Below are 72,089 nucleotides of genomic sequence, written 5' to 3'. Positions count from 1 at the left end.
GGCCATACACCTCTGGTGATCGTCGAGGGGACACTGAATAGTGCACGGTACATCCAAACCGTCACCGAACCCATCGTTCTACCATTCCTAGACCGGCAAGGGAACTTGCTGTTCCAACAGGACAATGCACGTCCGCATGTATCCCGTGCCACCCAACGTGCTCTAGAAGGTGTAAGTCAACTACCCTGGCCAGCAAGATCTCCGGATCTGTTCCCCATTGAGCATGTTTGGGACTGGATGAAGCGTCGTCTCACGCGGTCTGCACGTCCAGCACGAACGCTGGTCCAACTGAGGCGCCAGATGGAAATGGCATGGCAAGCCGTTCCACAGGACTACATCCAGCATCTCTACGATCGTCTCTATGGGAGAATAGCACCCTACATTGCTGCGAAATGTAGATATACACTGTACTAGTGCCGACATTGTGCATGCTCTAATGCCTGTGTCTATGTGCCTGTGGTTCTGTCAGTGTGATCATGTGATGTATCTGACCCCAGGAATGTGTCAATAAAGTTTCCCCTTCCTGGGACATCGAATTCACGGTGTTCTTATTTCAATTTCCAGGAGTGTAGTATGAAATTATTTCTTCTCATCACACGCCCTACATGTTAAATAGGTGGTGGACCAGGGGAGCGACCGGCCGCTGTGGCCGAGCGGTTCTAGGCGCTACAGTCTGGAACCGCGAGACCGCTGCGGTCGCAGGTTCGAATCCTGCCTCGGGCATGGATGTGTGTGGTGTCCTTAGGTTAGTTAGGTTTAAGTAGTTCTAAGTTCTAGGGGGCTGATGACCTCAGAAGCTAAGTCCCATAGAGCTGAGAGCCATTTGATCCATTGTGAACCAGGGGAGCAGGTAGGCGAGACGTGGCTCCGTATGTTTCTAAAGGCATTTTATTGTGAACTGTAGTGTGAGATCTTGATTTACTTAGTTGGAATACGCTATTTGATAGTTTGGGCTTAAAGGGAATGCCCATACGGTTTACGATTATCGCTAAATACTGGAAAAGGTTCTACACCCTTTTAACAATTTCCAAATCAATCCCATGGTCACATTCAATAGCTTCCCACAGCAGGACTACAGAAGTTGGAGAGTTATGAGTCTCGAAATCACTGCTTCTTGTGGGCTTTCAACACCTCATCCACTGAAAGGTTGGCGTTCATCTCACTACCACATAAAGAGATTCTGTTGTTTGTGGCATGGTGTCAGCGGTAAATGCCGCATGTCAAATCAAAATTTCAACACATCTTCCAGTATTCTCTTCCTAACTGGGCGTGCAGATGCTGTTGCTATCCTCTAAACGTAGATAGTTGTTCACATTCTTCAATTGGTCATATTCGGTCAAATAGTCCTATAAACCTCTCGTGGTGTATAAATTTCTCGCGATGTAGTTCTTCTACAACTACCCGTGCGTACCTGTTGCCTCACTATTTTTCTCAGTCCGTCTCATCACCATTCCCTTGCAAGCATTTCACTACAGCCACTGTTTGTGCGATTTGTCGGCATGGAACTTCCATTTCGCTGAGGCCAATGACTCGACCTATTTCGCAGCGATAAACCTTGCGCTCACTTCTTCTGAGTATGCTGTGTGGCTTTCTTCTTCCAGGCGAGCCGGTACACCGACTCTCGCCGTTAATCCGCCGGGCGGATTTCATCTAGGACCAGAGCAACAACCCATCCCAGAAAAGGCGCTTTAAAACTCACGATGTACGGCTATTCCGGAGGGCCGCTGTGTTATGATCCCCATGTCATAAACCGAAATAACATTAGACATAAACAATAGCTATCATGTACCCAAGAACATTCTTCGTCTGTAGGAAACGCTGTTATTTTGTAGTGAAAAAAATCCCTCTCCTAAGAATGAAATTTTAATCAACATATCTCACAGGCATGGAAGGTGCCCGTGGTTTCTGTGGTGTAACACTCCGCTTCCGTCAGTGTACAATCCACAAAGCAAGCATGTGTGATTTAATAAGAAAACTATGAGACTATAAGGTCTGGTAATTTAGGCTTATAAACTACTGAAGCAGATGCGCCACAAAATTTCGCAGCATTCTAAATTAGCGCCACAATGGACGTCAGAAAGCTGGTGAACAAGTGCCGGTGCCGTGAGAAGGGACGTTCAATGAGTACGGCGACGAATGTTTCTCTCCAACCTCGTTTTTGTACACGAAAACGTGCGATACCAGGTGATGTTGGAGAGTAAATGGTGTGAAAGACAGTACATGTGATTGAAAAAAAATACAGAAAATACAATTACGATGTACAATGCGATGGAAAACGTAAGTACAGAATATAGTCCCCACCACTCTCGTAGAAAGTACTCAAATATAAAAGTTTTTAAGTAGTCAAGAAAAAGTTCTAGCGCCTGATTTCCAAACAATATGCTCTCAAGCCACAAAAAAGCATAAAAGCAAATAATCTTGTAAAAATTTATTTTCATGTGAGCTATCAAACCCGAAAAATAACATTTCATATTTTTTTTGCCTAAAGTAAGAAAAAGCACCATGACTTTTGAACGTTACTTAGAGAAATAAATGGAGACCCACAGAAGACGACTGAGCTGTGGTAAAACTTGCTGTTTTGAAGAGCGCGGGGGAGCGCGTAGTGTGAAGCAGTCGCCCTCAGTTTCTGGCCGTGGCACCGCGCTGGCAATCGCAGCTTTGGTGTCTCCCTCTGGTGGGCAAGTGGAAAGGTTACCTCTTCACGTGCATTTCAGGGGCGCTATGAGCTCGCCAGGAGTCAGTCTGGGTCAGTCTCTCGCATCCCAGCTTGCTAATCTGTCTCTAGTCAGCATTTGTTAGGCAGTTAGTGTCTGTCTGTCGTGCGGAGTGCTAGTATGTCTGTCGTACGGATCAACCTTTAAGCCGGCAAAATGAGTCTTCCGCTCCGCCAGTAAGAGAATTGAGCGAGTGGTCGCTCGGTCGGGGCTTAGTTCCTGCATCTGAGTCTGTGCTTTAGGCCGATCGGTTGGTCGGTCGCGCACTGAGACACAAGATGAATTGTCCGTCTTGTATCCCAGGCGGGATACAAAAATTATAGATACTACAGGCCTGTGATTTCACTTGATTTTCAAGACCACTAACTTACCCCTTAATCTGTTAATACGAATACTTTTAAATTTTAAACATGGCTGCATGGTCAGCAACAGTTTACAAAGTAAAATCAAAGCAATAACAGCCCTCCGTCGCAAAAATTAAGTCTTTTGACGTGGGTTCGGCACTACTATGTCTGCCGTCATCAGAAGTGAAACATCGCAATATCGCTTTTATGCGTGACATACCAGTTGGAATGTTTTACTTCTGACGAAAGCACTCGTAGTAGAGCGGCAACTAGGTGAAAAGACTTAATTTTTGAGAACGGGGGCTGTTATTGCTTCAATTTTGCTACTAATTTTTGTAGATAAAAGATTGAATAGATCTTTCATGCTTAACGGTTTTTCACTGTCCTGCTCTACCGTGTCCTCGTTCCCTGATCCTACATCGTGCGATTCTCTGTTCTTTCTCTGTTTGCCAAGTGCTGAACATATCAGTTGATTCATTTACGTAGTTATTATCTCCCTCGTAAGCTTCCTCATTCGTCCGGTCCTTTGACTCGTGTTTTATTTGCTACGACCTGAATCTAAAAATTTGCATTCGCGTGGTGTTCCATGCAAGCCAATTGCCGTTCTGTGGCGCTGCCTGTGTATTCATTCCGGTAGCTGCTATTGAGCTTCATGATGTTTCTCGGCACGTCCTGTTCTATCTCTCCTGTTCGCTTTGATCTACTATTGTTTCCGAATCATTTAATACTGAATATGAATTACCGTTTACTTTCTAAACTCTCTTAATATTTGCTGTTATTTGGTTTACTCAATTTACTGGAATTTCGTGCCGCTGGACGTTTAGTGCTTGTAGTACGATTGATTCGCATTTAGTACATATGCCATGATCTGTGTCTTACTGTGAAAAGAGCTAACTGATGTTTTGTTACGAGACGCCACGTAAAGCAGTACCGGCTGCTATGAAAATACTAATACACCGATAATGTTACACTGTGAAAGGATTTTTATATTTGTGACCATGGCGGTGTGTAGTGGTAAGGTGTCGGACTAATTCTGTTTCTCCAGAAATTTCTGCTAAATAAAAAGCAGTACCAAGGTAAACGGGAACTGAACCAAAGTTCTGTAAGTAATCAGATAAACTGTAATTACGTGAAAAGAAATGGTCTCCAGCCCAATTAGGCAAAGTTGTATCCAGCAGTAGCATGACTCATAAAGAAAGCTAACTATTGGGGTTGGCTTTATTTGATATTGGTTTCGTGTTTTGCTGATAAGATACCAAACAGTAGCACAATGTAGCAAGTAATGTTCGAGTGATTTGATTTGAACTACGCAGGAGTATTAAAGCAATAGGCAATAAGAGGCTCTCTAAAACATTTGCTATTTGTTCATTACGGTAAGATGATAATAATAATTGTGGGTAAATGATTAGTAATGGTGGAACAAAACTGACTTGTGCTAGAGGTTCTTTTGTTAGTTTACTCATACGAAATTACTATTATTGAAATAGTTATGAAGTAATTGTATATTTTGTAATGATTATTATTGCATTCCCAAGGAACATTCACTTGTTTATATTATTTACCTCAAGTGGAACGTGTAATACCTGGATGTAATATAGTTTGAATAATTGTAGAATGTTGTTTATTCTTGATTGCTGTTATTATATTGTGGCCCAACTATTAGCATGGTGACCCACAAACTAATTTATCGATAGATTCAAATCGTGGCTTAACACTTTAGTCTCAACATAATATGCGAAACAGTGTTAACTACATAACACATGAAATTGTAAAACTGTTATTTCAGAAACAAAATCTGTAAGTGAAAATTTTAACTGTCCAATTTATGAAAAATACGTGGAGTATTTCAAAAACGAAACCACATTACTGGTCCTTGCAATTATACAGTACTTAACCGATAATTTGAGTTGAAGGTGGTCGCAGCGTCTATCTCTTATGCTGTTTAAAGAAGGCGGTGAATGTATCAATGGCTCTTCCTGTGCAACAAGCTCTGGTAACTCTCTTCTGAGCGTCTGATTTTTAGCACAGAGCTAATCACAGTATGCCATGAACAAAAGCCGCAGCACTTCTGAGGCAATGTTATAAAATATTGCAGTTCTTCTCACCTCTTTCAGTTCACAAGACGCTCTCCCTTTGTCTGTTAGCCACCGACTGACTCATACTACAAAGGAGCTTTGAAGTGCGACTGCCATGCACACCCTTTGCCTGCTAGCCACCGACTGACTCATGGTACAAGGGAGCTTTGCAGTTCACCCGCCAGATCCACCTTTTCTATTTCCGCCTAGCCAGTTCCGTTGCGGAGGGATTTTCCTCCTAGTTTTACATGATTACAAAGCTACTTTCCCTACACATGAATCAGTAAAATATAACATTTGAATTTTATTATAACACATTGCTTTTGAAATTACATCCATAGATTAATTATCTTAAATGTTGAACAAAACAGTACCATGGATGTTACGTCAAAGAGTGCAGTTATACACAAATGACATTAAGTAAAAACCGACAAGGAACTCAGATAAGACCATTTTAGGTAACATCAATAATAGTTTTACAGGTTATCTCCACAAACGCCGTCATCGAATTAAAGGCAGCTCGAAACGTTCAGTGCGCCACGGACGCAGGCTATTGGGAGCAATATTATGCTGTGGGAGACATTCTCTTGCGCTTACATGGGACCTTAGGTAGTAATCGCAGACAAGCTCACAGATGCGAACCACTCGCATCACATCGCCGGCCGCTATGGCCAAGCGGTTCTAGTCGCTTCAGTCTGGAACCGCACGACCGCTACGGTCGCAGGTTCGAATCCGTCTCGGGCATGGTTGTGTGTGATGCCCTTAGGTTAGTTAGGTTTACGTAGTTCTAAGTTCTGGGAGACTGGTGACTTCAGCTGCTAAGTCCCATAGCACTCAGAGCCATTTGAACCATTTTTTACATCCCTTCACGTCCGATGTCTTCCCCGTCGACGATGTCATCGTTCGGCAATGTATCTGTCCGTGTCTCGGAGCCAGTGGTGCTGCAGTGATTTGAGGAGCATTATAGTGAACTCATGTTCATGTCTCGGTGACGAAACTCCCCTGATGTAAATGGAATCCATATGGGTCGCTGCCGGGCACCATCACTGTGTGCGCAAGTCAGCGGCCCGTTATTTACGCGATTTACATTATCTGTGCGTAGCCATCAAATGCCACGTGCCTCAACAAACCTACCAACGAAGTGTCCGTTCCTTCATACGAAGAACGACTGATGCATTTGGATCCAAAGACGGACAAAGAAGGTATTAAACAGATGTCAATGATGTTTTGGCTCATCAATGACAAACTTTTTTCTTGTCAAACATTTAATAATGTAACCATGCCTTAAAGGGTCTGTCTTCTTTAATTATTGCTCTTCGAAAGGCTAGTTGCGTCTGTCAATTTGACACCACTAACTATTGAAAGGTTATAAATATTTACTCTCTGAACAAACCTGTGAAGTCTACCGTGTACCTGTTCATAATAAATCTTTGGTATTATAACTTGCTATTAACTCGGAATGTCACATAAGTGATATGTAACATTATAACCAATAATCATGGTTTGACCACTACTGTAGCTATTGTGAAATAATATATAATTTGCTTGAAGCGTTATGTTGATACGGGGCTCAGTTATTTCCATGCTAAATATATCAACAACACTTTTCACTGCTTTACCTGTCTGCGTCATCGTCTTTATAACTTTTATATACACCACACAAATAATTCTTGTATTAAATGCCAGGATGTGAGCAGCAACTAACTTACCTTTAGTATTTCCATCTGGAAAAAAATACTAAATATAGAATATGAAGGTGACAAAATCTGTATATTTCTTTTGCAAAGTACCGAAGTATTTTAATGAAAGCTTTTCTTTTAAAATTTGCACATTTACTTGAAAAAAGAGGATGGATTCTAGCAACATTTTCAATGTACAGCTTTGTAGGTACCACGTTGATAAAACTGAATTCAACTAATTATTAAAAATAATTTACAATAAACATGAAATTTGACAGCAAGAAAAATCCAATCATTCGACATTGAAAGGTGACCATTCCAAATATGAGGCGCATTAAATAAGTGATGCAACATTTCTCCGTGCCTAGTGGTAGTTTCGCTGCCCTTCCACCTCTTTCCGTAGAAGCTCGAGACAGTAGCAAATGAATATTCGACCAGCTTCTCCGTGTTGGAAATAATCGATCTCAGCTCTGTGTAATAATAATCTGTCTTTTTGTCAAAGTCGCTTATCACTATGTATTTCCCTATTTGCAACCCGTATTTTCGCTAGGGTGATCCCTGGCCGTGTTTGCTCCTCTCACATACTTTTATCATCGCATCCCGTGCCCTCAACGCTTTCAGTGGGCATCCAACGTGGTGGTGGTCAATGGTCGTAATGTTTTGGCCCGTCATTGTAAATAGTTCATATGGAAAACCCGCTGTCCTGTCCAGGAGCATGCAGCCACACTCCCACATCACGCATCGATGATTGTGTGAACAGTCATCACTCGGTGAACAATGTGCTTGTGGAGCTCCCGTGTGCTGCTTTTAATGGAATTTTGCTCTCTAGGTGGTTGGCCCAGGCGAGTGGCCGTGAGCAATGCCTACAGCGAGTTGCTGTGTCCCGCAACCTCTTTGCCTCGATAAATTCGACATTTCCCTCAGCGGAATCGACGTCGCTGACCGATGAGATAAAAGAGCATCAAACGACGCAAAATAGTTGTGATATACGACTATCGAATGACATCTGAAAACCTAAGGAGTATTCCGATTTTATTTACACGACACACATAAATCCATCGCTATAAAAGGACACGGTAAAGGGAAATGCAGTCGAGAAAACATCGATCTATTAGCGAGATATTATCCAGTTATTATTTAACATGTGTGTGAACAGAACAGTAAAAGCAAACGCAGGAAGATCACACCAAAATTTGAACGCTATCGATACAAGACAATCACCATAAGGTTATTCAAACGTTCCGTAGATATGTCGTCTCTTTCTAGCTTTCATGCCAACACTAGACTTCAAAATTATTAAATAGAGAGGATCTTCTGTCACAGGGCTCCAGAGAACGTCTGCAACACTTCTACTAAATTCAAGCCTTACAGATTTGCAAACTCTTCACTCCACCGGTGTCCCTGCTCTTCAGTGTGTAAATGTTTATGATTCCGTAAGGACGTACTGTTTCGGTGGTCGATTAGAATGATGTTTTGGGTCGCTCAGCCAAACCCAGTTCCATGGTCCCAGACAAAAAAGATCAGTGTAGTGAGCCTGAATTTGAACTCCTGGGCAAGGTCCTACTGGAGATAACTTTCTGTTTGCCCCACAGAACTTTTGCGAACCGTCAGTTTTATACTCTTGTTACTCAAAACTACCCTGCACTAATATTTGTGCCTCATAAAGGTTTTCTCCATTTCCGCGTATGGTCTCTGTTTTCAGCGGTTTCATTATAGCAAAACATGTACTCGCAATCGAGTTTGGAGACGTTAGAATTAATCACCACTAGTTAGGATTGTTAAGTGCCGATTTTGAGAATCTGGAATCCATTCCCAATGACAGCCTCAAAAACTTCTGTCTTGACTGGAAGTCGAATTCTGTTCACTCACTCTAGAGACGACAACAGATAATGAAGTGCCTTTGAGTTTAAATGCATCAGTGAATCAGTTGTCAAATTTTTGTCCGTCTCCAAACTCATCGACGACCGTTTTCGGAAAATTGCATAGTCTGAACAGAAGAGTTCTGTCCAGTAATTGCCCATCACTGGCACTGTGGAAAGGGAACATAAAAGAACAGTGAAATAAAATATCTAATTATGTGTCAATTGGCATAGTTAATGATACACGTTCTCCAGTTGTCATAGTTGGTAGGAGTTCCAGCACTGCAGACTGCCAGCTGTCGAATCTTCTGTAAAGTATCTTGGGTGGCAGTGCTAAAAGCTGCGGCTCTTTGTCATCGCGAAGAGCACTTCGCAAGACTTGCGATTACAGGACTGCGATGTTCATTATGCTACGGTTTTTTGCACAAAGGAACAACGCCGCAACATGTCTGCTCTCCAGATGAGTTTTAGCTCCTCTAATGGACATCTACTCCATCTAAAAAGAAATTTGCGTCTCTCTGTAGCACACAGTTAATCCGTTGATGTCTTTGGTCTCCCATAATAGCTCCATACAGTTAGTGGTACGGCAGATGTGTGGTAGGAGGCTGGAGGCATACGAAATTGCTTATCTTTGTTCTGCAGCTTCTTTGAGTACGAGAATATTCTGAGCCCATTTTAATCCACCCGAGAAAACTACGTTTGGATTATGAAAGCCTGAAATTACTCCCCAATTTAGAAATGTTTCAGAGTTGAAAAAGCTAACAGGTCAGTTATATGGGAAGGTATAGACAAAAAAGGACACATGGTGCAGTAGACAATGATTTGAAAGTATTGTATACCTCAGTTTAAGAATTCACTTTTTTTCATCAACTTCAATTCAATATTCTTCTAATAGAAAATAAATAAAAATTAAAATTATATATGAATCTAGCTCCAAGCAGTATCTTTCCAGTATTTTGAAACAAATATTTATACCGGTCTTTAATATAAAATTGTCAGAGTGTTTATTTTGTAATGTATCTCGACGAACTACGTCCGTGACGCGACAGCAAGACATGCACAAGGGATTGCAAGTGACTGGCAACACCAAGAAGAACGTATCGGTAGTTACATCGAAACATGCTTTGATTTTACCGCGATATTGTTCTCTGCACTATTGAGCTCTTTGTAATACCGTACTTCAAGCTACATTTCGAAATCCGAACAATGGCTAATAAGTTCAAAATAGCCATAGAAATCGAGATGCCTGAAGGCATTGTAACAAGACAACCACTTGATGCTGTGAGGACGGGTCGTGAGTCGTGCGTGGGTAGCTCAGATGGTTGAGTACTTGCCCGCGGAAGGCAAAGGCCCTGAGTTCGAGTCTCGGTGCGGCACACAGTTTTAATCTCCCAAGAAGTTTCATATGAGTGCACACTCCACTGCAGGATGAAAATCTCATTCTGAAGACGACCACTTCACACCAACAAAGAGAGTCATTATTTTAAATTTTTCAAATTAACTCTAGGACTTCCAGCCCTTTTATTCTATCTAGGATGCCTAGAAGGGGGGGGGGGGTAGTATTAAAAAACGCTTACTGACGAAAAATTACAACTTTCAAAATGGTTTATGTGTTTTAACTAAGGCATCGGTTTATAAATGTTGTTAATTGTTATAAATATTGGATTGAGTGAATAAAAAATTTACATATTACAATACAAAACACAGATGTGTTCATATAAAATAGACTACTGAGTTCTCAACTTTAAGGCAAGAGACAAACTTCACAATTTTTTCTGAATGTGTGTTACACACATGTTTATGACACTGTCCACAATGCTGTTTTGGTTTACTTAGATTGTTGTCCTTCTGCTTCTTTGTTTTAGCTTCTCTTACACAAATATGGCACCGACCTTCCCCTGCACGAGGATGACGTGCTTCTGTTGTCACTTCTTTGATTTTCTTTTGCAGAATAGTCTCCATTGATCGAACAATCTGGTTAGATAACCCTCTTGCATTAGCACTTCTTCCTTCTACCTGCAATTTCACTAGTTCTATCCCGGCTTACAGAAGATAAAGTTTCCGTGCGTTGTGTTTCTTTTCGTTCCATCTTGGATGTTTCTGGATGAATATGGTGGTTGCATTGATAGCACAAATGTCGATGAGAAAGTAAAATACAGATAGAGGCCATCTCTATGTTTCCCTCTTGCAGGCGTACATACGCGCCACTTGATCAATGGTATCAATTTCACCTTTAGTGGAACTATAATATGCATTTTTCTCTGTTTTATTCTTCTCTCCTTCAACAGTGCCATAATCTTGGTGCGTTGTTGATAACACCAGTAGGATTTTACCTGGTTTCGTTTTTGCTATGTAGGACACCAAAGTTACTGGAGGCCTACCTGTAGGTGGGTCTGAGAACAAGAACATTGATGAATATAGCTCTCAATCTGACGTGTTCTTCATTATGTCTGGAATATGCTTTCTGTTCGACTGGAGAGTTCCTACTGTAGTAACTTTGTAGTCTTGGTATAACTCTTCCGCCAAATCCACCGATGTGTAGTATCGGTCTGTAGTAATATTTCGACCAGTTTTCATGTGCTTTCACCAGAACAAGTTCATTAGGTTTAAATTTTATTACACTTAAAATCTCATCATACCTCCTCATTCTTGCTTCTGACTGTAAACACGTTCGATCTCGCCACTGAAGTCACGTATCCGTTAGTTCTTTATTTTACTGACTTATTAGATCTATATAGATCTACATAGCCCACCTAGCTCATTCATGTAGCATTGTATTAGCCTCTAACTAGTACAATGGTCTATTTAACGACCTTAATTTTCACCTCTTTGATATCCTCCCACAACAAATCCCGTTCTGCCATAAAATCGTTACACGGAATGCTGTTCATAACTACCTTGATTTCTTTACCCAGTGGTCATATCTGATTTTTGACTGCATTATCTTTTGCAGGCTTCAATACATGTTGCAAATGCGTTGTTTCATTACTTAGGGTTTATGATGACAACGTCTTTACAGTCTTTGTAACAATGATGTACGTTTTGCATTTTTATTTACAGGCTTCTCTTTCTTTTTCATCTGGTTGAATTCGATTGTAACCGTTGCGCACTGTGACCGTAAAGGGTTTTATATAGGAAGGAAGTCACCAACTAGTCGCGATTCAGTTGTACTTCACTGCAGATCTACATTACAGCTACAGTATAGATGTTGTCAATTGATGTTCCTGAGCCCATATGACTTACTTTCTGTATAAGATTTTTAGTTTCATGTCTTTCAGTGCTCTACTCATTTGCATTTCATATATTTTCTAGTAATGAGGATAGCTTTCCTGTAGCTGAAACCTAGACGTGAAACCAAGTACAGATTGAATCGATACTGACTGCTGACTGCTTTACTGTATTTTGTGTTTTGGCAAATCTTGCTACTTGCCTCTGCATGTAGAAGTGGTTTTATGATTTAAGAAACAATTTCATTTTCTTCGTTGCTAAGATCAAACCTTTCAGCTTCAGCTTTTACCTTATACAACGCACAATCATCGTGCTCTTCTAATAATAAAAGTATACGGCCACTCTCCTCTGTCATGCCCCTCCACCTCCAGTTCCATTTACTATCGTAATTAGGTTGACTATTTTCAGTGATACTGCAATTAATTTTCTGAGCAGTGTGCATACTTTCCACGGCACTTTCTTTCTTAAATCTACATATTCCGTCTGGGTCGATATAGGTCATTAACTCCTCGTTACATTTCTCATCCATCCTTTCCCTACATTCTCACTCCCGTTGGCTTTGAACGTCATATAATTGGCTGAGTAGTGTCATCCTCAATTCCACGCCTTTTACTGCATTATCTATGAGGACATTATTATTATTTTTATTTCATGGGATTCTCTTTCAGCCATTGCTCTTCTCTTGAAATATCATTACACTTGTTGGTGCTCTACGCCTGGTTTGGAGGAACCTCATTCTGAGCGCAGTCATTCCACGCTTTATTACATGTCAAACGAGCTGCTGTGTGCTCTTTGATCCTGACGCAATACACCGGCGTGTCTACACTGTAGTTGCGACTTAGAGCAGTATTAATACTTTCGCTTTACCTCCTATTTGTGTCCTTTTTACTACTAACTATACTGTTCGAGGCTATGGGCAATCCACGGTATTTGGCCCCCTAAATGTGTGGTAGAAAGTTTTCCCCTTTTTACATATCCATTTGACACAGTTCGACCATTCAAGTTCTCATCGTGAAATACAAGTTATCTACGCTAAAAGTTAGAGTTCACACACCGCACAGAGACTAAGTCCCGCGATACCACACAAAGCGAAATTTTCTAAGTCGTTTCACTTCCTAGCTGACTAAAAACCAGCCTCCCGCTTTCGCGTCTGCACCCCTTTGGTGTCTCGATCAGAACTGCCCGCTTTCGAGTCTGCACCAGCACTGTCCTTTCCCGTCCCCGGCCGCGTTTCCCGCGTGTCGAATATGCTCGCTCAACTGACTAGCGCAGTTCCCTTTCCTGAAGCCGTCCATCTGATTGGCTACAGCTTATTTCACATTATTTTATATTTTTACATATATATAAATAAACAAAGCTAGACCATTTTCACTTTCTAAATAAAGTAACAATAGTATCCAATGTTAAATTCTTGTACATAAAACCAATACAATTTCCTTCTTAATTTTGAATGTCACGGCCATTAGCCTTGCACCAGTATGCTTTCTGATAAGTAAATAAAGAACAAAAGTAGCTATTATGCACTTAACTTCGAAATAAATATTCTATTACCTAATGATGCAATAAGGTGTCATTCTGTCATCGTTCATTGTGTTTTGTGTGGAGGAAATGATTATCTGATGCTTAACTGAAAATACTGATAATTTAAACTTACTATGGGACTGGAAACAATCCCCAGGCTGTGGCTAAGCCATGTCTCCGCTATATCCTTTCTTTCAGGAGTGCTAGTTCTGCAAGGTTCGCAGAAGAGCTTCTGTAAAGTTTGGAAGATAGGAGACGAGATACTGGCAGAAGTAAAGCTGTAAGTACCGGGCGTGAGTCGTGCTTCGGTAGCTCAGATGGTAGAGCACTTGCCCGCGAAAGGCAAAGGTCCCGAGTTCGAGTCTCGGTCGGGCACACAGTTTTAATCTTCCAGGAAGTTTCATATCAGCGCACACTCCGCTGCAGAGTGAAAATCTCATTCTGGATAAATGTAACTGTTCTGTGTGTGGAAGTGTGATTCAACGTACACATCTGGCACGGTTCTTCCTCAATACGACAAGATGCTTTGAACGCCATTTACAATGAAGTAATTAAAAAAACATAAATACTATAATTGCATATAGAAACCAGACTTACAGTCTAATACAAGAAAATGAGCCAGATGCTTTGTTGACTGAACCTGTGACCAAGTGGCATTGTTATTTAGGACATTTGAAATAAAAAATTTTCTTTACCTTCATATCTATTGACTACAAATACACTTTGATCATTACAACATCCCCAATCGAATAACATCTGGTGTCTTGCCCAACAGAACAACTGCACACGACATGCTCACAACTAGTACTCTATCGACATCGTCTCAACAAGCACTCATCACGCCTACCTCGGAACTACAACTGCCCAGAGGAACTTCTCAGCTGCAACTGCCAGTGGAGGCGGCTGAATAATACCCTTTGGCGCAATCTCTGGCGCTGTGACTCAGTGTAGCATCCTTTCATATGCCCCTCCTCCATGGGCTAGAATTTGATGGTATTTTTGCCAGTATTGGTGGTGAAAATACCACCAAATTCGTCCAAAAAAATACAGACAAAAAAAAAGATAATATTAAATAAGTAAATACCACATAAACAAATAAATTTCGGCTTTGCACTGACAATTCAATAACCTAATATATAAAATACAGTAAGGAATACAAATGCTTGCATACATGTGATTTTACATAATAGTTTACACAAGTATCATGTGGTTAAAAAATTCAATCAATAGCGTCAGCAATGACGAATAGGTGCAGGTAAGAGTCTCATAACATTTCATAAACAGTAAACACACAAAAAATCAGTTTATACAAATATTCACATAAAATCCTTTCAATAGTTCAATAAACAAATAGAGTAGTTGGCAGTTCGAGCAGTAGCACCCAGCAATGGTCAACAGGTGCAAAGAGCAGTCCCATAACATTTCATCAGCAGTATTTAAACAGCTCCAACAATGGGACCCAGAAATGGCTAGCAGGCGCAGACAACACCAAGTGATATTATCTCAGTAGCAGCAGTTCCATCAGTGGCACCCAGCAATGTTGAACAGGTGCAGACATCAACAAGTGACATAATCAGTAGTTGCAGTTCCAACACTGGCACCCAGTAATGTTGAACAGGTGCAGGTAACAGTCCATAATATTCACTATCACTAATTAGACAGTTCATCAGAGCTCCTCAGCAGAAATTGAACATTTCCAAGTGGCACCAATCAATGTTGAACAGGTGCATGCACGAACAACAGTTTGAATGCACACACAATTGCTTTTACAAAAGTAATATATGTGCTCTTACACTAAACATAGAAATTATAATAAACACACAAATATCAGATAATTGTAACATTAACTATTACAAACACACAATTGTCAGTAAACCTATAATATTTATGGGTGTCAGTGTAAGCCACAACAAACAAGTAAAATAATATTTAGGAGATATGTTGGTACCAATTATTTGGGATTAGCAAAGGAAAACACACAAAACACACTCACTCATCTTTCATCCACATTTAAGTATTACTGTGTAATTGAATGGTGTTAACTGTGTAAATGCAGTTCTGTCAAAATTTGATGCTCAATATGGGTATCAAGTAGTAGTGGTACAGTGTATAACAGTCAATAATAGTTAGTCAACGTCATAGTCATCATGAGAAGACCAATGTTTGCCAAGCGAACTTTTTCTGAACAACTGTCAGTGTGCCATGATATGCAAATACTTCCTTTCTCAAAAAAAAAAAAAAAAAAAAATACTTATTGATTTAACAAAGTGTGTGGGTAGACAATCTTTCTTCAACTTGATTGTTCTAGTCTGCCATCTTCATCCTCCTTGTTCCGTATAAACCAACAAAAAAATATGCATCTCACTTACTTTACCTCTTATCCACCAAAACTTCAATAATCATCAGCATCACATAATCTTAATACTTCAATATCTCTTCAATACGTCGATACATATGAACCTTATCACCATATCATTTCACTTCCATAACAACTCTTTCCTCTAGTCAGTTTCCTCGAACAAGTACAGATAAAATCCTAGTGCAAACTTCAATTCACCCAAAATAATCCAAAGACACAATGTCCGCACACAACCTCTGTAGAATCCATCTGACCCGAATCTTCTACTCATTATGAATTATAAAATATATTTTGGTTACCTTGTCCATCACTAAATAAAAGAAATGCATACATGACCTCTAACAGCCTTTAGTTTGAATAACTTTCAGTAAGTAAGTACGAGTACAGACTGAGAATGATCGTAATATTTCACACTGTGTACACCATTTCAAGTATCATGGCAAAACAGAAGCAAACATGTGGAGTATTTCTTGTGTCAAGTGTCATTTGCTATTTCAATTGCTCATGAAGAATTCAATGTAATAACTGTCAATGATCTAAACCTAGTGTTCGTATGTCATTTCGTTAGCTTCCTTCCTATTAGCATAAATTTATACAGCTTCCATAAAACCTCCAGCTCATGTGACTTCGATGAAGTTTCTTGTAACAGTGTCGTTCGTAGAACTAAAGCAGTTCATTTTCTTATCTTAAAATATAAAGCACTGAGTGTAAACAAAACATGCAATAGCGAGCAAATATACCAGTAGAGAACAGAATGTCAACAAGTGGATGTAGCACAATCCCTAAAACGAACCTCTGCCAAGCGAACAATCTATAATTAATACCATAGAGTGACCCAAACTCCATGTTCGTACACCGCATACAAGCATTTCTATATACCAAATTAAAGAGTAGTTATGACAACAAAACAGAAATGTGTAAATGTGTAAATATGCAACCGATACGCAAAGCAGCAAATATATATCTTACATAATAAACAGGTCATTAGCATCATATCAGCATAAGCAAATAAATGTTCATGTGTAATTTTAATAAGTAAACATGAAGGCGCAAGCAGATAAATCACAAAGTATAACTTACATACATAACCATATCAGCACAATTGATCAGGTGACTATTACAATATAAATAAATAAGCACAGCAGGCACATAATAAAAAGAAATGTGACATCAGTGAAAAAGAATAGCAGCCAACCCTGTTCATTATTAAAACTTCGTCAAAATCAGCAAATCTACGCAAGCACGTCGCTTCACAAGTAAATTCATAGAACATAAAATTTAGCACAAAGTATAAATCACGTAATCGGGAGCAGGAAATTACATATAAAGTACATACCTAAGTAGAAATAGGTTACCTGAAAAATAAACTCAATTAATAGTTACCTTTTTAGTTTATTACTTTCTTCTTCGAAATTACATTCTTCCTGAAATTTTCTCGATGGCAAGTCCTCTTAACGTCGGACACACACAGAATTTACCTGAAGTTCTTAAATATTTTATACAACTGTATCCTGAAAAATACTGAACGTTAATAACATAATTTATCAAGTCACTATAGCTTTATACTGAATTTATTCGAGGAAATTAGACTGTGTATTTGTTTACGGGTGTCAGTACATTCGCACTGAGCTCTCGATCAGCTGTAGGTACGCTTAACGTAGGAAGTAATTGTTTGCGGTCAACGACTACCTTGTGCGGTGCGCAGACTTGACTGTTGCTTTGAGTATGTGCCGCCGCCGGAACACGGCGCGGTATCCTTGTACTCTCCGTGTATTTACGTGTAACTGTTATTTTCTCAAAAGTATGTCGTTCCACAAAAATTTTAACGTTCGATATATTATGTATTCCCTTATACCGCCGAGATTTAAGAGTTTTTACTTCGATAATGTTATCATGAATTATTTTTGGAATTATATATTGACTGTTATAAAAACAGAAAAAATTTGCGACACAAGCCTTTTCCTTTGTGAGACAAACGATGAGACTTAATTAACACTTTTTGACCAACTGACAAGGTTTTTAAACGACCAGGTCGTTTAGTTGATTTTTCTCTTCTAGCAGCCGCAGATGCAATATTTTGTAGAGCCAGATTGAATACTTTAGAATGCCGCAATTTCCGCGAGGCGGAAAAGGAACGATTTCAGAAATGCGATTTGTCGGTGCTTTATTTTTTAATATCAATATAGGCGGTAAAGAAGTTAAATCATTAGGGAGTTCATTCAGAATGTTTTGAAAAATATGAAGATACTGATCCCACGTTCTGTGATTCTGATGACAATAAAGTCGACACAATTTATTGATTGCCTTCATCCATCTCTCTGAAGCGTTAGATTGAGGGTGAAAAAGTGAAATGAAAATTGGTTTAATCTTACGACGCCGTAGAGTACGAAGCCGAATTTTAGAGCGAAACTGTGATCCATTATCAGATATAACCTTATCAACATGTCCCACTTCTTTAAGAAAATGTTTAACGAAAGCATTAGATACTGGACGAGCTGTTGCTTTGCGTAAAGGTGTAAAACACACATATTTTGATGTCAATTCCACTGCTACCAAAATCTACGCAAAACCATTAGTAGAACAAACCACTGTACCGAACAAATCGACTGCAGCCATGTCCTTCAATTTCGCTGGAATGATAGGAAACAACGGTGCTCTGTGAGAAATAGTTGGCGGCTTAGCCTTTTGACATAATTTGCATTTGGCAAGAACAAATCGAATACGTTTTTCCATGTTACTGAAGTAGCAATTTTCTTGTAATTTATGAAAGCATTTTCTGGGACCAAAGTGTGCATAACTGCAATGTGTATACCAAATCAATTTATTAACCACTCACCAGGAATGCAAACTAACCAAACAGAGTTGTCGACCGATTTTCGTTTAAAAAGAATATCACTGCGAACCAAATAATACTGTCTAATCGCTACGCTTTCCTTCCTCCATTTCTCCTTAATGTCCTTCCAGATTGGATCCTTGTTTTGCTCCTTAGCGATGTCCTGGAGCGAAGACGAAATAAAATTTTCAAACGCAACACCTTGAATATACATCAAACAATAATTGTTTGCTTTGCAGTCCTCCTCAGCACTTTCTTTCAAACCCATAGGTGCACGTGATAAAGCATCGGCAATAATATTTGAAGAACACTGTATGTAGACAATCCCAAAATCAAATTCCTGTAGATACAGCGGCCATCGTCACAATCTTCCATGTGTTACTTTTGCTGACATAAGAAATTCCAGAGCTCGATGATCGGTGTAAACCTTAGTATATCTGCCGTACAAAAAGATGACAAATTTTGTGAAAACCCAAACAACAGCCAAGGCTTCAAGTTCCGTAATCGAATAATTCTTTTCTGATTTAGAGAGAACGCAGCTTCCAAATGCAATAGTTTTCTGTACTACAACGCCGTTTTCTTCTATCTGTTGAAATAAGTGTGCACCTAGGCCTTTGTATGAAGAGTCCGTCACCAAAAAAATCTTTAGATAAATCCGGATGTGAAAGAAGTGGAGCAGAAACTAAAGCATCACGAAGTTGTTCAAATTCTGACTGAGCTTCCTCACCCCAACACCAATTAGTATTCTTTCCAGATAGTTCACATAAACGAGGTGTGGCCAAATTATCCAATCTAACAAAGCGTTTAAGAAAATTACAGAAACCAAGGAAACTACGAACATCACGTTCTGTAGTAGGAACAGCATAATTACCAATAGCGTCGAGTTATTCTGGAACAGGAAGAATACCTTCTGTAGAAATAATATGACCAAGAAATTTCACCTGAGAGCGACAAGATTCAGATTTTTCCAAGTTCACTGTAATGCCAACTCTTGCAACAATACGTAACAATGAATCCAAATTTTTTTATGCTCACTCCAAGAACGTTTAGCAATAAGAATATCGTCAACATATGAAGTAATATTGCCACGAAGACAAACAGGCAAAATTTCGTTTAAACTACGAATGAATGCTGCCGAAGATATAGTAAGTCCAAACGGTAATTTCCGAAATCACTTTTGGGTAAAGTAGTCATATCCGGTTAGTCTTTACCAACTCTTTAGATAGACTGATAGTTGAAGAGTTGTTTTGATAGATACAAAGAATAATAAAAAAGTAGGTAGCGGTGCAGAAAACTAAAAGGGAAACAGCACCACTACAGCTCGGGGCCCTGTGCACGCTACGGCACATATTCACTTAGTATTGCGAATCCCCTGAGGACTAAAATAGCCGCCCATAAATTCCAGTTTGTGACTTAGTGGCCAATTTGGTGGAGGTGCGTACATAAATTGATCCAACCATGAACATGGATGTATGTCAGTCTTAGAATTGCGAAAGATCTTAAATTTCCGAGCAGTTAAAAAGTGTTTATAGTCAAAGTTTTCGCCTCGTGGCGACAAAGGCCTACCGCATCTGTCCCACTCCGAATGTCGATTATTGTCAAGTTCGCGCGCCTGGCGCTCTCTCGTTGCATCTCGTAAATGAAATAAATTATTTTCTTCAATGCCCTCGGCTATCTATGATTCTAAATTTCTTCTGCTGTCTTTTCCTACAATTTCGCTTTCAATTTGTTTGACTTGCTTTCGTAACGCTTCAAATTCCCTTTTAACGCGTTCATTAAATTTTCCCTGATTTTCAACATGTTTATTTATATTCTGGTACTCTTCTGTTTCTACAAATTGCAATGGAGCTGTATCATCTGAATCTCTGTCCCCATTTTAATCAAGACTTGTCAGTTTATCTGAAATCTCCTCAACTCTTTCCGAAAAGTCGCCTATTTGTTCTTTCTGTTTATTTACGTCTTCCGTAAGTGTCGCGAATTAGGTTTCAGTATTGACACATTTAGTAGTTAACTGTTCATACTGTTCTGTTAGGTTATTTATTCTGTCATTTGGTACCGATTCCTCGATTCTTTCAAATGTTTCTTCCTCATCGTGTGCACATTATAAATTAAACTCTGAAAATTTTTGTACTATCAATCGATCTCTATTCTGTTCCTTTTGTCTGCTTTCTATTGAAATTAATCTATTATTGTGAGCATTCAATCGGTTGTACTTCTTCTCTAATTTCCTTCTTTAATTCATCTTTCATGTTTCTGAAACATGTCCCTATTCGTGAGTCTAACTGTGCTTCCATTGTTCCCATATCAGTTTTAATTGTTCCTATTTGTGATCCCACTCTTTGTAATTCAGATCCTAACTGTGATCCCAGTGAGTCTAACCGTGTTTCCATTGTTCCCATAACAGTTTCTAACCGTGTTGCCACTGTTTTTAATTCAGATCCCAAATTTAATATTGCACTCATCAACTGCTCCGTATTAACTGGCTCGAAATTCCTTACGCCCCTAACGTTTCCCGCAAAACCAACTTCCTTCGTCGTAGCTGTAAAGCTGTCTGTGTTCGATAAAATTCCAGAATCTTCTGTCGTTAATCTCGAGTTCAGAAAATTTTTTTATTGTGAAAAATTTTGAACTGGTTCCGGACTACTTTCCCGACTTATTAAAGTGTTTTCTACTTCATTACTCATCATACTTTTCTCATGTGTTGGCGAGTTCGCCATGTTAACAATTTCGTCATTCTCACTATCCATCATTTTTTCCTTTTTCATCGATCGCGTGATCATTTACAAAACATACAAAACTCGTCACAATACGTAAACTACACAGAATATAACACATTATCACCAACAACACCATTCACACGAAATTCTTCCCGAAAAACACACCTAACTAACAATTAAAATCTTCATAGTTGCAAAAAATTGTCAAACCCATATACAAGATATCAAAAATTAAATTCTGCCAAAATACTATTAAAAGAATGACAAGACAACTACAAATATTCAGTTACCAATTCTACACATGCAATATAGACGACAATTACTAAACTACAAATTACTATAACAATACTGCTGTCTGTTATTTTTAATATGAAAAGAATTCCAAGGGACAATCCTGGCAGGGTCGCCACGTGCATGGGGGCTTAATTAAATAAGATGCTAATAATTTTAATTTTAGACGTTGTTTGTCCGGTTACGCAGTCTCGTAACCAGTTGGCCCTGAATAATATTAGTACGCAATCTGACTGCATAGAATAACAACAAAGAATGAAAGGAAATTTCCGGTAACACAATTAATTAATTAAGTCCCAGCAACTATAAACGCTACGAAACAAGAAAGCATAAGTGTAACTGTTCTGTGTGTGGAAGTGTGATTCAACGTACACATCTGGCATGGGTCTTCCTCAATACGACAAGATGCTTTAAACGCCATTTGCAATGAAATAATTAAAAAAAGCAGTAATACTATAATTCCATATAGAAACCGGACTTACAGTCGAATACAAGAACACGAGCCAGACGCTTTGTTGAATGAACCTGTGACCAAAAGGCATTGTTAGTTAGGACATCTGAAATAAAAAAAATCTTTACCTTCATATACACTCCTGGAAATGGAAAAAAGAACACATTGACACCGGTGTGTCAGACCCACCATACTTGCTCCGGACACTGCGGGAGGGCTGTACAAGCAATGATTACACACACGGCACAGCGGACACACCAGGAACCGCGGTGTTCGCCGTCGAATGGCGCTAGCTGCGCAGCATTTGTGCACCGCCGCCGTCAGTGTCAAACTTTATGTAGCAGTCGCACGGTTCCGGACTCCGCGCCTAGAACCGCGAGACCACCGCGGCCGGCGTGTCCGGGTACATATAGTGTATGAAAAGCATTGTGAATAATTATCTTCGCCAAGATAGACACGAGGTCCACACCCACCACAGTTGATACAAGTTCATATGCCAGCTAGCTCAATAGATGATGAAGAGATTTTAGAAGTTTACCGTCAGATAAAATGAATTATTTACATATTTGGCGGAGACGAAAGCTTATTAGTGATGGGAGACAGGTATTCGATGGTAGGTAAAAGGAGAGAAGGAAAAATAATAGGTGAACATGGACATGAAGGAAAGGTATGAAAGAAAATGTCGTCCGGTAACATTTTCCACGAATCATAAGCTTGGCTAAAGAATCTTGAAAGACATTTCGTATACATGGAAGAGATCGGGAGACACCGGGAGATTTCAGACTGATTGTGTAATGGTGAGACAGGGACTTCTAAACTAAATTTCAGGCTATAAAACATTTCTGGGTATTGGTGGGGACCCCGATCACAATTTACTGATATGAACTTTGTGTAGAATAAGACTAAAGAAATTGCAAAAATGTAGGATATTAATTAGACGGTACCTAGATAAATTCAAAGAACCAGCTGTACTTAATATTTCTACTAATTTTTACACTTATAATTTGTAATTTTGCAGTTATAATACTGGAATATATACTGTTTACCATTTTCTCATGTTTATATAACGTGGTTCACATATTAAAGGAAATTGCAATAATACATTTCCATACAATACAATAATTATCACAGTAATAATAATAATTGGACTCGCATTCGAAATACTCGGGGTTGACATTTTAGTACAGCCATTATTCCCCAGATTTGTCAAAATCTTGTTAGGGATATGCTGAGTTCTTTCTTTTCAGAAAAATGAATCTGATTGTGAATGTGGGGGCTAGTTGCATTCACAGAAAAATTCTGCTAGATATTACCTTAAGCAAAGAAATGCAATTTATTCTTTCCTGTGGAAATTGGTCAAATATACTACTACAGGTATTAATTACTACGAAAACCTCCCTCCCTCCCTGCTGTGTTCACCAGAAAAAATGACATACTATTAACTATCTGCCTGTGACATCGTAGTTCCAAAAAGAAAGTTGATGTTTTAATGTAGTTTCTTTTTACTTGAAACCTGGTTTGATGGGGATGGTTCCTGGCTATGTTCCATGACAGTCTGTAAGCCGTTTAAATTTCATCGTCTAAATTAAATAAAAATGTATTCTGCCTCGCGCTATCCTGGTGTACGCTACCTAATACGAAAGAGACACATAACGTTAGGTAGTAACAGATTATGGGGCTCAAAAAGATCTACGTAAAAGACAGCGCAAACATATCTTCATCTTTTACGGTTGACTGCATTTATGACTTTTGTCTTTCGTAGGCTCCCATTTCAGCGCCTACAAAGCAGAAAAATGGTTACTGTGACTCAATTGTGAAAGATAAACACATTCTCTGTCTGACTTTTTTATAGTTCTGTTTGAAGTCTACACTTCAGTACTTGATCAAATGGTTTCTCCCACACAGTTTAGGCAGCGTGTTGCTAAATCTACGAACTTTTCACCGTAGCATAATTAAATTTGTATTAATTATACTTAACCTAAGATGAGTAAATCAATTCGGCCAAAAACGTAATCTATGAAATTAAAACTGATAGTTGTTTGTGGTCAGTTGCCTTAAATCACCTCCTCAACTAAATTTAATCACATTTATTTACAAAATGCCAAAGATAACGAGACGTGTGATATCGTATTGCCAAAATCTTGCATCTGTAATAATACTTATGAAAATCCATCGAGCGTCAGAACTCGTAGATTGCAGCGAGACAAGTTATCGCATCATATTTCATGATCGTTCCGGGAAGTATTTGTGTGAATGTGCAGATACAGTGTCGATCGTACCATGTCTACTAGTAAAATACAAAGTTTAAAAAGCATGAAACAAGAGTAAAAGTATTAACCCTTTAACACAAATAGGATTATTACGATCCCAGCGTCGTCACTCTGCGGAATCGCTACTTAAATTTCATTGGGAAAAAACCAGTAGTTAACAGCATACTTCCGTTATTACTGGGTGTCAGCCCCTTTTGTTTGGCGTCATCTCTTCCAGTCCTGCGCGTGCAGCATCCACACCTCAAAATAGCTAGTGACATTATAACTACTTACAATATAAAATATGAAACCAATCCGTCTCTAATTAGTCTGTCATTCTCAAAGAATGGAGTTCTTTCATATCACATTTTTACTTAATTACTAACGAATCTATTTTCATGCATTAGTCTGTGATACGAGTCCCACATCCTGCAGGGGTTTGGTGGCAGCGAGTTAACTCACACTTCATTAAGGACCGAGTGCTTGACGCGTGGTGCGTGGTATGCGGCACTCGTCACATGACAAACCGAATATGTAGTCGCGTGAGGGCGCGTGTCGTTGACGGTTGTGGTTGCATTGCGAATTTTTAGGAACAAATTAATTAATGCCTTCACGATAAGATGTTGTGGATTTGATATTTACCTACGTGGTCTAGGTAGTTTACTTGTATTTAAATTTCATACTTTACGATTTTTGGATGTTTACTCTTTTGTTTTATTTACTTAACAGTCTCGCGACGCGATGACGATTGGAGCTAAATAATTCTACTTATATTAAAACTTAAAGGGCAATACATACTTTTTACTCTTTACCAGTTATTTTGTCGGATTTTTTATTTATTATTATTATTCACGTATGGGCCCAACAGAACTATGCGAGATACAATCAATCAATGTCGCTTTTGATCGTTAGCTTTCCTTTGTGTCCAAATTTGTTTCGTCCTCTCAGAATAAAGTATCTTTCTTTAATCTAACTACGGTGTCGCTGTTCGTAGGTAGGATATTAATTAGACGGTACCTAGATAAATTCAAAGAACCAGCTGTACTTAATATTTCTACTAATTTTTACACTTATAATTTGTAATTTTGCAGTTATAATACTGGAATATATACTGTTTACCATTTTCTCATGTTTAGATAACGTGGCTCACATATTAAAGGAAATTGCAATAATACATTTCCATACAATACAATAATTATCACAGTAATAATAATAATTGGACTCGCATTCGAAATACTCGGGGTTGACATTTTAGTACAGCCATTATTCCCCAGATTTGTCAAAATCTTGTTAGGGATATGCTGAGTTCTTTCTTTTCAGAAAAATGAATCTGATTGTGAATGTGGGGGCTAGTTGCATTCACAGAAAAATTCTGCTAGATATTACCTTAAGCAAAGAAATGCAATTTATTCTTTCCTGTGGAAATTGGTCAAATATACTACTACAGGTATTAATTACTACGAAAACCTCCCTCCTTCCCTGCTGTGTTCACCAGAAAAAATGACATACTATTAACTATCTGCCTGTGACATCGTAGTTCCAAAAAGAAAGTTGATGTTTTAATCGCTTTGGATCTGAGGAAATTCTCTCTGGATTCCAGCGGCTATCTGATTTGGTGAAGGCTGCCGGTCTTGCTTACGAGATGAAGGCAGAGCTCACCATCTGCAGCATCGTTGACAGAACCGACTGCGGACCTTTGGTGCAGAGCCGGGTGGAGGGTCTGAATCAGAGGCTCAGACGGTTTTGCGACCGTATTGGCTGCAGATTCCTTGACTTGCGCCATAGGGTGGTGGGGTTTCGGGTTCCGCTGAATAGGTCAGGAGTTCACTACACTCAGCTGGCGGCTACACGGGTAGCGGAGGCTGTGTGGCATGGACTGGGCGGTTTTTTAGGTTAGAAGGCCTCGGGAAAGTGCGGGATGGGCTGCAATGTCAAAGGGTGCTTGGCAATTACAGGACGTGCTTGGATCAAGGAACAGTCGGAATTATAGTTGTAAACTGTTGTAGTTGCGCTGGAAAAGTCCCTGAGCTTCAAGCGCTAATAGAAAGCACAGAAGCTGATATCGTTATAGGTACAGAAAGCTGGCTAAAGCCTGAAATAAGTTCTGCAGAAATTTTTACGAAGTCTCAGACGGTGTTCAGGAAAGATAGATTAGGCAGAATTGGTGGTGGAGTGTTGGTGTCTGTCAGTAGTGGTTTATCTTGTAGTGAAGTCGAAGTAGATACTCCGTGCGAATTGGTGTGGGTGGAGATTATACTTAACAGCCGAATTAAGTTAATAATTGGCTCCTTCTACCGACCCCCAGACTCCGATGATACAGTTGCGGAACAGTTCAGAGAAAGTTTGAGTCTCGTAACAAATAAATACCCAACTCATACGGTTATAGTTGGTGGGGACTTCAACCTACCCTCGGTATGTTGGCAAAAATACTTGTTCAAAACCGGTGGTAGGCAGAAAACGTCTTCCGAGATTGTCCTAAATGCATTCTCCGAAAACTATTTAGAGCAGTTAGTCCACGAACCCACGCGAATTGTAAATGTTTGCGAAAACACACTTGACCTCTTGGCCACAAACAATCCAGAGCTGATAGAGAGCATCATGACTGATACAGGGATTAGTGATCACAAGGTCATTGTAGCTAGGCTCAATACCATTTCTTCCAAATCCATCAGAAACAAACGCAAAATAATTTTATTTAAAAAAGCGGATAAAGTGCCACTAGAAGCCTTCCTAAAAGACAATTTCCATTCCTTCCGAACTGACTATGCGAATGTAGACGAGATGTGGCTCAAATTCAAAGATATAGTAGCAACAGCAATTGAGATATTCATACCTCATAAATTGGTAAGAGATGGAACGGATCCCCCGTGGTACACAAAAAAGGTCCGAACGCTGTTGCAGAGGCAACGGAAAAAGCATGCGAAGTTCAGAAGAACGCGAAATCCTGAAGATGGGCTAAAATTTACAGACGCGCGAAATTTGGCACGTACTTCGATGCGAGATGCCTTTAATAGGTTCCACAACGAAACATTGTCTCGAAATTTGGTAGAAAATCCGAAGAAATTCTGGTCGTATGTAAAGTGCACAAGCGGCAAGACGCAGTCAATACCTTCGCTGCGCAGTGCCGATGGTACTGTTATCGACGACTGTGCCGCTAAAGCGGAGTTATTGAACGCAGTTTTCCGAAATTCCTTCACCAGGGAAGACGAATGGAATATTCCAGAATTTGAAACACGAACATCTGCTAGCATGAGTTTCTTAGAAGTAGATACCTTAGGGGTTGCGAAGCAACTCAAATCGCTTGATACGGGCAAGTCTTCAGGTCCAGATTGTATACCGATTAGGTTCCTTTCAGATTACGCTGATACTATAGCTCCCTACTTAGCACTCATATACAACCGCTCGCTCACCGATAGATCTGTACCTACAGATTGGAAAATTGCGCAGGTCGCACCAGTGTTCAAGAAGGGTAGTAGGAGTAATCCATTTAACTACAGACCTATATCATTGACGTCGGTTTGCAGTAGGGTTTTGGAGCATATACTGTATTCAAACATTATGAATCACCTCGAAGAGAACGATCTATTGACACGTAATCAGCATGGCTTCAGAAATCATCGCTCTTGTGCAACGCAGCTAGCTCTTTATTCGCACGAAGTAATGGCCGCTATCGACAGGGGATCTCAAGTTGATTCCGTATTTCTAGATTTCCGGAAAGCTTTTGACACCGTTCCTCACAAGCGACTTCTAATCAAGCTGCGGAGCTATGGGGTATCGTCTCAGTTGTGCGACTGGATTCGTGATTTCCTGTCAGGAAGGTCGCAGTTCGTAGTAATAGACGGCAAATCATCGAGTAAAACTGAAATGATATCAGGTGTTCCCCAGGGAAGCGTCCTGGGACCTCTACTGTTCCTGATCTATATAAATGACCTGGGTGACAATCTGAGCAGTTCTCTTAGACTGTTCGCAGATGATGCTGTAATTTACCGTCTAGTAAGGTCATCCGAAGACCAGTATCAGCTGCAAAGCGATTTAGAAAAGATTACTGTATGGTGTGTCAGGTGGCAGTTGACGCTAAATAACGAAAAGTATGAGATGATCCACATGAGTTCCAAAAGAACTCCGTTGGAATTCGATTACTCGATAAATAGTACAATTCTCAAGGCTGTCAATTCAACTAAGTACCTGGGTGTTAAAATTACGAACAACTTCAGTTGGAAGGACCACATAGATAATATTGTCGGGAAGGCGAGCCAAAGGTTGCGTTTCATTGGCAGGACACTTAGAAGATGCAACAAGTCCACTAAAGAGACAGCTTACACTACACTCGTTCGTCCTCTGTTAGAATATTGCTGCGCGGTGTGGGATCCTTACCAGGTGGGATTGACGGAGGACATCGAGAGGGTGCAAAGAAGGGCAGCTCGTTTTGTATTATCGCGTTATAGAGGAGAGAGTGTGGCAGATATGATACACGAGTTGGGATGGAAGTCATTACAGCATAGACGTTTTTCGTCGCGGCGAGAGCTTTTTACGAAATTTCAGTCACCAACTTTCTCTTCCGAATGCGAAAATATTTTGTTGAGCCCAACCTACATAGGTAGGAATGATCATCAAAATAAAATAAGAGAAATCAGAGCTCGAACAGAAAGGTTTAGGTGTTCGTTTTTCCCGCTCGCTGTTCGGGAGTGGAATAGTAGAGAGATAGTATGATTGTGGTTCGATGAACCCTCTGCCAAGCACTTAAATGTGAATTGCAGAGTAGTCATGTAGATGTAGATGTAGTTTCTTTTTACTTGAAACCTGGTTTGATGGGGATGGTTCCTGGCTATGTTCCATGACAGTCTGTAAGCCGTTTAAATTTCATCGTCTAAATTAAATAAAAATGTATTCTGCCTCGCGCTATCCTGGTGTACGCTACCTAATACGAAAGAGACACATAACGTTAGGTAGTAACAGATTATGGGGCTCAAAAAGATCTACGTAAAAGACAGCGCAAACATATCTTCATCTTTACGGTTGACTGCATTTATGACTTTTGTCTTTCGTAGGCTCCCATTTCAGCGCCTACAAAGCAGAAAAATGGTTACTGTGACTCAATTGTGAAAGATAAACACATTCTCTGTCTGACTTTTTTATAGTTCTGTTTGAAGTCTACACTTCAGTACTTGATCAAATGGTTTCTCCCACACAGTTTAGGCAGCGTGTTGCTAAATCTACGAACTTTTCACCGTAGCATAATTAAATTTGTATTAATTATACTTAACCTAAGATGAGTAAATCAATTCGGCCAAAAACGTAATCTATGAAATTAAAACTGATAGTTGTTTGTGGTCAGTTGCCTTAAATCACCTCCTCAACTAAATTTAATCACATTTATTTACAAAATGCCAAAGATAACGAGACGTGTGATATCGTATTGCCAAAATCTTGCATCTGTAATAATACTTATGAAAATCCATCGAGCGTCAGAACTCGTAGATTGCAGCGAGACAAGTTATCGCATCATATTTCATGATCGTTCCGGGAAGTATTTGTGTGAATGTGCAGATACAGTGTCGATCGTACCATGTCTACTAGTAAAATACAAAGTTTAAAAAGCATGAAACAAGAGTAAAAGTATTAACCCTTTAACACAAATAGGATTATTACGATCCCAGCGTCGTCACTCTGCGGAATCGCTACTTAAATTTCATTGGGAAAAAACCAGTAGTTAACAGCATACTTCCGTTATTACTGGGTGTCAGCCCCTTTTGTTTGGCGTCATCTCTTCCAGTCCTGCGCGTGCAGCATCCACACCTCAAAATAGCTAGTGACATTATAACTACTTACAATATAAAATATGAAACCAATCCGTCTCTAATTAGTCTGTCATTCTCAAAGAATGGAGTTCTTTCATATCACATTTTTACTTAATTACTAACGAATCTATTTTCATGCATTAGTCTGTGATACGAGTCCCACATCCTGCAGGGGTTTGGTGGCAGCGAGTTAACTCACACTTCATTAAGGACCGAGTGCTTGACGCGTGGTGCGTGGTATGCGGCACTCGTCACATGACAAACCGAATATGTAGTCGCGTGAGGGCGCGTGTCGTTGACGGTTGTGGTTGCATTGCGAATTTTTAGGAACAAATTAATTAATGCCTTCACGATAAGATGTTGTGGATTTGATATTTACCTACGTGGTCTAGGTAGTTTACTTGTATTTAAATTTCATACTTTACGATTTTTGGATGTTTACTCTTTTGTTTTATTTACTTAACAGTCTCGCGACGCGATGACGATTGGAGCTAAATAATTCTACTTATATTAAAACTTAAAGGGCAATACATACTTTTTACTCTTTACCAGTTATTTTGTCGGATTTTTTATTTATTATTATTATTCACGTATGGGCCCAACAGAACTATGCGAGATACAATCAATCAATGTCGCTTTTGATCGTTAGCTTTCCTTTGTGTCCAAATTTGTTTCGTCCTCTCAGAATAAAGTATCTTTCTTTAATCTAACTACGGTGTCGCTGTTCGTTTTCTAATTTCCCTCTGACCTACTTTCCAATGAAACATCTTTTGTCTGAATGTTCGTCTATCTGTAACGTCTGCTTGACTTATACCGAGTACTTTAAGATCCTCATTAATCCTAGCGATCTATTTAATTGTCTCAGTTTTGGTCTTACTTCTGTTTTCCTATTATTCTACTATTTGTTTTGTCAAACTAGTGGGTGCAATTCTTCTAATGTACCCATAAAACTTAAGTCTTCGTTTTCTTATATCACCATGTATGTCTGTGTATTCATCTATTTCCTTAATTACTTCTCAGCCCATGAGTTTCTTAACCAGTAATTTTGGGGCCTAATATATCCCTAATACTCCTTTTTTCTTTCTTTTGAATTTTTTCAATAACCGTCTTTCTATTTAAAATTAAAGTTTCAGCTCCTTAAAGACATTCAGGTTTGACTACAGTGACGCAATGACTAAGTTTACTGAATTTAGAAAGTGATTTTTTATTACGAATATTATGTGTTAATTTGAATGCAGCTGCCATGTTTTGACAGCAAACTTCGTTTACTGCTTTTTCGAGACCGTTTTCTTGTAAGATTTCCCCTAATTATTTAAACTGAGATATCCTCTTTATTTTTCCACAATTCGTGTTCAAAAACATTTGTGCTTGTTTGTCGCAAATCAAATATTCCGTTTTTTCAAATTGTACTTGTAGTCCTATTTTTTTCCGCAACTTGTTTATGAATTTCACTTTGTTTCCGAGCTGTAGTAATGTCCCTAGTTAAAACTGCCAATCATTTGCAAAGGTAAGGCAATATACTGTAATATTACTTCTGCCTAACTTGATAGATTGATCTATATTCTGACTCGACTTTCGGTCTGCAGATTCTGTAATTTCCTTTCCAAAAACATAGTTAAATAGTGATGGGGAGAGTCCATCTCCCTGTGTAACACCAGTCTTCACATAAAATGGTTTAGAAATTTCTCCCATCAATTTAACTTTTGAGCTAGTGTTGGTTAACGTTTTCTAAATCAGTGGTAGGGTTTTATTATGTAGCTCGTGTTCCTTTAAAATTTGGAAAAGAGATTCACGATCAAATGAGTCTTAGGCCTTCTTAAAATAAAAAAATGTACATACAATATTGTTACTAGAAATACTTTGATCCCTAAAGATTAGTTTTAAATTAAGAATTTGTTCTGGACAGGAACTGTTTAGTCTAAAGCTTGCTTTGGATTCACCAATTTTAGGCTTTAACTGTTCTTGGGCTCTATCAAGTAATCATTATGAGAGAATTTTGTACGTGAGCCGGAGAATAGGAATTCCTTGGTAATAATTAACGTCGGTTGTACCCCCTTTTGTATACAATGGATGAATTAGGGTAGTTTTTCTGTCATCAGATATTTTCTAAGGTTGCCAGATATGTCATATTAGTTAAGTGATCTCTTTTATACTGTTAGGGCCAGCTTATTTCGAAAGTTATGCAATTATATCATTTTCTCTGGATGTTTAATTGTTGTTAAGTCTCTTAATTTGTTCAGTTATTTCGATTTCATCATGTTCTGCATAGTTAGGAGTGGTGGTACTAGTTTGCTGTGGTTATCGTTTATTCCCTGATTCTGGAGAGTTTAATTGTTTTTCAAAATAATTAACAGCTACCTTACAATTTCCTTGGTTGTTCAGAGCCAAACTGCCATTTTTATTTTTGAGGCAAAGACTCTGAGGTTGGTAACCGATTGCTTTTGTTTTGAACGATTTATAAACGTTTCTTGTATTGTTCTTGTGAAGTCGTTTTCGATTTCTCTAACTTGAGCATTTTCATAACATTTAGTCTCGCGGATTAATTTAGATGGTTCTTTTTTTAGAGTTAGAAAGGTGTTTTACGTATTTTCATTTTTGATAGTATTCCAGTTTCTGAACTCCTCATGCCTAGACGTAACTGCTATTTCACAATCCGCGTTCCACCAAGGATTTATTATTTTATTTGAGTTTTAAAGAATAAACAGTGCAGAATATGTATTGTATATGGGATCCGAACGACTTTATGATCATATTAATTGAAAGACGTAGTTAAACATAATAAGCTTTAATAGCTCAGAGGTTTCAACTAAAAGTTTTGATAGAACTTTTATAAGTCGTTATCGCACTTTCAGGTACTGTGACACAACTAACTGAGCAAAAAAAGGAAGTATCTTGGATAGAACTTAAATTCGCCGTAGCACTGAAGCTACAAACCTGCACAATAAGCAAGTATAAATAGCAAATCCACCAAATACGGCATAAAAGCTTCGGAAACTGTAAAATCGAGATGGCACTGTACGATGTTTTTGTTACACAACCTGGGCACAGAACACATGAGTTTTCCTGTCCAATTGGAACACAGAAAAAGATCACATGCCATCAGACAATTGCATAATCACAATTTCAATGCTTGAACACACAAACAACGAAAAATTTAAAGAATGTAACACGAATAAAGTGGATATTCCAATATAATTTCCAGTACCAATGCGGCAACATACCTGTTATGTTGAAGAAACTGAAGGTGCCGGTTTGCCCGACACGAAAGTGCAGTCGCTAGTTGTATTAGCAATATTCTTAGAAAAATTGTTGCATTACAGTTTCGCCGAGCGGTTGAAATTTACCCGCTTTAACAAGAACGGGGTGTAATATTTATTACTGGCAATGTGGATGACTACACGCATACTCAGCAACGTAACCAGCGAAATGTTGGGTCTTTCTGCCATGTCGTGGTATGGCATCTCTGATTTCCGGTCTAATTCTGGCAATGATCTGTGTGTGAAAAGAACTATCTCCTGCACCTTCGAAGTCCAGACTGTAAGGTACTGAAAGCCTTCACTACCTTGAGTGTTCTACCAAGTGAAGCAGTAATTAACGATCGTCGCCCGAGGGAGTATCGTTATTATTATTATTCTAAACAACATCTCCGTCGTCCGAAATACAATTGGTTCAAGGAAGCAATAATTCGACACTCACTGAATCCCACGATTTCACGGCCTTTGTTGTGTTACCTTCGCTTTGCCAAAAAATAACCAAACTGTTACACAGAAACCTATCGTAAACCGCTAGCTACGCTACAGATCAGTCTCTCACCACAATCAGATTTTCTGCTTCCACATCCCTTGGCTTCGCCAACTCATAACTAGACTATTAAGTTTCAACCTAAGCAAGAAATCTGACTACGCTCTAGATCCGTCTGACACCACGACCTGCTTTCAAATATGTCGGCTTCGCCAACTGACAGATTGTTGCATTCCAACCTAAGCAAGACCCCTGGCTACCCTACAGAAAAGCCTGTCAACACGACCAGATTTCGTGCTTTCACAACATTTGACTTCGCCAACTCACAAACTATTACATTTCGATCGAATCTAGACCTCTGGCCACACGACAGAGCAGTCTGTCAACACGAGAAGACTTTTTATGCCAATTCAAGCTGTGCTCGTACATCTTAGCCTAACCACACAATCGGAAATCGCGACATATTAAAAATAAAAAAAAAACAGCTGCAAACAGATTAACCACACTCGTAAAAGTGGCAACCTATTTTTATTACAACAGCCGAATATTTAACAATGCTTGACTCCCAGTAGTTTAACCCTAGACTACTAAGCCCTGAAAAATTTACGACTGAGGTTGGTATCAATTGTTGGTTATAAAACCTGGTTGGTAGGCAGTCAGAGAGCGCACAGAATAAGGTTAAGGTTGTGGATGGGGCGTAAACAGTTACTGTGAGTTGCACAATCAGCATACAACTTTATTTCCTAAGAACCACTTTTTTTTACACATTGGCTTAAAAGATCACAATTAAACAATACGGCTGAAGGCCTAGTTAAAGAAAACTGAAGATGCTTTCTGGGCTGAAGGCCCCCAACCACACAGCAAACACAAGAACCGCTAAATGCCTGGCTTCGAAATTAAAAATAAAACGTAAATTTTTTTTAAAAAGTGTAATAAAAACAACTAACTGATGAAGGCCTACACTATATGTCTGAAGTAAAACTATAATTAAGGCACATTAATAAACAATTTTTTTTTCTAAGCAAGAAAATATCTTTTTAAACTTACAACTGCACGGCCGAAGCCTGATTAAATTATTGGACGGCTGAAGGCCACAAAGAAATTTAAAACAACGGCTGAAGGCCTGTACAACAAGTCAGATAAATAATTTAGAATAAACCCCTTGCTTCTTATAAAAAGGTTTTTTTTTCAGAATGCACACAGCTGAGGGCCTTATTAAGTGGTTCAAGCAAATCCTCGGCTGAAGGCCACACGCAACTCATCGAACAACTGACGGCTTATGGCCTGGATTACAAACAATTTCAGATAGAACAATTTCTAAGAATAAAAAACTATCTAAAACAATCAATGCAAAAAATTTTAATTTAACACAGATTAAGGCCTTTATGTAAAATTTTAAAAAAAAAACTGAATTAATACATGGCCAAAGGCCTCGCACAATACTTCAACTAAAATGAAAATCACAAATTGAAACAAACAGAACAAGTGGTGCTCAGAAGTGTTCCAAGGGTCGGCCTGGGAAAGTAGCTCAAACGTAAGGAGAGGTGAGACAGGCAGGCAGCCAAGAGTTGAAGTTAGGTAATCGGATGGCAACCCAAACTGGAGACAGCCGAAAGGACTGACCAATAATTAAACAGTTCCTTTCCGTCCGACCAACGTCACAACGATGGAGAACATCGGCTGAGGACGAGAATACGAACAGCGCTATGCCTCCAGAAATTGGCGTCTAAAAACAGCCATGGGAACAATAACCACTCTAATCAAAATATGAACTAAACAACTTAAATGCCTTCGAACTACACACAGTGCTGGACAGCATCAACATGACGAGGAAAGGCACACTGCCAGAAAACTACGCTAATGACTAGGGAGGACAACCGAAGTGTTAACGGCCACAGGGCAGTAAATACGCTGGCGCACTTCACCACTGATAAGTAACGGTCAGTTTAATAGTTAATCACGACACAGGAAGACGGCTGCAAGATTTCGCCGACTCCAGCACATCATATGATGCTGCTAGCCCAAACAGCCAAGGGGGCCAAAACCGCATTGAACGAAGAGATTTCACAATAGTTGAGGTTTCATATCACAACTTCAGCTTCCTGTCTCAATGGGCAACGAACTTGTCGCTCTCGCAGCTAGCGCCTCACTATCGGACAGCGCGTGCACACCGCCAGCCGCCCCGGCCTAACCTCGCACCTCGGAGACTTTCTTGCTGCTCGGTCCAAACCGACGCACTCCAACATGCAGACAGCATTAAAATAACTGCTTAGTAAAAACCACACAAACTACACGTGGTTCCTCGAAACACTTCCACAAACAACTCATCATTACTGAAACTAGTCACTGTGGAACAACAAGGACGAACCATCAGTTGATGCACACAGAGAACCCAGAAGTGGTCGGTGACCAAATACACGTCATCCGATGATACGACCGACCGAACGACCAACCAGGGTCATCCACACTCAAGTCAACCATGCAGATAAAACACTTGTCCATTGGCCACCCGACATTTCCGCACAAGCAAGGAAGCAACCCACGTCCCGCAAGATGACCAACTGAAGGGGCCCCGAAACGGTCGGAACTCACTGGTGCTCAATCCCGACTCCCTTCAGCGTGCGACGTCGCAGTTACAGTGGCTCGGGCCCAACCATGCAGAGGGAACACCAGCCCACTGGCCACCTGACACCTCTGCAGAAGGAAGGTACCGACCAAAGTCCCGCAAGACGATCAATTGAAGGGGCCCAGAAGCGATCGGAAGACCAAATGTAGGTCGTCCGTTGAGACGACCGACCGAACGACCAACCAACGGTCGTCTCCGCTCAAGTCTCCTTCCGTCGGACAGTGCACTTGTGTCCCCAGCGGTCGGGCGAGTACTGGCTTTGCAGACCTCACTGGAGCTCTATCCAGACTGCACGTCCAACACACGAAGACACGGAAATACTAGCGGTCGCTCGAACGATAATACGACAGTGCTCTTATCGATAAGCGCTGTTGCTGCCACTCACGGGCAGGCAAGCTAGCAACTTAGTCTTCATCATCATCATCATTTAAGACTGATTATGCCTTTCAGCGTTCAGTCTGAAGCATAGTCCCACTTATAAATTCCCTCCACGATCTCCTATCCAGTGCTAATAGTGCTGCCTCTTCTGGTGTTAAGCCTATCACTTCAAAATCGTTCTTAACCGAATCCAGGTACCTTCTCCTTGGTCTACCCCGACTCCTCCTACGCTCTACTGCTGAACCCATGAGTCTCTTGGGTAACCTTGCTTCTCCCATGCGTGTAACATGGTCGCACCATCTAAGCCTGTTCGCCCTGACTGCTACAACTTAGTGACGCCAGTAAATCGAATAACAAACGAGACGGCAGTACCGTAAAGACAACATAACAAGGAATAAACAGCATGAACACGAGCCGCCCATGGCTCAGGTTCCTCTCAACATTTTTAGCGTTACAGTGGTCAGAACAGAGTGCAAAACAGAGAATTTTGTTCTTATCTCATATGCGACATACCACGCAGACCCTATAATTTTAATTAACTAGTGCATTAACTACAAATTATGACTTTCTTTGTATAAAACATGGAGCAGAAAGAAAACAAAAAAACAAAAAATGCTTATGAAGCCATAGCCCTACTTATTTTTGTAGGGTACGTACATTAATTTGTGACTCGGCGGGACGAAATAGTCTTGTAGCCATTGGCTGCATTGATAGGGTCTCACGTGCTCGCTGGATTGACTAACTGCATGACGTGTGGTACGCTCATACTGTGTAGCAAAAGCACGTTTCACAGCACAATCTCGATTTAAGTGTCTCAGAAGCTATCGTGCCGTAATGGGTGAATTTGGTATTTATACTTGCTTATTGTACAAACATCTAGTTTCAAAGCTACACCGCATTAAATATCTATCCAAGAGACGACGTTTTCTTTTCAGCTGTCTGTGCTACAGTGCCAGGAAGTCCGCTACCGATATATAAAAATTTCACCACATTTTAATTTAATTTTCTACAACTGTGGTAGAAATACTACAATACGACGAAGAATTTTCAAAGGAAATAAATAATAAGTAGCCACCTTCTCCAAAAGTCATCTTCTGAACGCAAACACACAAGTTTACGGAGTGTGCAGTGCATAATTAGTGTGAGAAAATCAAATATAAGTCAAGAATAATTATTCGGTTTTACAGTGACTGGTTATCATAGAACAACAGAGGGGACGAAATGTCATGACAGATGTAACTATACTGTTCTGGAAAGCTTGTGGACGGTAGTAGCTTTCGCACGATATGTCACTACCAAGTAACACAGCTCGACGAAGCTGGGACTGTACATAGAATGAAATGGCTACAGTCAACACAGAAGGTGTCTGAAAATAATTATCAGACCAACAGAAATGACACTATTATTCCAAGAAAATAACTACCCAGAAGTACCCACGATTTATGATGTTCCCTTGGACATTACAAAAGGTGGAACTTTTTAATTTAGTTCTACAATATATCGTACGAATGGCAGCAGATAATTCAGAGGATGTCGAGTGAAATGAAAATATTAAGATATTAGGGTATGCAGATGATCTAAACATCATTAGCGATAGGAAAGAATCTGTAACAGCAAATGCGAATGCGTTAATCAAGGCTAATGAAGATGTAGGTCTAAGGATAAGTGAAGACAAAACTGAATACCTGGTTACTACTAGAATGCCAATAGCAATAGATCAGGAAATTTTAACAGTTGGAGACATGCAGTTTGAAAAAGTGAACACATTTAAGTATCTAGGCGTGGACATCACTTACAGAAATGAGATTGAATCCAAACTGAAGAAGAGATTACGGGGGGGGGGGGGGGGGGGGGGGGGGAATGCATGCTACTTCTCACTGAATAGATTACTTTCATCACGGATATTGTCTAGGAATTTAAAGATTAGAATATACAAAACTATTATTCTACCAGTTACGCTGTATGTGTGTGAGACTTGATCTCTAACTGCGCAAAATGAAAAGCCGTTTGGAGTATTTGAAAACAAAATTTTGAGGAAAATTTTCGCAGCAAAAATGGATGACATTAGCGGAGAGTGGCGAAAACTGCATAACGAAGAGGTTCACGAACTCTATTCAAGAGCTGACGTAATCAGTATTATTAAATCACGTAGACTGCGATGGGCGGGTCACATAGCTCGAATGGATGAGGGAGGCAGCGCTCAGAGTACTGGTGGGGCACTTACAGGGAAAACGTCCTGTGGGGAGACCGAGGCGTAGATGGGAGACAAATGTGAAGGCTGATTTGAGGAGCCTAGGTATTGAAGGTGAATGGAAGGAATTAGCCCAAGACAGTGACAGATGGCGAAGATACGTTGCTGCGGTAATGGACTCTCGAGTCCGGTATGGCCAGTGAGTGAGTGAGTGGGACTTTGTTCTCAATATGGTGTGTTGCTTTGCAACGTGCCCTCCTGTTGGCACTGACAACTTTGTAATAAGTCATTCCATTCGCCCAACAGCGTGGTTGATACTTTCTGGATAGTCATCGGTGCTGCAGTACGCCTCACCAATACTTCCCAAAGATGCTCTATGGGAGATAGGTCCGGGCAACGGGCAGGCCAGTCCATTTGCCGAATATCCACTCTTTCCAAGATCTCCTCCAACTGTGCTGTATGCATAAAAATGAAGTCACGGGGAAACCACGTCTGAAAAAAACTCACGAGGGGACGGAGTACAATGTCACAAGAAAGTGTACCAGTGAGAATACCTTGTTCAGAGGTCCGGAGGTCAGTTCACCCACGCAACATTATGCCTACCGCAACACTAGAACCATCATCTTCGACAAGCAGAAGCAAACATTTGGTACGACAGCGTTAGAAATTACACTACTGGCCATTAAAATTGCTACACAAGAAGAAATGCAGATGATAGACGGGTATTCCTTGGACAAATATATTATACTACAACTGACATGTGATTACATGTTCACGCAATTGGGGTGCATAAATCCTGAAAAATCAGTGCCAAAAACAACCGCCTCTGGCCGTAATAACGGCATTGATACGCCTTGGCATTGAGTCAAACAGAGCTTGGATTGTGTGTACAGGTACCCATGCAGCTGCAACACGATACCACCGTTCATCAAGAGTAGTGACTGGCGTATTGTGACGAGCCAGTTGCTCGGCCAACATTGACCAGACGTACTAAATTGGTGAGAGATCTGGAGAATGTGCTGGCCAGGGAAGCAGTCGAACATTTTCTGTATACAGAAAGGCCAGTACAGGACCTGCTACATGCGGTCGTGCATTATCCTGCTGAAATGTAGGGTTTCGCAGGGATAGAATGAAGGGTAGAGCCACGGGTCGTAACACAACTGAAATGTAAAATCCACTGTTCAATGTGCCGTCAATGCGAACAGGAGGTGACCGAGACGTGTAACCAATGGCACCCCATACCATCACGCAGGGTGTACGCCAGTATGGAGATGACGAATACACGCTTCCAATGTGCGTTCACCGCGATGTCGCCAAACACGGATGCGACCATCATGACGCTGTAAACTGAACCTGGATTCATCCGAAAAAAATGACGTTTTGTCATTCGTGCACCCAGGTTCGTCGTTGAGTACACCATCACAGGCGCTCCTGTCTTTGGTGCAGCGTCAAGGGTAACCGCAGTCATGGCCTCTGGCTGATAGCCCATGCTGCTGCAAACGTCGTCGAACTGTTCGTGCAGATTGTTGGATTGTTGTTGTCTTGCAAACGCCCCCATCTGTTGACTCAGGGATCGAGACGTGGCTGTACGATCCGTTACAGCTATGCGGATAAGATGCCTGTCATCTCGACTGCTAGTGATACGAGGCCGTTGGGATCCAGCACGGCGTTCCGTATTACCCTCCTGAACCCACCGATTCCATATTCTGATAACAGTCATTGGATCTCGACCAACGCGAGCAGCATTGTCGCGATACGATAAAAAGGAATCGCGATAGGCTACAATCCGACCTTTATCAAGGTCGGAAACGAGATGGTACGCATTTCTCCTCCTTACACGAGGCATCACAACAACGTTTCACCAGGCAACGCCGGTCAACTGCTGTTTGTGTATGAGAAATCGGTTGGAAACTTTGCTCATGTCAGCATGTTGTAGGTGTAGCCACCGGCGGCAACCTTGTCTGAATGCTCTGTAAAGCTAATCATTTGCATATCATAGCATCTTCTTCCTGTCGGTTAAATTTCGCGTCTGTAGAACGTGATCTTCGTTTCGTAGCTATTTTAATGGCCAGTAACATATATTTATTTATCTATGGTAGTTTCATAATTACGAAAATTTGTCTACGAAATGTATTTTGAGTGCACTAGTTTCAGATAAAAAAATGGTTCAAATGGCTCTGAGCACTATGGGACTTAACATCTGTGGTCATCAGTCCCCTAGAACTTAGAACTACTTAAACCTAACTAACCTAAGGACATCACACACATCCTGCGACCGTAGCAGTCGCGCGGGTCCGGACTGAGCGCCTTAACCGCGAGACCACCGCGGCCGGCAGTTTCAGATATCGCAAATTATTAAGGAGAAATTAGTTGCACTTTCTCATACTGCTTTACTTGGTGTTGTTTGGTATTAACGTAAAACCAAAAATTTCTACAGCTTATACATCAGGAGTGATGTGTTCTCAAATTATGGGGTGAAAATGCTACCTGTTGACGTCCAGGTCTCTTTAAAGAGTCTCTCGCTCTTCGGCAAGTACTGTGCCCGTCACACAGACCATGCTGCCAGCTGTGTATGGTGGGAGCCGGTGCGCCGGTAGCTTTGCTGTTGGCGTTTAGATCTTTCCGGCCGGATGCCGTCTTCCTTTTAGCGATTAATGCAATCTGAGATTAATTTGTTCGGCGCGGCTGCGTATTTGCTTTTTGCTTCCCGAAGGAAATTCTTCTCCCTCTTTTCCTCTTCAGATTCGGTCTTCACAGAAGTTGAACCAAGTTAAATGTCCGCTAATGAAGGGATCCAGTTTAGCCGGAGGGTTGTTACAGCAAACCAAGAGGGTTTCCTGCGCCCCGAGTTCTTTTTTCCAGTTTGCGTTTCCCTTTCGATCCGCAAACGTTACCTTGGACTCTGAATTTTCTGTGCGGGATGCAGATGGCTTCCCTACAGAAGTCAGACCATTCGCCGTGACCGAGGGCGTCCAGTTGTTTGGCAAAGCTCCTTTGATTTCTGAATCGAGTGAGCTAGTGACAAAAATGTAACGAACGGTTTGCCGAAATCATTCCCGGCGTATTTTGGCCGGTCCAAATTATAGTGTATGACCGACACCCTCGATGCTACATTTTGTTATTGGTTGTTAATTTACTGCGCAAAAATTAATATCTGGTGCAAACACGTTACTGTTATATTGTTCTTATTATTACCATTTTAATTTTTGTATCTGTTATACTGTAGCATACTTTTACTTTTGTTGAAACAAGTTAATGACAAACTACTCGGTCATATGACAATGACACAGAGGTATACTGGATACAGAATAAATTAAGTTAATTACATCATGTGTTTTTAACTGCAACTAGTCGTGAGGCAACTGACTCGTATCCATCCTTACACATCCATTACCTGGTATGTCATGTGCAAATTAATTTGTTTTGCGTCGAACTCTGAAGCTACCACATTTTATGATAAATGAGAAGGAAACACGCTGTAGGACAATTTAAAAATGGCAGAGGAGTAATTGACAATGCCGAAACCAGTATGTGCAGCAAAGTGAGAAATAAACTAAAATCATGACAGCTTTGCGTGTTGGGAAGACAGATTTTTGCTCTATGAATAGTCTATATTATATTGACTGATATGTGACATGACAGTGTTTCGTGTCACTAATTATAATCAGCTTTAAATTCGATTAGTCTACGAGAGTTATTTATCCGATTCGAGGAATGAACAAGTACTGACACTTTTTAAAAATCTAACAATTAGCACAAGCTTAAATATATGACAGCAAACATCGGTCCATAATGAGATGATCTGTCTGTAGCTGCTACTAGCTCAAAGGACGATAAATTTTCTTGACTCGAGCAAAATATAAAGATAACCGTATAAAAAATGTATAAAATCCATAGAAATAACGTTGTTAGACATAACGTGTTCGAGTTCAAGACGGCACATAAATTAAGTCCTTAGACGATAACTGATCATTATATGCAAAATAATGATATAGGAATTTTATATTTCAAATAAACCTTTCAAGGGGTTTTATACGGTCCTATTTTTATCTTCTGTTTATTCCTTCTTCTCTGAGTGTCTCTTACAACCAGTATACGTCGTTATCCGTTACGTATATCGAAATCTTTGTCTAAGATTAGAATCGCTATTCTGTCATTTTCACTATAGTAAAATTCTCAGTAACTGAGTATATCTGCTACCCTACTCGCATACATCTCAAATTTCTTTTTTCATGGCAGTTGTGGTCATTCACCTGCGCTGTTATGCTGATAACCAATAATACAATGAAACAATTTCTCATTACTGAACTCTTTTTCCAGGTCAACAGATCTGAAGAAAGCGTCATGGTTTTTCTTTAGTCTTGTTTCCATTATCAATCGCAACGTCAGGAATGCCTCTGTGGTGCCTTTAGCTTTCCTAAAGCCAAACTGATCGTCATATAACAGAACTTGCATTTTCGCTTCCGTTCTCTTTTATACTATTTTTGTCAGAAAATTCGATGAATGAGCTGTTAAGCAGATTATGCGATAATTCTCGCACTTGTCGGCTCTTGTTATCTTCGGAATTGTGTGCATGAAGTCATTTCAAAAGTCTAATAGTACACTGCCAGTCTTATCTATTTGAATAGTCGTTTTGTTGTAACTTCCACCGATGATTTAAAAAATTCCCATCGAATGTTATCTACCCACTTTGGCTTATTTGAGCTTAAGTCATCCAAAGCTGTATTAAATTCTGATTGTAATAGAAGATCCCCTATGTCTTCCCTTTCAGCTCCGGTTTCTTCTTCCATCACGTCATCAGACGAATCTTCCTGTGTTCGTTCCATCTATCCGTTCACTCCTCTGCATTTAACAGCTGAATTTCCATTGCACGCTTAATGTAACCGTCACTGCTTTTAATTTTACTACAGGTCGTTTTGACCGTTCCGTATGCTGAATCAGTCCTTCGGACAATCACTTATTTTGCGATTTCTTCACAGTTTTCGTACCGCCTTTCTGCCTTTGCTTTCATGCACTTCCCATTTACGTCATTTCTGAATGACTTGTATTTCTATATTCCTGAATTTCAGAGAACATGTTTGCACTTTCTCCTATCGTCGATCAACGGAAATATGTCTTCTGTCAACTAAGGTTCTTCAGAACTACTTTCCTCGTATCAACGTTTTTCTTTCCAACTTCTCTGACTGCCCTTTTTAGAGACGTCCGTTCCTCTTCAAGTGAACTGCCTATTGAGCGTTTCATAATGCAATGTCTATAGCCTCAGAAAATAGCAAGCTTATCTCTCCATTCCTTAGTACTTCCTCTATCCCACTTCTTTGAGCCTAGGTTCTTCCTGCCTACTCCCGTACCTTCAGCCTGCTTTTAATCGTTAATAAATTGTGATCTGGGCCTATATCTACTCCAGGATACGCTTCACAATCAAATATCTGATTTCGGCATCTCTACCTAAGTATGATGTAATCTAATTGGAATCTTCCTCTATCTCAGGGCCTTGGACAAGTATACCTCCTCCCTTTGTGTTTTTTGAACAGAGCATTCGCTGTTACATGCTGAAATTTACTGCTGAACTCAACATTTTTCCCCTCTAATTCTTACTCCCCTGCAACCCTTTCTTCTATTACTTCCCATATAACTACATTCCAGTTCCCCATAACTATTAGACCATCTCTGTTTATGAACCAAATAATCTTTTGAACATATATTCTTTCTCTGTCTAAGTCGGCATATATATACCTCAACTATTGTTGGCGGTGGTCGTTTGCTTTTGAATCTGATGAGAACAGCTCACTGAACGGTTCGCAGTAAAACATTCTCTGCCCTACCTTTCTGTTCATTACCAATCCTATTCTCGTTATACCATTTTTGCTGCTTTTGATATTACTCTTTATTCATCTAACTAGAAATCCTTGTCTTCTTTCCATTTCACTTCAGTGACCCCCTATATCTAGACTGAGCCGTAGCATTTCTTCGAGCGAGGTGACACAGTGGTTAGCACACTGGACTCGGATTCGGGAGGACGACCGTTCAAACCAGCGTCCGTCCATCCTAATTAAGATTTTATTTCTCAAAATCGGTTCAGGCAAATTCCTGAATGGTTCCTTTGAAAGGGAACGGCCGATTTCCTTCCTCATCATCCCCTAATACGATGTGACTGACGATTGGTCCCCTCACCCCAAATCAACCAACCAACCAACTTAACATTTCCCTTTCCAGATTTTCTAGCTTGCCTATTACGTTTAGATTTCTATAATTCCACACCACGACTCGTATAACGTTACCCTTTCGGTTGCTTGTTTTTTTCTCATGCTCACCTTCTCTTTAGCAATCCACTCATGATGATCCAAATGGGGCACTATTCCGGAATCTTTTGCCAATGGAGAGATCATCGTTATACTTTTTCAGCTACAGGCCACATTTCCTGTGGGTAAACATTATGTGTCTTGAATACAGTGGGTTATATTGCCTACTGCATCCTCATGCCGTTGATCACTGCTGGTTCCTCCGCTCATAGGAGAAGTTTCTCACCCCAAGAACAAGACAGTGCCCTTAACCAATGTGCGCTCGTTCGGCCTCTTCGACAGGGTCGTTGGCAGAATGTTGATGGCTTGTTATACTGGAAGTCTTCAGCCATTATTGCTGATGATTATTATTCCAAATTCGAGTAGCGGCGAGGTTAGAACCCGGGATTCAAAATGTTTTGATTAGTGTTCAAAGAGGTACCCTAGACACCGTACTACGTTCAAGAACAGGGCCACTTTAGCAGTATCGAAGTTGAACGAGATACTTTGATTAGGGTAAAATCAGCTGGAGGGGTGCAAAATGGTACAAATGGCTTTGGGCGCTATGGGACCTAACATCAGAGGTCATCAGTTCCCTAAAACTTACAACTACTTAAACTTAACTAACCTAAGGACATCACACACATCCATCCTCGAGGCAGGATTCGAACCTGCGCCCGTAGCGGTCGCGCTGTTCCAGACTGAAGCGCCTAGAACCGCTCAGCCACAGCGGCCGGCGGCGGGGTGCACCGCATGTGGCCGCGGTTCGCCGTAGGGAAACTGGGTATGCATCTAGTGCTTGGTAGACAACACTGCAACAGATAACACATGAATTTCATTATCATTAACATCGATGTGGGAGAAGCTGTGATATACAGAAACATATTCTCTCAGTTTACTGTCATATCCATGTCCAATATCAAAGAAATTGTATGCAGGTAACTTGAAGAAAGACGCGTCTGCTTGTAACTCACAGTGTATATTGCAGTTAGGTTGAGTCTCATATAGCTGTCTATTCTCCCCAGCGTGGCGTGGCTCTGGTTACTTATGATATTTATGTGTAGTGCGACGTATCTGTTTTTCTTGTGGTTGGTTGTAAACGGTGATCTCATGTACGCCAACTCACGCCCTCGATTTGAGGTCGGCTGCATTTCTTATACTTGGCGTCTGTTGTGCGCAACGTTTCATACTAAGAAAATATGAAACGCTAAGTGCATTTATGAAGAACGGCCATCAGACATCGTCAGGAAATCATCTACTCTAATACGTCTACGCAGGATATTATAATTACAATTAAAACCATTTAAGTATTCAAGTATGTTATTTCATTAACCCATGTTGTCGATGCTATGTATCAAAGTTAAGCAAAGTCCTTTTCCAACATTCATCATCCACTTCACGGATGTGTTACCCACAGATATCATTACCCAGTTCTCTAGTGAAGCACATCCACCTCCCAGCTTCGTCCGTAACAAAGTGACCAAGTGAAATGAAATGATCGTACTGTGTAAGTAGCCGGGAAGTCTCATCAGCATTTTTTGGCTGCCTGGTGTTAACTCATTTTATTTTACGCCAAATCGGTTACTTGCGAGTCGATGATGACAAAATGATGATCAGGGCAATACAATAGCCAGTTCCCGAGCTGATAAAAATCTCCAACCCAGCTGGGAATCGAAGCCAGGACCCACGGAAAACAACTAGACCACGAGTTGCAGAAACCACAGACAGTTGCCTTACTTATACATCCGTCTACGCTATACTGAGGTACAAAGTCAATTCATTGATGGAAAAAATAAAACAATCGCAACACCAAAAAATAATTAGAGTAAAGAAATTTCGGGATAAAGATAAATTTCCAAATGTGGAATGTCGGTTCATTAACAACCAGTGTAGTCGGCAGATTGTTGAGTGCGACTATTTAAACGCGAACGAAATGCATTGTAAACGTACCGGATGTCAGTTTGCGGACTGGAGCTCCATGGCCATGCACTTGGTCGTTGGATACCAAGACGGTTACTGGAGGCTGTGGATGAGGCTGGAGATGTCGTCTGATGACTCCCATATGTGCTCGAGTGGAGACAGGTATGGTGATCGAGCCGGCCTTGGCAACATGTCGATACTCTCCAGAGCATGTTGGGTTACAACAGCGGTGTGTGGCCGAGCATTATCCTGTTTGAACCCCCCCTCCCCTTCCCGAAGTGCTGTTCATAAATAGCAACGCAACAGGTGTAATCAGAAGATTGACGTACAAATTCGCAGGCAGTGTGTATGGGATAACCACGCGAGTGCTCCTGCTGTTATACGGAATTGCATTATACGAAATCGCACTTCAGACCATAACTCGAAGTGCAAGTCTAGTGTCTGTGGCACGCAAAAACAGGTTGGTGGAAGACCCCAACTGGACTCCTCCTACCCAACGCATGGCCATTACTGACACCGAATCAGAACCAGCTTTCGCCAGAAAACAAACAGACTTCCACCCTGCCATTCAATGAGCTGTCGCTTGATACTACTGAAGTCGCAAGAGATTAGAGGTCAGTGGAATGCTCGTTGCAGGGCTTCCGGCTCGGAACCGTCCTTGAAGAAAGCGATTTGTAACAGTTCGTGGTGTAACTGTGTACTAACGACCACTTAAATTATTGCTGTAGATACATTACAATGTGCAAGAGCCGAACAGGATGATGTCCCCTCCCCATAACGCCACATGGCCTTCCAGGGCACGGTCATCTTGCGACTACACATTCCCGTGACACCGCTGGCAACAGTCATGTACAGTGGCTGCATTCCTACAGTTCTTTCTATAGTACTACAGAAGGAATATGCAGCTTTTCCCAGCCCTATTACACGACTTCTTTCAAACTCAGTGATGTGCTTGCAAACTGTCGCCTTAAATTATTCTTAACTAACAACAACTCACCACGTCCATTTTCAAAAGTCATTGATGTGGAGTTCCTGGCAATAGGTGGCAGCACAATGCACCCAATATGAAAAACGTGTGTTTTGGGATGTCCGTATACTTTTGATCACATAGTGTAAGGACCACATTTTGATCGCCAAACGGCACGCCAGTCGATTTGGGGATGCTTCCCCTCAACCACATTCGGTGACCTGTGCGGCTGATCAAACCCATTGATCGCCTTCCAGAATGTCAAGTACGCTGGCATTAGCGCACTACAGGCGTCGCTCAGGTCGTGGAAAAAGTGATGGAAGTAAAAGAAGGGCTCCGTGATGTGCAAAAGTGAGATAGTTGCTGAGAGAGGGCGTGGTTCAAGGGCAACTTTATTAACCTACTCTACAATTAATCTATTCAGCAGCGTTACAAGTGTGCGAGCGAAACCGCAAACCTACTATTTTTCCTCTGCCCTCTGAGATAATCCCCACGCCACTGGCACCGGTCTGGCCCTAATTAGTCGCTGCAGTCCCTAATCGTGTTAGTGTTGTTAGTTTAATTCTACTTTCTAATTTTTACTTCCAATACCTAATATCTAAATGGAAGTGCTGTAACGGGTAGGTATATTTTTTTGATAAACCTGCCCTCCTGGTCCTGAAGCGCGGAGGATCTAGGACGTAACGGCAACCGGCCATTCCCCCCCCCCCCCCCCCCTGCACCCCAAGTCTTTATCAGTTTTTATTCATTGACCATTATGGTTCCTAATGACCTCGCTCATGTTCTAATGTGATACGTGTTTAGGTCATGATAGGTATCAGCACGTCGTAGTACAGAATGTGTCACGATTCGGTAGTTTATGTCTAAGTTCAGTCGCCGCGTCATCGTATATTAGATAAATGATGTGCTCGGGAGTTCCGTCCCGAAAGCCACAATCACATTCTGGTGTAGCCCGTTTCCCAAATCGACATAAATATGTCGAATATGGTCCATGCCCTTCAAGGAAGTGCAGCAGACCCCTACGTGGCTCGAAGTAACCCACATGTAGCGTCTTCTTAATATTAGGCAGCAGTTGAAATACAATTCACCCCGTTTCCTCACTCTCCCATGACTCCTGCCATAGTTCCTCCCTTCTTCTTCTAATAGCAAATTTGTCACTTACTTGTAGCCCCAAGATGTACATGGTCTTTTCAACCTTCCCTTTGATTATCCAATATCATGCTGCCTGTTCCCGTATCCTGATGTCTAGTGGGCACAGCTCCATTAATGCTAATAAAGCCGCCTGAGGAGTTGTTCGGTACGCCCCAACAGCGCGTAACAGCGTATTCCGCTGCACCGCTCCTACAGTTGTGGCAGGCATCACCCTCGTGAGCCTGTGTGCACAGACCCCAGCCCGTATCCTACTATTGATGTTAAAATGCTATTGTGGTAAAGTTTAATGAGATCGGGTGGAAGGTAAAATCTTTCGTAGCTAATGTTGATGAGATTATTTAAGACTTCCAGGACTCGTTAAGTTATGTTATCTATATGAGATGTGTAGTTCCACTTTTCATCTATTATAACCAATAGATATCTAGCCTCACGGTGTCGAGGAACTGGTGTTCCCTCAATTCTCACAGTTGTATTCATAAACAAGCTACTTTTCAATATTAGATACGCACATTTGTGTGGTGCAACCTTCATTTTCCTTTTGTGGCACTACTCAACAAGAAATGTTATTGTTCATTCCACTTTGGTTTCTAGGTCCTCATGGCTACGGCCAGCAGAAGGATGACATCTGCGTAGGCTATCATGATTATCACGTCCTCACTAAGTTGTAGTGTTTCTAGTACAGTTTCTATATTTACGTTCTGCTGTGTACATGGTTCCGCGTAGCGCATAGTCAGCGCCTACACAACTTTCCCCATAGAGCGCGCCCCGCTAAGCACACAACAGCGCAAACGCACCGCTCGTCAGTCTCCGCACTACGAGATGGCGCTGTCTTAGAGACGGACCAAATTCTGCTTCCGCCGATCCGCGTATTAATGTGTAACGCAGCCAATGAGATTGCTGCTAACGTAGAACCTTTTCTCCTCGCGGATCACAATCGCGCAGTGATAACTGAATGCTCGAGGTATAATAAAGAGTGTACAGACCTCCACTTAGTCAGTCTGCATTAGTCTGCACCAGTCTGTACCAGCCTGCATTGGTCCATAGTCAAAGTTTCAGTCTGCGCCTAATAAGATTATCATATTCCTGTACATAGCCATGAAGATAATGGAATAGACACTTTGTCAAGTATCAGAGACATGTGAGAATAAGATTAACGTACCAAGACCAAAGGAACTTCAGAATGTCAATTGTAAACAGCATCCAGAACCAAGTTAAGTTACTTATATGATTTTGATTATTTTAATAAATGTGTGTGAAAATTAATCAAGTTCTGTTTATAGTTGGTCACCGTCAATTTGCTATGCTAAGCGTGCAAGTGGCATTTCTATCGTCTGACCTAACGGCAGAAGATAAACACGCCGCGATAAGACCAAGAGACATATTGCGGACACTCGCCTACTTCGTTAGAGCGACAAGTCAAATAATCTGATTGTGTGGGTACCGAAGCTCTTACAGTACGCACAGCACACATCCGAAAAGAGTGGCCCCAGAACAGATCCCTGGGCTGGCCGCAGTGGCCGATCGGTTCTAGGGGCTTCAATCTGGAACCGCGCTACCGCAACGGTCGCAGGTTCGAATCCTGCCTCGGGCATGGATGTGTGTGGTGTCCTTAGGTTGGTTAGGTTTAAGTAGTTCTAAGTTCTAGGGGACTGATGACCTTAGACGTTAAGTCCCATAGTGCTGAGGGCCATTTGAACTTTTTGAACACATCCCTGGGGGCACCCCTTCGTAATGGTTTTTACTTATTTTTCCGTTAGGCGGTGGTAACCAGATCTCCCTGTCCTCACGATAGAGGGTATAGTGCTACAACGATGAAAATTAATATTACGACGAAGTCAAACCTTATTTTCATGATTTAAAGAAGTATTCATGATATTAAGAATGTAATTATAATTTTATTCTTTTCATTTTTCTGCTCAGTGTATCAAAGACTTTCTAGTGCACGGAATAAATTAGCATTGTTTGTACTACGAAACTATATATGATTGTTAAGGGTTAAGCATGTAATAATTCTATATAAGACATTTTGTTGAGTCTGAATTTTGTTCTCGTACTGGTCGGTAGAGAAGGAAAAGTTCCTTAATCGATGTGAATGTATAAAGGCTGTAAAAAGGAGAGAGAGAGAAGGTAAAACAAGTTATTCAAAACAAATATCTCTAAAGTGTAACTTCTTGTGATTTCCTATAACTAAAAATTACAAGGTCTAATCTGATCCTGTCCTGAATAACAGCGAAGAGCATTTATGTTATCATATATTTTCTTAGTTTCATCTCGGTTGTGATTCGCATGTTTCGTTTTGTTACGTGACGTGTTATGAATATTTTCATTATATGCGCAAGAGTGCACACAGCTTTAATCGAACCTGCGTCTTTCGGAAACGATAACTGTGGTGTCACCGCCAGACACCACACTTGCTAGGTGGTAGCCTTTAAATTGGCCGCGGTCCGGTAGTATACGTCGGACCCGCGTGTCGCCACTATCAGTGATTGCAGACCAAGCGCCGCCACACGGCAGGTCTAGAGAGACTTCCTAGCACTCGCCCAATTTGTACATCCGACTGTGCTAGCGATGGTTCACTGACAAATTACACTCTCATTTGCCGAGACGATAGTTACCATAGCCTTCAGCTATGTTATTTGCTACGTCCTAGCAAGGCGCCATGATCAGTTTCTATTGATATTGTAAATCATGTACCATCAAGAGCGACGTTCGTCATTAATGGATTAAACTTAAGTATTCCACCAGCTACGCCCGTTTTTCCCAATTCTAATTCCCTTGTCATGTTCCACACCTCACGCCAGCCTGCGTGAGCTAAAACGCGTGCATTTCGGCCTCCTTTAATAACATGGTGTTGGCTCTCCTGCCAACCACAACAATAACTTTTAATCAGTACAATTAAGCGAATAGCGTCTAAATCGCAACCGTGTTCGCAAAAGTGTTTCCTGGACCAAATAAATCTTATAAAGTGTGTATTCTCCTAAGCGAGCAGCATTGCACTATCGCTGACTCGCAACAATCGAAAGAGTGAAAAACAGTGCTTAAATAAAATTGCCACCTTTTAATAATTATTATTATCCCATGAAATAAAGAAATAGCAATTCAGTGGCTATCCTATCAATAAACAGAGAGGGCAATTCAAGGGGCTCTGGGCACTCTTTTTCACGCAAGCGGAAGACGAGCGAAGGCCACCACAGGTTGTCGAAGGCGCCACTGATGTCTACCATGACGCACAACACATACTTGTGCGGGACTGAGCTGCAGACCTCGGCCGCCCGAGTAATTGCGTCAGACGCTGATCGCACCGGTCGAAAGCCAAACTGTCTGTCGCTCATCCCTCGCAGTATCCTGTGTGCTGTCAGTGTCAGCCAATAGCCTCTCCAGTATTTTCCCCTGGATAACCAGGACTGTATGACTTGGCTTCCATAGGGTCCTTGTCTCTCCCTTTCTTTATAATTACTACATTTGCCCTTTTCCAGATTTTCTGGAATCTTCCAAGCCTTAGTCATTCGTTGAAGAAACCTGTGAGAGGTGGAATTAGCTGAGGGGCGAGGAACTGCACCATCTGCGCTACTATGCCGTCTGGTCCTGGAGCCTTCCCCCTTTTAAGAGATTTGATATGTGCCGCCACTTCTTCCTCCGAGAAAGTGTTGGTGTACTCATCAAGATCTTCCCCGTGGATCTGACGTTGGGTTTCGTTGTCCTCACTTTCATTTGGCAGCAGAGTCCGAAGGAGGACCAGTACTCCGTCATTCGGCCACCATCCCTGATGGTCGAAAGAATTGCGGGAGACCTTATCTTTTCCCTGACCAGCTTGTAGGGGACTCCCTAAGGGTCAGTGGTGAGTTGGTTCCACTTGATTGACACTCTGCACATGGGATATTATTTCCGTTGACCACAATTGGGAATATCTAACGCGATGCTGAGAACGGTGTTTGCCCCTTGTACCATATTACAGCTGTGAGTGTTGTTGGGTCGTAATCCACTGGCACAGAGTGACGATATTTCTGTCACCTTGTTAGGACTCTTACATTTCTCACAAATGTAATCGGATGGGTGATATAAGTCCTTCCACTGAATGCCAGTTCCCAAAAATTTAACTAGTCATGATTGCCTTGTCCATATGCCCTGACAATACTCTGGTTTTTTGGTTAGTCAAAGGCAGTACTGGCGCCAAAAATGCTTCGGAGGAAGACTATGCGTTTTTTGTAGATTTTTTGCATTGTGGTGGACATACCTTGTCACACTACAGGAACGACTTATGACTAGACGAATAAAATCAATCAGTTCTGGACAGAACGTTGAGATGGGACACAGGAATGAGCTAATTGACAACAGGCTCGAACAGGAATTCGATGTTCCAGCTGTATTTAGAGTCTTTACGTACCCCTGGGACTAGGATGGTGAAAGCATTCAGTTGTGTTGTCCTTAGTTTGCCGCTATCGGAACTGAAAATGTACATCAGTTTTCCCAACAAAATCCATGAGACAATACTCATAATTGCAGTAGGCACAGTTGGCGAAAGAAATACCTTGACAATCCTCAGAATCAAATTATCGAACAGCGTAATCAAATGGAACTTGAATCGTTTTCTCGAATTCAGCAACATGTGCGGGAGTATTGGACGAGCCTTTCTCCAGAAATACTGAGTGCATTTTGATAACGAAAATTCTGTTTCCTAATTTAGTGTCGATGTTATTGCAGAGTGTCATTGTAGAGTCTGTTATCCTCCATACATATATCTTAACTTGGATGCCACAGTATTTAAAAACATTTAAAAAATATTCCGAATATTAAGGGTTCTTTCGTTTTTGCTGTATACGAATGATAATACTGAAACACCTATGCTAAACATGTCAACTACTTGCTAAGATAACTGATTGATTGGCATGTTAACCTCCCGCCTCTCCCCCAAGCCTGCACGTTCTGTAGTGTACAAACACAGAGCATCACCATCAGACGCCGTCGTAGGCGTGTTTAGAAATGTGAGATGGGACTATGTACAAATGTTTAAATACAAATTCATAATCGAGCCGAGAGACGACCATTCTGAGCGCGGCGATGAAGTCGCGAGTCAAAATAATTCTGCTGGAACCACACCAAATCGATTTTACTGTTTTATTAAATGAAATTATATCAGAAAAGCGAGTCAGCTTCAAGAATCTGACACGGTTCATAGAAAAATTGCACAAGGCGCAGGTGCTATTTCGTTGTGAATTTAACATCTTTTGAAGGAACGCGGTAGAAAGCATGGGATAAAGGTCTCTGAGACTTTATGATGTAGCTTTGCATTCTGTAATAAATACGCTGCGGCGTTTCTATTTCTTGATACGAGTATACTCGCATGCGTTTCACGCCTTGAAGAATTACGTCTCTCGACAGAACCAGACCTGTAATGGATCTTCCATAAGAAATTTTCCATAGTAACGAGCAGAACTTCAGAGGTACATTAGTAAAGCCGCAGTTTCTTCCTCATGACGTTATAGTGCAAGTGTACCTACAGGAGAGGTAATTTGAGTTGTGTGCATTCAAATGGCAACGATTTTCTAACCTGTATCACGGATACAGTCTTATTATCCGAAAATTTCTTCTGAACCTCACAATGACACTAGCCGGCCGATTCTAGTCTTGGTACAGTTTCCAAATAAGACCACAATAACACATCAGCCTCTGGTTACCTTGATGATGCAGCAAGTGCTCGAAAATTGGAGCACATTCACATTGGAGAAATAGAAAAATGGGTGTACGATTCCGTACGCACCCTAATGACCAATGTTTGTAACAGGCCCACTAAAATTACTGCTCTATGTAGTCAACATATTTACATATCCATTTTTTCACGACGTCTAGCTTCTCCGAAGTGACGAAGCATGAGGATACACACTTCGGAAAAACCAACACGCTCAATGATTGTGTTCAGTGGTATCGGGTTATAATATCTGTATACTGAGGATTAGTGGCAGTGATTCATTTGCCATTGTTTTCGGCGATCAGATGAGCCTGACGAAACCTGTCTGTCTGCCCTGTTTTCACTCTGCAGGCAATAACTGCGCTGAGTTCAGAAGAGAACCGTATGCACAACATTCATTGCAGCAACGACCAACCTCCACCGACGAGTGCGTACTCCGGTTCAAAAACCTGAGGCATCTGAACGAGGTACAATTGTGGGGCTGCGGGAAGGTGGATGGACATACTGTCGAATGTGTATCGGTAGTGTGTTGCCGCTTTCTGCAATGTTCTGTGGAAAGTACCCACACAGGTAGATCAAACTGTGGACGTCCGCGAAGTAATGACGCTCCTAGAGATCGACGCATTGTGGGAGAAGCGGTGGCTGCCTGAAAGTCATGTGCGGCCACGTGTTGTACCTGGTGAGTCACGAAGGGCCGTTGGGAACCGCTTATTGCAACTGGATTAAGATCACCTGTGCGTCTGACCAGGCCACCACTGACATTACGACACTGCCAAACATGGCTACTCTCGTGTCGTGAAAGAGTCGACTGGAGAGAGGAGTGGCATCCTGTAGTCTTCAGTGATAACTGCAGGTTCCGTCTACAAGCAAGTGACGGAGGTACACTTGCATGGCGTAGTCCTGTTGAGCAGCCTATTCCGGAGTGGATCCGTCATCGGCATGGAGGCGTCGTTACTTACGACTTGGAGTCACATACGGGTTTGGCTGGCCGCGGTGGGCTCGCGGTTCTAGGCGTGCAGTCCGGAACTGTGCGACTGCTACGGTCGCAGGTTCGAATCCTGCCTCGGGCATGGATGTGTGTGATGTCCATAGGTTACTTAGGTTTAAGTAGTTCTGAGTTCTAGGGGACTGATGACCACAGCAGTTGAGTCCCATAGTGCTCAGAGCCATTTGAACCATTTGAACCACCACATACGGATTTCTACAGGAAAAAGTAATCAGTGTCCGCTATATTGACGAGCTGTTATCCTCGTGTAGTTTTCTTTTCCTGGACAGGATGGAGATCTGCATTCTCATCAGCACAATGCACGTCCACAACCGCAATGTACCCTTCGTGCTGTACACCAAGATCATCAGATGTCTCGCCGATTGAACACATATAGGACATGGGGCAGCGGGCACATATCAATACAAATTGGCCAGTTGCGAGCAAGATTCACGCACAGGGGGATCCATACAAACCCAATTACGTATACAGGCTGTTCATCCATTCCGGGAACCGGGAATCTCGACCATTTTTGCGTATTAGCTATATTGATGCAGGCAAGATATCGGCAACACGGATTCCATGACATTCTACAATTTTAGTAACGTACTTTGTGACGTAAGGTCATGAAGGTAGCTGGCCATCATTATTATAATGATCATTAGTTCAGCATTCAGACTGACTTTATCGCAATGGTACAAGTCAAATATCAGGCAAGGAATGACTTTGTGGGTCATGCAACGGAATTTAACTGTCATCAGATATCCAGGAGCGGTGACTCTACGGAGACGCATAATATTTTGACACGCCAAAAATCACGAATCAAAATGTTTTCTAAAAAGCAAGGGATGTGTTAACTCGCCGATGAAATTTAAATTGGCATTATTTGGTTTTGCAGGTGACAAACTATCAGTGCAGTACGCCATATAGTTGGTATTGCAAAACCATATAATGTAAAATAACGGTAAGAAGCAGAACGAACAAAAACTTTCTTTAGGCTTATTTTCGTTAAATCAGTTAAACCTAAAATATTTTCACTTTTTACAGTTTTCAATAAACAAAAAGCCATTGATGAGGGCACAGAGGTGCTAAAATATGTTTCGGTAAATTAAAAAAAAAGCGTTTTTCCAAAAAGGCAGAACTCATATCAGATACTTTTAGTATAGTTCATGAATGAATTGTTGCATATACACTGAAGAGCAAAAGCAACTGGTACACCTGCGTAAAATCATGGAGGGCCCCGGCGAGCACGCAGAAGTGCCGCAACACGACGTGCCATTGACGCGACTAATGTCTGAAGTAGAGCTGGAGAGAATTGACACCACGAATTCTGCAGGGCCGTCCATAAATCCGCAAGAGTACCAGGGGGTTGCAGATCTCTTCTGAAAAGCACGTTGCAAGGCATCCCAGATATGCGCAATAATGTTCATGTCTGGGTGTTTGGTAGTTAGCGGAAGTGTTTAGCTCAGAAGATTGTTATTGCAGCCACTCCGTAGCATTTCTGGACGTGTAGGGTGTCGCATTGTCCTGCTTGAATTCCAGAAGTCCATCGGAATGCACAATGGACATGAATGAATGCAGGTGAACAAACAGGATGCTTACGAACGTGTCACTTTTCAGAGTAGTATCTAGATGTATCAGGGGTCACATATCACTCCAACTACATACGCTCCACACTATTGCAGAGCCTCCACCAGCTTAAACAGTGCCCTGCTGACATGCAGGGTCGGTGAATTCACTAGTTTGTTTCCATACCCTTACACGTTCATTCCATCGCTACAGTTTGAACGAGACACGTCCGACCAGGCAACACGTTTCTAGTCACCAACAGTCCAAAGACAGGACCAGGTGAGGCATAAAGCTTCGTGTCGTGCAGTCATGAAGGGTAGACGAGCGGGCCTTCTTCTCCGAAAGCCCGATGATGTTTCGTTGAATGGTTAACACGCTGACACTTGTTGATGACTCAGCTTTGAAATCTGCAGCAATTTGCGGAAGGATTGGGATTCTGTCACGTTGAACGATTCTCTTCAGTGGCCGTTGGTCCCTTTGTTGAGGAATCTTTTCCTGGCCGCAGCGATCTCGGAGATTTGATGTTTTACCAGATTCTTGATATTCAGGGTACTCTCGTGAAATGGTCGTGCGGGAAAATCCCCACTTCATGGTTACCTCAGACGTGCTGTGTCCCGTCGCTCTTGCGCCGAGTCCGCGCGTGGTAGCCGCGCGGTCTGGGCGTCTTGTCACGGTCCATGCGGCTACCCCCGTCGGAGGTTCGAGAGTCCTCCCTCGTGCATGTGTGTTGTCCATACCATAAGTTAGTTAGATTAACTAGTTTGTAAGCTTAGGGAGCGATGACCTAAGCAGTTCGGTGCCATAAGATCTTACAATTTTTTCTTGCGCCGACTATAAGACCATATTCAAACTCACTTAGCTCGGTTATTGCTGTTATCAAGATATTACAACTGCGCCTGACACTAATTGTCTTATATAGGCGTTGCCTACCGCAGTAGCATATTCTGCCCGTTTACATATCTCTGTATTTGAATACGCATGCCTATACCAGTTTCGCTTCAGTGTACTTCAAGCGTTCTGGTAGCACACTAGGTCTACATTCGTGAAAAGTAACTGTAATAACTACACCTTAATAAAATTTGAGTTTATCATTCTAGGATTTTCTTTTTAGTCATCGGTCTTTTGACTTGTGTTATGCTGTCTGCCACGAATTATTCTACTGGGCCTACCGCTTCATCTCCGAATAGCACTTGCAACTCACGTCCTCAGTTACTTTCTGGATGTATTCCTGTCTCTCTCTCATCCTCTACAGTCTTTACTCTATACACCTGCCTCCAGTACCACGGCGGCTGTTCCGTGATGTCTTATGAAATATCCATTCATTTGGATTTTCTTCTTGTCAATCTATTCCATTTGTTAGTTCCTTCGCCTATTCTGCGGAAGTTTCCAGCTGTTCTCATTTATTTTATCTTTCATTACTTTCGTTTTTCTTCGATTTACTCTAAAACCATTTTCTGTTCTCATTGGAGAAGACTATTCATTCAGTTCAACAAATTCTGCAGTTCTTCTTCACTTTCAATGTTGCTAGCAATGTAATCAACGAATCTTATCACAGATATCTTTTCGTTATTAATTTTAATCCCACCTTTGAACCTCGCTCTTATTTGTGCCATTCCTTCTTCTGTGTATAGACTGATCTGTGGAGGTGAAAGGCTGCACCCTATTGTACACCTTTCTTAATCCGACAACATCATTCTTGGTTTTCCACTCTTATTCTCCCCTCTTGGTTCTTGTACATACTGTATATTATTCGTCTTTCCCTACAGCTTACTCCAATTTTTCTCAGAATTTCGAACATTTTGAACCATTTGACACTGTTGATCGCTTTTTCCTGGTCGACAAATACTGCGAACGTGTCTTGTTTTTTTAGTCTTGCTTCTATTATCATTTGCCTCTTCAGAAGTACTTCTCCTGTTGCTTTACCTTCACTTAAGACATACTGATTGTCCTCTAATAGATCCCCAATTTTCTTTTCCGTTCTTCTGTATAGTATTCCTGTCAGGCACTTGGTTGCGTGAGCCGTTAAGCTGAGTCTGTGGTAGTATGCTTCCTTATCTGCTATTGCTGTCTTCGGAATTGTGTGTATGATATTGTATTTCGCTCTGATGGAATGTTATCTATTCCTTCCGTCTGATTTGATCTCATCTTTCATATCTCTGAAGTTCTGACTCTATTACTTGAATCTCTTTCATATCAACACTAGTGTCTTTATCACGTCGACAATCCCTCCTCCTCATATAGATCTTCAATGTATTCTATACACATATCGGCACTCTCTGTTTAATTGTGGGTTCCTATTACATGCTTCATGTTGCCACCCTTGCTTTCCATTTCATTGAAGTTTATCTGTATGCTAAAGCACTCATTATGACGATCGTTTCTTTTTCGATGTCTTCATATATTTTCTGCAGCCATTTCACCTTTTCTTCGCTCACTTCTGGTTTCTTTCATCCCTAAACGATTTATATTTCTTTATTTCAATATTTTCTTGAAGTTTTTCGTGCTTCCTTCTCTCATCGATCAGTTTGAAGTATTTCTCTTGTTAGCCAAGGATTCTTTGCAGCTAACTTCCTCGTAGCTGTGTCTGTCTGTCCATAATCTGTGATTGCCTTTTATAAAGACGTGCACTTCTCTTCGCTGTGGTAATCCGTATCACAGTATCCATATCTCTAGAAGACTGCAAACTCGTCTCCTTTTCTTCAGCACTTCAGTATCCTCAGTACTACAGTATCCTCCGAACTATTCTCTTCAATTCATTGTGCATGATTATTAAACTGTGAATCTATATCTGCTCCCGGGTTCTGGGGATGCCTTATAATCCAATAACTCTGTCCGAACATGATGTAATCTATCAGAAATCTTCCAGTATCTTGGACGTTTTTCAAGGTGTACCTTCGCCTGTTGTAATTCACGAACAGAGTATTCGCTATTACGATCTGAAATTTGTTGCAGTTGGTCTTTATTCCCTCTCATTCCTACATTCTACTGTAAATCTTTTCTCGACTCCTTTCTCTACAACCCCATTCCAATCCCCATTACTATTAGATTGTCATGTCCCTTGTTATATTGAATTGCCCGTCCTGTATCATCAAATTCTTTCTATGTCTTCATTTTCTGCTTGCGCCGTCGGCATGTGCACCTGAGCTACTGTCGTCAGTGTTGGTTAGCTGCCGATTGTGATTAGAACAACTCTATCGCTGACCTGCTCACAGCAATTCACTGTCTGCCCTACCTTTCTGTTCATGAAGAATTCTAATTTCGTTTCCAATTGTCTGCTGCTTTTGATATTACCCTACTCATCTGACCGGAAATTCTTGTGTTCTTCTCATTTCACTTCACTGGCTTCGGCTGTATTTAGATTGAGCCTTTGAATTTTCGTTTTCGGATTTTCCAGCTTCCTTACCACGTTAAAACTTCTGACACTCCAGACACCAACTTGTAGAGTGTTATCCTTTCGTTGGTTATTCCATTTTTTCTCGCGGTCACCGGCCGCTTGGCAGACCAATCCGCAGATCCGACTGGTGAAATCTTGAGTCTTTCGCCAACGGTGACGTCATCGTCACACTTTTTCAGTTACGGGACACATGTTCCGCTGATACACATACTAGGTCTCTGATGCAGTGGTTTCCAGTGGTTAAAGTCTTTTGCATACTCATGTCGTTGACTGCTGCTGATTCTTCCGCCTTTTAGGGGCAGTTTCCCTCCCCAAGCGGACGAGAGTATCTGAACATTTGTAGATTTCTCCACCATCTTTGACAAGGTCGTTGACAGAACTGGGTTTCTTTTTTTGCGGAAGTCTTCGGCCGCCACATCCTATAATTTTTATTAAAAATTTAAGCAGTGGCTGTGTTCGAAACCGCTATCCCAGGACGTTTTGATTGCTAGTCACTGACGATTCCGCCTTTCTCTTCATTGTTCTAGTCATTTCGTCTGGTGGTCTGGGCGGACGTCACGTAACACCGCTTCAAGTGTAATTTTTTTTTGCGGAGTGCATCGTCTCCTCTCACGGAACGCACTGAGCTAACGTTGCGGCTGCCTACCGGGATCCTCTGCCTTGAGAGTACAGCAATTAAAGTGTTTGCTTTTATTTGGTGGGGAGGGTGGTTCTTGCATAACACTGTGACAACGCTAAACAGGGTGCTTCAGCTAGTGAAATGGAGGTCGATTCTTGCCGGGGCAACCACAGTACGTTGGCAAATGTTGGTGTTGTGCATAGCGCCAAAGGAAGCTTTCAGGGTTAGTACCGTAGCGGCAAACTGACTGCACGCGAAAACTCAGAATCGTCGTTGAGCATGACGTCGCTAACCGGCAGTTATCAGCATACTGTTATTACAAGCCATTGATCCGCTATGAGTTAACACTGAATCCACATTAACTGGACCAGCGTGAAACTACGGGCATCACACTGAGGTACGCCTGGAGCCCTGAAAGTAGATAAACGTGTGCACTGCGCTGTAGCGTAAGCAGGGTGGTACGGTTTCGCATATTGTACATATACGTGATGCATCCCAGCCTCCTCAGACAGCCAGAATAGAAACCGATAAACCAGGGATAACGAGGTGGCATTTATCGAGGGAGGCTGTAGCACACTGATCCGACAGTGAACTGTTAAATTTCGTCTGCTGAATATTCGGTAGGCTTTCAGCACTGTTTCACACTGTCACTAGATGTTCCAAATATGATGACACAAAATTTCTTTTCAGCAATTCACTTGGATCAAATATGTTTTACTAGTGTAGGTGAATAATGGATGTCAATTGTTTATCGGAATCCAAGGTACAATAGCTTGTGGGTAGAGGTAACATTCTCAGTGTAACCGATTTATAATACACTGAGGTGATAAGTCATGGGATAGCGATATGCACATGTACAGATGGCAGTAGTTTTGCTTACACATGGTATAAAAAGGCAGTGCAGTGGTGGAGCAGTCATTTGTACTGAGGTGATCCATGTGAAAACGTTTCCGAGGTGACTATGAACGCGCGCTGGGACCTAACGGACTTTGAACGTGCAATGATAGATCTAGACGCATGGGACATTGAAATTCGGAAAATCGTTAGTAAATTCCAAGCGTACCGAGAATATCAAACTTCAGGCATTACCTCTCAACACAGAAAACGCGGTGGCCGACGGCCTTTATCTAAGCAACGGCGTTTGCGTGGAGTTGTCACTCCCAACAGACAAGCAACACGGCATGAAATAACAGCAGAAATCAATGTCGGCATACGACAAACGTATGCGTTAGGACTGTGCAGCGAAATTTGGCTAAGTGAGCTATCGACCGATGCGAGTGCCTTTACTAACGGCACGACATGCTTACGTTGGATACTTGGATACCACTTTCAGCCGTTCATGGACTTCATGTTCCCAAACAACGATGGAAGCAGAAGCAGCAAACATTCTGGTGGGGTCCCTACATTTAAAGAAAGAAACAGTTTTTCTTTCCAATTTTTGGCTACATAAATATGGTAGCTTACATAATATTGATGCAATTCTGACAGATAAGGAAATTTTCATGTATTTAAACAGTCCCAACCGCATAAAGACGTTTATTTATTTACTGGTGACCCGTTTCGACTACTGGTCTGAACATCATCATACCGCTTATTCCATGGGAATCCGCTTAAGCTGGCGATCAGCAGGCACTAGTCTAAGAAGCTATAACCAGTGCTGTTTTATTATATATTTAACATAACCGCCGACTTTCCAATAAAAAAATATAAAATGTTTAAAAAAATTTCACGCATCAAAACGTATATAATAAGTGTTTCCAGTACAAGTCAAGGAACAAATCCGGAAACTGTAAGTTTGTTTTCCACAGAGGATTTTGCCGACCTGGGGGTTTTCGAGGGTCACTTTATCGTCTTATTCACGCTTGTGTCGATGTCGCATCCCGCTTGTGACTATACCTCAGGAGAACGCAAAGCCGGCCTGAGTGGCCGAGCGGTTCTAGGCACTTCAGTCTGGAACGGCGGGACCGCTACTGTCGCAGGTTCGAATCCTGCCTCGGGGATGGATGTGTGTGATGTCCTTAGGTTAGTTAGGTTTAAGTAGTTCTAAGTTCTAGGGGACTGATGACCTCAGCAGTTGAGTCCCATAGTGCCCAGAGCCATTTGAAACTTTTGAGGACGCAAAATAGGAACGCTGAAAAACCAAAAGCATCCTTAGCTGCTTCCGATCACATTTAAATTTCGTCAAATAAATTTTAACGGTCCCTAGTGGTTCCAATTTGTAGAAGATAGCAAAAACTGCGGTCACGTGCCATCCAAACGGGAGCGATCACATTCGGTGGAAACACATACAACTTCCTTAAAGGAAGAGCAGCGTTGAAGGTTGTAAAGAAAGTCTTCCTGTTGCTCATCGCACTGCGAATTGGTGTTTTCGACTGCAAGTTGTGTGCGAATCGACGCCCCAGGGAAAATGTTGGTTTCAGTGACATCGCCACCACCTCTGGCCACAGATCCTGAGCATCGGTGTGTCTGGAATGTTTTCCTTGGCCACTCATAAGAAAACCATTTGATTTAAACACTGGACGTCGCTGTTCTGGCCTGCGTCGCTGAGTCGTCAAATGATGGAGTGACATAGGAGGAGAGGGAGTGCGGCCATATTCCGATCGTTTGACACGTCCACAATGGCACCGAGCAGAGCTGAGGTGAAATTTGGGGCCAGTGTAAGATCATTAATGCACGCGACTTGTCACGAGCCTCTTCGATCACGTGTCGACGCCCTGCTGTTTGAGGCGTCGAGGGGTCAGAAGGTGACTACGTAGGGGGACAGGCTTTTGAAACTTTACAGAGGAAGGTTGTACGCACTTATAAGCCAAATTTTAAACTTAAGCATCTCAGTGGGTTTGAATTACGGGTTTTAAATAAAGGAATCTTTTAATTCTGTTGCGCAATGTAGTTTGACTTTTGTACTGCGGGACGTAGTGGTCGTATTAAACATTTACCGCATTGTACGACTGGCCAAGGAACAAGCTATACGAATCTGTTAATCCCGTCATAAACTGGCCATGTAATGTGGCAAATTTGTTGACTATATGTGACTTCGTTGGCTTTCTCGGCGTAATAAGTCTTGAAAGTCTCTTCGGGTTTGCTGTCGGATCCTAAAATTAACTTCACTCGATATTTCGGCGATACAACTGGTCGCCATATTCATGGAGAATGCCGCTTCTGCTGATGAGTCCCGCTGAGAACTGACGCCAGGCTGCAAATGGGCGGCCGGCCGGAGTGGCCGAGCGGTTCTAGGCGCTTCAGTCTGGAACCACGCGACCGCTGCGGTCGCAGGTTCTAAACCTGCCTCGGGCATGAATGTGTGTGATGTCCTTCGGTTTAAGTAGTTCTAAGTTCCAGGGGACTGATGACCTCAGTGCTCAGAGCCCATAGTGCCATTTGAACCATTTGCAAATCGAAGTTCTGTATAGACCACCGTTCAGTACATGGCTCATGGGCTGCCCATCACGGTTGCTACCCTCCAAGGCAGGGAAGTGCCGCCGCCCTTAGTAGAACACTGGCGGCAACGATGTATCGCGTGTTGTGTTGTTCTGATCATCATTTCATCATCACCAACGCACAAGTCGCCAAATGTGGCGTCACCTGAAATAAGACTTGTAACTCGGCGGCCGAACACCAGCGAATGAGGCCTCCCACCACCAGTGCCACACGATCATTTTATCTTGTACTGGTGCGCGAATGTGTCTATTCGTTTTCAGGTGTCGCTAGATGAATATATGTCGAGCATCATCGACGTGCCCTAGAGCATCCTGTTGTTTAAGTTTTATGGTGTTTTGTTACCATCCTTGCTACATTGCGGTCTGGGAAATCGCTAATTGGAACAGTCGTGTTTTAACTGTCTTGCTACGTGGTGACCAATCGCTCGATGCACAGACATGTCGCCGACTTAATGAGTGATCTTAAAATACCTTTGGCGTGTTATGTCAAACACTGCCGCTGTAACTCGCCGGTCTTCAGTAATACGGGCATCCACCTGCTGGACAATGGTATCGGTAATTCGATGTGGCGTTCCAAAGGCCAACGACATTCGTCCTTCCTTTAATTGCTTGTGCCACGCCTTGCAACGGACATGCAACGCTCTCCGTACACTTACGCCGTTCTTTGATAAATTTCCGATCCCCGTACTCCTTCCGCTGTTGACGAAGCGTACTACACCACTTTGACCTTCTTTTGAAGCTATCTTTATTCTGTTTTCAGCACGACTGAGAGCAGTGCATTTGCTCGGTCTTCCGGCGAGTTTGGAGCTTTAGTGCTCTTGCAGTGGCATTACGACCTCTTCAACGATTTTCATTTTAAAGTCATCTGTTAGTTTCTTTTTGAATGGCCCTAATAAGTGACAAACGATCCCGTGGTAAGGCTACAGTTGTTGCCTGGCAGCCTTCCCTGTCAGCTTATTTCGCGCTTCATTGTGAAGACTGCAGCAACACTTCACTGATTACAGCGGCAGTACAGTGTTGGCTGACAGAGAGGAGCTGACGGCTCCATTGCCCGTATAATGCGCCGTTCCCCGCGACCTGGAGCGCGGGTGCTCTGAAGCGCGTGATTTCATTCCCGTGGTCGTGACACGCGGCGAGAAAAATGCAGCCACTGGGCCCGCGTTTTTGGTCAATTTGTCGCGCCGTCAGCCGGTAAAAATGCACTTGGGAATGCAGAGAAGCTGAATAATTGGGTTAATGAAACGTTCGCTGTGTGTTCCGCTTGACGTTTTGATAAACTAACTTATCCGGTCAGGATAGCACGCTAAGCGCTTTAAACAAATCTCGTGCTTCCTAAACGTCATTAGCGGCTTAGCAAGCGAAATGCGTTGCAACACCCTTTAGACGTCAGGGAGATAAATGTGGTGACTCTGTTGTGATACAATTAAAATGTGTGGTGTGCAGGGTGAAGAAATAGTGTTCGTTGAAATTACAGGATGACAATTATTGAACAGCATCAGAAAAAAACGTAAATTGGTCACAAACTACGGTGTGCACACACTTTAATCAACAAGCAAGCTTCAATACAGATATTCTAATTTCGGTTATGAAATTTTCAATATGCCTTCCATCATTGGCGATGACGTGGCGCAGACGAATAGCGAAATTCTACGTGACTCGCTGAAGTGTCGGAACGTCGATGCTGTCGATGACCTCCAGAATGGCTGTTTTCAGCTCAGCCATGGTTTTGGATTTATTGCTGTACATCCTTAATATAGTCCCACAAAGAGAAGTCGTCCGTGTTCAGATACGGGGAATATGGCGGCTAATCGAGGCACATACTAGTGGCCTCTGGGTACCCCGGAGTCTCCAAAGTACTCCGCCAGGACATCACTCTCGGGCTTCGATGGGATAGAACTACTTCACGCATCAACCACATCTTGTAGAAATCGGGGTAACTTTGGATAATGGGAATGAAATTATCTTCCAAATCCTTCACGTACACCTCAGCAGTCACCGTGCCATCAAGGAATATCGCACCGATTATTTCGTGAATGGACATTGCACACCACACAGTCACCCGTCGAGGGTGAAGAGACTTCTCCATTGGGAAATGCAGATTGTCAGTGCCCAAAATGCACAACTTTTGCTTATTGACGAACCCATCTTAATGAAAGTGAGCTTCCGTGCTAAAGCATACGAAATGAGCGCATACTAATTCCCATCATATCCCGCACCCAACCGTCTTTTTTATACGTCCTAACGCGAACCGTTCAGTAATTACAACGATTTTATTTCATATAGTTCAATAATTATCACCCTGTAAGAAAAGAGATAGGATCTAGACGAATATACTTACTAGTGTCACTTAGGTCAGCTATTCTAGGCTGCCGGCTCTTATGCAAGACTGCTCTCATGTGTGAGCGCTACAAAATCTCGTACTACACATGCTATACTATTTGCAGGATCTATGTTTTACGGTGTACTATGAAATGTACTTCTGGCATGCTTTCACGTCTGAAAGATAGGTAGTGTTACTCCAGACATGCCTTCATGTCTAAAGGAACAGACATTGCTACGATCTACAGCTGTATGAAATAGAAGAAATATATTAGCAATTACCAATAATTTTTCTACTGACTAGCAACTATTGAAGTACGTTGACCTCCAATTACACTTTTGCGTTTGCTTTAAACCTCGTCTCGTGCGTATCGCTTACGAATATGGCCACAAATGCACTGTTTCCAAAGTTATAGTTTACTCTTTCTCGTTGACTGGCCCGTACCATACCCATTCTCGCCAATGATTTAACCTCTCATTCCGAGAGAGAGAGAGAGAGAGAGAGAGAGAGAGAGAGAGAGAGAGAGAGATGGATGACGGTGGCCAGTATGATGAAGTAGGAGAACTTCTAGGCCGTCGCAGCCACACACACCCATATGCACCGAGTCGAATGTTCGAATTTATCTATACTGAAGAGGTGAACAACAAGGAAAACCCATCTGGGAAGAGTTTTTAATGTATTAGCCAAGAGATGCTCTTCAGAAAACACCCAAAGAAACGACATAGAGACGACAAAATATTACTAGGGGACATTAAATATCACGATTTTGCAATGGCATCCCTAAAACCTTTTGTGTGTGGTAAGCGTAATTAAAATGGAAACAGTTAACGATACAGTTCCGAATCGTAATTAACATCGAAATAATCGTTGTAAGTAACCTATAACTTCACATACTCTGCTTCCAAATAAAGCTGCAAAGTGCCAGAAGAAGAAGAAACATTATGAGAAACTGGATGAAACACGCCAGTTCTGTCAGTAAGAACATAGGCTGTTTGTAATGAAACGTTCAGTACTTGAGCCAAGGTAAAAGGAAAAATATTTACCCTTTACAGGACTGATGTTCAGACAGTGCACTGCAGGGTTTATGTTGACAGCAGTGTCAGCTCCGTGACTCGCCTCTAGGCGCCCGCGCCAGTAGGACAGCAGTATGCATTACAGTTGCAGACAGTCAACATGGTCCTCGACAAGGTGATCACAGCTTTACTCATCAAAACAACAGCAATATTGTTGCTTCTCTTCACGAGAATCGACGCATTAAAGGCTAACTGAGAGGTCACGTTTGCCGCACCGGTGTTGAAGAAAGTGATTCGGAAATTCCAGTTAATTGGTTATCTGTAAATTGCTCGTGGAAGAGGCCGACGGCCAACTGCGCCACAAATTTTTGGAGAAGTTACTGTTCTCATGGATGACAATGCTGGACACAATGTGTGATCTTCAAGCAATTCACGATCTTAAACACGATAAATCAACATTCCACGGTCGATCGTTCGAAAAGCTATGCGAACCATTGTGAAGTGTTCCCTCTACTTAGGTTCCAGGTTGTCGTGAATGCAGACATTCTTCACAACATTTCTAATCTCGAACGTAAAAATAGAACACAGTTAACAAATACTAACCTGTCAAGCGGAAATTAAAATGTGTTTCTTTCAATGGTTTATTAGTTAATTCTTTTCAGCATGTCCTTACAATTGTTTCCATACAGTTGCATTATTCTAGCCTTGCAAATAGCGAATGTTTAATTGATACGGCTCTGTGTTTTACGCTGAAGCGCCAAAGAATGTGGTATAGGCATGCGTATTCAAATACAGAGACACGTAAACAGACAGAAGATGACACTGCGGTCGGCAACGGCTATAATAGACAAGTGTCTTGCGCAGTTGTTAGATTGGTTACTGCTGCTACAATGGCAGGTTATCTAGATTTCAGTGAGTTTGAACGTGGTTTTATAGTCGCCGCTCAAGCAATGGGATACAGAATCTCCGAGGTAGCAGTAAAGTGGATAATTTCCGGTACGACTATATGACGAGTGTGCATCAGGAATACGGAAAAAATCAAATCTCCGTCATCACTGCGGCCGGTAAAAGATCTTGCGGGAACGGGACCAACGACGACTGAAGAAAATCGTTCAACCCTTCAGCAAATTGCTGGAGATTTCAATGCTGGGAAATCAACATGTGTCAGTCTGCGAACCATTCAACGAAACATCATCGATAGGTGATTTTGGAGTCGAAGGCACCACTCCTGTGCCCTTGATCGCTCCACTACCAAAAACCTTACACCTCGCCTGGACGCGATAATACCGACACTGGACTGTTGATGACAGGAAACGTCATTCCGGGTCGGACGAGTATTGTTTCAAATTGTCTCGAGCAGATGGACTTTTATGGGTCTGGAGACAACCTCATGAATCCATGGGCCCTGCATGGCAGGAGGGGACTGTTCAGACGGGTGGAGGCTCTGTAATTGTGTGGGGCGTGTGCAGCTGGAGTGATATGGGACTCAAGATACGTCTAGATAACACTCTGACACGTGACACGCACGTAAGCATCCTGTCTAATCACATGCATCCATTCACGTCCATTGTACATTCCGACCGACGTAGGCAATTTCACCAGGACAATACGGCCCATACATCCAGAATTGCTACAGAGTGGATTCAGTAACACTCTTCTGAGTTTAAACACTTCCGCTAGCCACCAAACTCAACATATATGTACATTATTGAGCATATGTGGGATGCCTTACAACGTGCTGTCCTGAAGAGAACTCCACCCCTTCCTACTCTTACGCATTTATGGACGGCCTTGCAGGATTCATGATGTTAATTCTTTGCAAAGTTTATGTAGACCTTTCGCATTTTAGTTTAGGATTTCGATCGAGGTCTTTCAACTTTCGATCTACTTGAAACCCAGGCAACAGGTTCAGGATAGGAAAGGATCAAACATCAACACGTGGAAGGGAGATCTATCCGATAGCTTGTCGTTTTCACCAAATTAACATTTATTTTAGAGAAACAAACTGATCATTTATATTACAGATTAATAGTAACATGAAAACCATCACAATTATAGAGACTACTGAAATTTACCAATATAAGCCAAAGGAAACTTACTGAATAAACACAAAGCGTCTGAGTTTATGGAAAGTAAGAATGAAATTTGAACCGTTCAGTAAAGAGAAATTACATTTACCAAATACAGAGCTCCTCCAACTTTATGAAGAAATGTTACTAGAGAATTTGAAATTTCTTCTTTTATGAACTGTAAAAGGGTCAACAGCTTGATTATAATTTAGAAAAGTTCATGACTTTATCCCGCTAAACTCCACCGCCTAAAACACTGGCGGCAGTCGCTCAACCCAGGTATAGCTCCAAGGAACAAGACAACTACTCAACTTTTGCTAGGTATGGCAGACGACGCATCAAAGTGCTGCCGCAGAAATAACATACACTCCTGGAAATTTAAATAAGAACACCGAGAATTCATTGTCCCAGGAAGGGAAAACTTTATTGACACATTCCTGGGGTCAGATACATCACATGATCACACTGACAGAACCACAGGCACATAGACACAGGCAACAGAGCATGCACAATGTCAGCACTAGTACAGTGTATATCCACCTTTCGCAGCAATGCAGGCTGCTATTCTCCCATGGAGACGATCGTAGAGATGCTGGATGTAGTCCTGTGGAACGGTTTGCCATGCCATTTCCACCTGGCGCCTCAGTTGGACCAGCGTTCGTGCTGGACGTGCAGACCGCGTGAGACGACGCTTCATCCAGTCCCAAACATGCTCAATGGGGGACAGATCCGGAGATCTTGCTGGCGACGGTAGTTGACTTACACCTTCTAGAGCACATTGGGTGGCACGGGATGCATGCGGACGTGCATTGTCCTGTTGGAACAGCAAGTTCCCTTGCCGGTCTAGGAATGGTAGAACGATGGGTTCGATGACAGTTTGGATGTACCGTGCACTATTCAGTGTCCCCTCGACGATCACCAGAGGTGTACGGCCAGTGTAGGAGATTGCTCCCCACACCATGATGCCGGGTGTTGGTCCTGTGTGCCTCGGTCGTATGCAGTCCTGATTGTGGCGCTCACCTGCACGGCTCCAAACACGCATACGACCATCATTGGCACCAAGGCAGAAGCGACTCTCATCGCTGAAGACGACACGTCTCCATTCGTCCCTCCATTCACGCCTGTCGCGACACCACTGGAGGCGGGCTGCACGATGTTGGGGCGTGAGCGGAAGACGGCCTAACGGTGTGCGGGACCGTAGCCCAGCTTCATGGAGACGGTTGCGAATGGTCCTCGCCGATACCCCAGGAGCAACAGTGTCCCTAATTTGCTGGGAAGTGGCGGTGCGGTCCCCTACGGCACTGCGTAGGATCGTACGGTCTTGGCGTGCATCCGTGCGTCGCTGCGGTCCGGTCCCAGGTCGACGGGCACGTGCACCTTCCGCCGACCGCTGGCGACAACATCGATGTACTGTGGAGACCTCACGCCCCACGTGTTGAGCAATTCGGCGGTACGTCCACCCGGCCTCCCGCATGCACACTATACGCCCTCGCTCAAAGTCCGTCAACTGCACATACGGTTCACGTCCACGCTGTCGCGGCATGCTACCAGTGTTAAAGACTGCGATGGAGCTCCGTATGCCACGGCAAACTTGCTGACACTGACGGCGGCGGTGCACAAATGCTG

The sequence above is a fragment of the Schistocerca gregaria genome, chromosome 2 (genome assembly GCF_023897955.1).
Source record: "Schistocerca gregaria isolate iqSchGreg1 chromosome 2, iqSchGreg1.2, whole genome shotgun sequence".
Lineage (NCBI taxonomy): Eukaryota > Metazoa > Arthropoda > Insecta > Orthoptera > Acrididae > Schistocerca > Schistocerca gregaria.
Note: the sequence above shows the minus strand (reverse complement) of the source record.